The sequence below is a fragment of the Malaclemys terrapin genome, chromosome 2 (genome assembly GCF_027887155.1).
Source record: "Malaclemys terrapin pileata isolate rMalTer1 chromosome 2, rMalTer1.hap1, whole genome shotgun sequence".
NCBI lineage: Eukaryota > Metazoa > Chordata > Testudines > Emydidae > Malaclemys > Malaclemys terrapin.
Genome location: NC_071506.1, coordinates 245,463,570 through 245,535,433, shown reverse-complemented (window position 1 = coordinate 245,535,433; position 71,864 = coordinate 245,463,570). Strand labels below are relative to the sequence as shown.

General features: G+C 45.0%; 1 protein-coding gene across 2 annotated transcripts; it reads left to right on the top strand.

Annotated features, from left to right (window-relative positions):
- Positions 1-31,785: 31,785 nt before the first annotated feature.
- Positions 31,786-71,584, top strand: CROT (carnitine O-octanoyltransferase). Of its 2 annotated transcripts, XM_054020563.1 has the most exons (17): positions 31,786-31,894; positions 34,279-34,402; positions 42,178-42,302; positions 46,538-46,719; positions 46,929-47,053; positions 49,561-49,669; positions 59,226-59,319; positions 59,410-59,535; positions 60,171-60,272; positions 60,940-61,023; positions 61,112-61,219; positions 61,497-61,627; positions 63,178-63,301; positions 68,523-68,601; positions 69,673-69,766; positions 69,933-70,052; positions 70,531-71,584. In XM_054020563.1, exons 2-17 carry the CDS (start codon positions 34,288-34,290, stop codon positions 70,649-70,651), a joined length of 1,839 nt encoding a protein of 612 aa, XP_053876538.1. In that variant the 5' UTR covers positions 31,786-31,894; positions 34,279-34,287; the 3' UTR covers positions 70,652-71,584. The 2 variants fall into 2 exon arrangements, with proteins under 2 accessions (XP_053876538.1, XP_053876539.1); XM_054020564.1 differs by lacking the exons at positions 31,786-31,894; positions 34,279-34,402; positions 42,178-42,302 and adding an exon at positions 44,900-45,204.
- The last annotated feature ends 280 nt before the right edge of the window (positions 71,585-71,864 follow it).

The window sequence follows — 71,864 nt, the reverse complement described above, 5'->3', positions numbered from 1 at the left end:
AGTTTTAAACAAATTGATATAACCTAGATAAACCAGAGTCATAGCAGGAGCGTTTGTTGCAGCCCCTGCCAGATTCTCTGAATCTGCGAATCCTGCTGTCTCATCAGTATAACTGACTACCTGTACCTGAAGATTGATGCAGTCATCAGTGTCCTTCAAAAAGCTCCTCATCAGGCCTGGCATTGACAATAATATCAGTTGAAGGGCTCTCGGGTGCCAAACAGGACTTTATAGCCAAAATGTGCACTGACTATAACTGTCAGGTGTTATGCCTCCAGGAGACACACATTGGGACTAACAACTGACCTGGGTTCTCAGAATGAATGTGGCCATCAAGAGACCACACGAGCGATATGGCACTGCCATTTTTGGCAAACCTGATCTTCTCACCAACACAACATCTATGACCAATAATGATGACACTGCAGGGCCACCTGGGGGGGGGGGGGGGGGACAAGTGGGGCAATTTGCCCCAGGCCCTGAGCCCTGCAGAGGCCCTCACAAGAATATAGTATTCTATAGTATTGCAACTTTTTTTTATGGAAAGGGCCCCCGAAATTGCTTTGCCCCAGGCCCCCTGAATCCTCTGGGCGGCCCTGTGACACTGAAGTCCTAACTGTAGATATTGCTGGCATTTTCCCTACAACTACTTCTGTGCAAACAATTCAAGGTCACTAGCCCACTGTCACATTCCGAGGTGCAATCCAGTGGGGGTTGTGTCATCACCTGCCACACAACCTTGGGTGCCTCACAATGCTTTGCTATTGTAGCTCTGAACCTGGGCTAGTCGAAAACTGCCTACCAGCATGCAGTCACACCCTGAATGTCTGTGTATAGCTACAGCCCTGACCCGGCAGCTCTGACCCCAGCAGCCTGTCGGCAACACACCAATCACACTCTGGCTTCCAGCAGCCTTGGTTACTACTTGCAGGGTGACTCCAACACACTCCCAGTCTCCAATTTCCCCCAAAATGTGTGTTCTGCACTGTCCAGTCCTCTCCTGGGCAGAGGATATTAGAGGTCCGTTGCCTCTGTAAGGAATCAATATTCAACAGTTTGTTACTTTAACTGGAGTTACCAAACAGTTCAGTTTAAACACAGCAGTGTGGTTTTATATAAAAAAAAATAAACAAGCTTATTAACAAAAGAAGAGAGGATTTGAAGTGAATTCAGGTATAAGAGATAAAATTAGAAATGGTACAAGCAAATAAAATGAAAACATGCATCTAAAAGTCTAAAACTTAAGCTAGTTTTGGTTCAAGGCTTTGTTTAAGATGGCCTTTCTCACCACAGTCTTCAAGCAAGATGGTGACTCACCCTTTCCTTGGTCAGGATTTCTCCCAGAAGCCCAAAAGTGCTGGCGCCTTTGTTTTCTTAGGTGAAAGAGGGAGAACCTGGGGTTCTCTGCCCCTTTCTTTTATAGTCCAGTGAACCTTTGAAGTGGATTCTTCTGTGGGGTTACATTTCAAAGCATAGGCATGTGCATTAGGTGTGCTGGGTGTGCCCAGGCACACCCTAATGCCCTCTCAAAAGCGACCGGCACCGCACCACGTCCCTTGGGCCCTGGGGGGGGAGGTTGCTCCAGGCACCGCCCCCCGCAGCTCCCATTGGCTGGGAAAGGGGAACTGCGACCAATGGGAGCTTCAAGGGAGGTACCTGGAGACGTGGCAAGGGCAGCGTGCAGAGTCCTGTGCTGCCCCCCCCCACTCTTCCAGGGCTTCATGGGGACACGGTGAGCGGGGCCGGGCCAGGTAGGTACCTATTGGGCTTCAGGACGGGCCAAGTAGGTAGGTATGCAGGCAGGCAGGCAGGCAGGGAGCAAGCGACTCTGGAGTGACTGGCTGCATACTGTGATGGAATCCTAGTTGGCCAGTTTGTGCTGCCCTGCTGCTAGTTCTACTAAAGTTAGGGTGACCAGATAGCAAGTGTGAAAAATCGGGACAGGGGGTGGGGGATAATAGGAGTCTATATACGAAAAAGCCCCAAATATTGGGACTGTCCCTATAAAATCAGCACATCTGGTCACCCTAACTAAAGTACATACGGCTTGACTTAGAGTAACCAGACACATAGGACACCAGAGAAATGCAAGGGTATTAGACTGTCTATCAAAATCATTTCCATACATTTCACCCTTGGGTTTTACGAACTGTAAATGTTCTTAATATGTTTTAAACACCTTATCTACTTGCGGTAGCAATCTTAACAATATTTTAACGCTATATGTGAGTGTGTGTGTGTGTGTGTGAGAGAGAGAGAGAGAGAGCACGTCTATCTGTCTGTTTTTCTAAGGAATATAAAAGAAATGTGCCTTACCGAATACACCCAGCAGGTGGCTGACGTTAACCCATACAGGGAATGTAGTGCACAACATATTCAAGTATAAAGCCCAGTGAATGAAGATAGCCCATGCACACCATCCATTAGGAAAGGAAAAAGATTTAATTTTTATAAGACAACCGAGAAAAGGGAGATTGAAGATCAAGTTTTGAAATCGCTTTATATTCAAATATCAGTATAAGGATGCTTAAAACATAAAAAGCCAGTGTATTTGTTTTGAGCTGAGAGAAAAAAAAATGTAAAAAAAACTTAATGCAAGCAATTATGTTACCACAATATCCAGGGCTAGATTCTGCTGCCTTTAATCGTGGTGAGTAGTGCTTACTCCACAACTAATCACAAGGATTTTTAGTTTTCTGATCTTCAGAATTGTCACTCTGTAAGTATCATTGCTGAACACCAGTTCACATAGGATGAAAATGTAGCCCCTGCATAATAAGGCTTGCACAACTCTTAAATCCCATTTAAAGTGTAAAGTTAGAGCTTGACTGTGACTTAAGTGTTTCATAGGCCTTGTTTTGCCCCCCTGAAATCCACCGACAAGAGACTGCAAGTGGCTGTGGATGGAGAAGGGGGTCCTCCTAAAAAGGCATGTTTTGCACCCTCCGGGGATACTGGGAAAGAGCAGTTCTTGTGAGGTCACAAGCATCAAAGCTTCATTTTCACAACCTGGCATGCAGGCCACAGCTGGCTGCTATAAAGAAATACCAGTTGATTTTGCACTAGTGCCTGGGACAAGCAGACGGTCTAGCACCTTTGTCATTTAAAATAAATACAAGGAATGTGACAGACCTTTGTCCATAAAATGATAGTGTTCTTCAGCACACACAGCTGATTACCTGACATGCACCCTGTATGTAGAAGGAGGCAGCCACTTGGGTTTGTGTGTAAAGATTTTATCATCCTGTGTCATCCTGTCACTGCCTTTTACGCAAAGCCCAGCTATCAATCAACTATGTTTCTATAACACACTGTAGAAAAACACATACTGGCAATGGGAAAAAATCATGGTGGTGGCCACATCACCTTAAAAAGGAAAATACAACAAGACATTTTTTGGGGTGGAACATCCTCATACTTATCTCTTTGGAAGTTCCACTCAACAGGGTCTGAAAGGAAGATTAGATGTTAACAGCCCCATGTGCTCGCTGGCAGCCTTCCACCTGGCAGCACCTACACAGCCGCTTAAGGTGGCTCGCAGAGGCACTGCTGCAGCCCCCCTGCCCCCAAGACAGCTGCCCCCCTCCAGCGCCCGGGGCCCCAAACCCACCTGCAGCTCCCAGGCCACCCCCGAGCCCAGCCCACCTTAAGCCAGCGGGCCCAGAGCAGGGGGCGAGCCCGGCCCACAGGCCCCCCCGGAGCCCACCTGCGAGCTCAGCTCCCCGGCGCTGTTCGGGGGCTCCGGCCCAGCTCCCTCGGCCTTGAGTTCAGCTCCAGGAGCAGCCCAGCTCTGCTGTGATCCGGCCTGGCCCGGCCCCGTCTGCCTGGCCCGGCCCCAAGTGCCCAGCCTGGCTCCCTTGGCCTGGCCCAGCCCCCAAGCCTGCCCGCCAGGACAGGGGAGCTCATATCCCCAGCCTGGGGCCTGCCTGCAAACAGCCTACCCCCCCTTTCCCCCCAACCCCCTGCCCTGAGCCCCCTACCTGCATCTCGCACCCAAACTCCCTGCCCTGAGCCCCCTGCCTGTACCTTGCACCCCAACCCCCCGTGCCCTGAGCCACCTGCCTGCACTCCAACCTCCAGCCCTGAGCCGCCTCCTGCACCCCAACCCCCTTCCCTGAGCCCCCTCATACATCCCGCACCCTTCCTCTGCCCCAATCCCTTGCCCTGAGCCCCTTCCTGCACGCGGCACCCCCCTCCCACACCCCAGACTCCCTCCCACACCCCAACCTTTATGATGTTCGCCTTTAAAAAAAAAATTCCCTGGGTGAAATGTGCTGCGCATGCCTATGTTTCAAAGTAAAGTTTATTCAAGCACTCAAAGAACCGAGTCTAGTAGTGAAGGAGGCTCCAGGCTCTTTCTTCCTCCCCAGTCTTTTTTGAAATGCAAATTTGCTCTGTCTTCTGCCATCTTCTCCCCCTCCTGTCCTGCTTGCCCTGTTTACTACTTATATGTAAGTTGAACTGTGACACTGACAGACCAGGTGCCAGCTCATGCCAAGGCCCCACTGAACACTGACAAATGCATAGCTAGAAACCAGTCCAGCTCACCTGTGTGTTAGTATTATTAAAATTGATGTAACATTTGTAAGAATGTGTTTAGTGTTTAGACTTTATGAAATGCTTGTAGGATGCTGCATATATTGATTAGAGTTGCCAACTTTCTAATCGCACAAAACCGAACACCCTTGCCCCGCCCCGCCCCTTCTCCAAGGCCCCACCCCCACTCATTCCATCCCCCCTCCCTTCATCACTCGCTCTCTCCCACCCTCACTCACTTTCACTGGGCTGGGGAAGGGGGTTGGGGTGTGTGAGAGGGTGAGGGCTCCGGCTGGGGGTGCGGGTTCCAGGGTGGGGGGCCAGAAATGAGGGATTCAGAGTGCAGGAGTGGGTTCAGGGCTGGGGCAGGGAGTTGAGGTACGGGAGGGGGTGTGGGGTCCGACTGGGTGTGGATTCTGGGATGGGGCTGGGGATGAGGGGTTTGGGATGCAAGAGGGGCTCAAGGCTGGGACAGGGGGTTGGGGGTGCAGCAGGAAGTTTGGGTGCGGAAGGGGGTGTGGGCTCTGGGAGGGAGTTCTGACTTGGGGCAGAGAGTTGGGGTGAGGGAGAGGGTAAGGGATGAGGCTCCCTGCCTGCGCTGGCTCCATGCAGCTCCTGGAAGCAGCTGGCATGTCCGGGTCCTAGGCGGAGGGGCCAGAGGACTCTGCGTGCTGCCCACGCCCACAGGCGCTACCCCCGCAGTTCCCATTGGCGGCAACCACCACCAATGGGAGCTGCAGAGCCAGTGACGAGGGCAGGGGCAGCACACAGAGCCCCTGTGGACACCCCTGCACCTAGGAACTGGCCATGCCAGCCGCTTCCAGAAGCCAAGCGGAGCCAGGGCAGGCAGGTAGCCTGCTTTAGCCCCGGTGCGCAACCAACCAGCTTTTAATGGCCTGGTCAGCAGTGCTGATTGGAACCACCAGGGTCAGTTTTTGACCAGGCGTTCCAGTCAAAAAACGGACACCTGGCAACCCTTGTATTGATCTTATTTATATCATTTGTACCCCATGTTATAAAGCCATATTACGTGTTTTCATTGTAATCCTCTGTACTTGTGTAAGTTATAAAACAGGAAAGGTGCCTTAATTAATGTAGAAATGCTGGCTTCCTACAGAAGGTGTGGGGTCCTGCTCACCAAGAGGGCCCATTGAAACCAAATGAGCCATTGTGAAACATCAAAGACCAAAGCCTTTGTTGTTTGCACCCCCCACACCCATGAAGAGGAGATGTGCAGTTGGACTCGTCCCATAAGCCTGACCTCTGGGGAAGGGAATACAAATCCCTGACAAGACAGAACTATATCTCTTTGCTGCTTGAACTCTGAGGAGTGAAAATTTATCAACATAAGCAAGAGCTCCCCAGTGCTTTGCCTGGAATAGCCCTAAAGGACATACAGAGCTTGTACATAAGAACATAAGAAAGGCCATACCGGGTCAGACCAAAGGTCCATCTAGCCCAGTATCCTGTCTACCGACAGTGGCCAATGCCAGGTGCCCCAGAGGGAGTGGACCAACAGGCAATGATCAAATGATCTCTCTCCTGCAATCCATCTCCACCCTCTGACAGACAGAGGCTAGGGACACCATTCCTTACCCGTCCTGGCTAATAGTCATTAATGGACTTAACCACAATGTACGTTATAGCCACTTCTATTATGCTTTGGAACCTGACTGTAACTCATGGGTGTGTGTGTACGTTTACTTGCTTTAACCTTGTAACTAACTCTCATTTTTTTCTTAGTTAATAAATCTTCAGTTAATTTGTTATAGGATTAGCTACAAGCATTGTCTTTAGTGTGAGAGCTGAAGTTCAACTGAGCTGGGAGAAGCCATTGGTCCTTTGGCACTGGGAGTAACCTGAATATTGTTGTGATTTTTGGTGCAAGGGACCATCTATCACAAAGACAAACTTGCCTGGGTGGCAAGATAGCTCGGAGTACCCAAGGGATTGACTGTGACAAATTAAGGCGGTTGTAGTGCGTGAGGAGTTCATACTTGACCCATGGTTGGTGAAATCTAAGTATAGAACTCACAACAAGTTTGGGGTTTGTGCCCTGCTTCTTAACAGTCTGCCCTAAGGTTGGTACTCATGCTCTACATAGCTTAACATGAGGCAAACACACATTCCTTTGCTTAGGGTAGACCTGTTTAACAACTTTTGCTTAGGCAGGGCTGTGTGCTTTTCAACACGTACTAATAATGTCATATAGGGGGATTTCATAACTTTAAACATAATATTGCTACATACATTTCACCATGATATTATGGACCAAGGAGAGATTAGTTTTCAAATGATATCTCACCTGGCATGTTTTGTACAAAGATTACTACAAGAGTGTGCAGGGTGTGAATATAGGGGTGCTTTTGGTCACACCCGCATAACCTTGAACATGACAAATGCCAGTGATCATAATCAAGGCTGTGATTTAGTCACGGAAGTCACAGAATTTGTGACTTCCAAAGACCTCTGTGACTTCAGCCAGTGCTGGCTGGAAGCTACAGGGTCCCCTGCCACTGCAGGCGGACCCCCCACAGTTCCCATCCGCCATGGGCAGCAGGGGGACCCCTGGAGCTCTCTACCTCTGTGGGCGGCAGGGGGGACCCCCAGAGCTCCTGGCTGCCGTGAGCGGCAGGGGCGATACCTGCCACTCCCAGGCACCGCAGGCAGCAAGAGGGACCCCTGGAGCTGCTGGCTGCTACCAGATTTGCCCGTTACTTTGGGATGGGCTCATTTATTAGGGTTACTCTTCTGGGATGGGGGGTGTTCTGCAATTCTCTTAATGTACTGCTTGTGTCACATATGTTTTCATACAGAGCTCTACTTCTCCCTTCTGCAAGTTCCCTCCCAATGGAGCTATCCTGCAGGACCTAGGTTCCCCAGGGCTGGATTCCCCAAGCCCCGGAATCACAATCACACACACAAACACAGTGGACCAGGTCAATCAGCACTCCCAAGCTGACCTCTTATATGTCCCTGGACTCAGCAGACTGGGTCGAGCAGCTCTTCCAAACTTTCACCCTTATATGCCATGGGCACCGCACCGGAATAGAGTACGCTTGGACAGGCTGGGTCCAATTCCACATTTACAGCCATAATGCCAAACTCAGTACCATTTTGGCACTGCTTAAATTTTAAGAAAGTGAATGGAAGGGATTCACCAGTGACTTTGATGCCGTTGTAAGAAAGATCAAACCAATACCAGAAAATTATGACCAGTGTGTCAATGCGGTGCATACTGTGTTGAAGAAGTATATTCCACAAGGCTGCAGAACAAATTACATGCCAGGACTAACATCTGAGATATTGGATTGGGATGCAAACTTCAAAACAGACCCCTCCGGCAAAGAGCTGGTCTCTGCACTAAAGGAGGAAAAACAGAAAACCGAAGTCATGGAAGAATCTCATTGGGAGCGTGGACATGACCCACAGCAGTAAGAGAGCATGGATCATCAACTGGAAGCTTAACATCTTCCAAAAAAAGGCAGAGCAACATGACAATGTTACTGCAGATGAGGTCACACATTAATTCCTAGAAAATAGCAGAGGACTAATTCTTCCTCCGTTACATGGGGCCGAATCATTGATTGCCTGCATGGGAATTTGTCCTGCTATGGCTTGCGAAATCATTCCCATGATTACATTCTGGGTGAGAGCCTGAGCTTGCTCAGATGCTGAGTTCAATGAGACATTATTCTGGAGGGACTGTACACCAGACATCATTAACTCTTCATCTTTTTCTCTGAGTCTTTCGCACCCAGGAAATACCTTACTTATTAACTGCTGTTCCGCACTTAACTGTTTTAAAGATGCTGTTAACGGGGTTCCCATCTTTCCTATATTTTTGGTGGCATATGATAGTTTATTAGCCACAACTTCTATGTTTGCAGCATCAACTAAAGAGATTCCTGTTCCTACAGGTGCAATCCAATCACTTAATTCCCTTTTTACTCTATTTACATGGTCGGCCCCTTGCCATATTCTTACCCATTCATCCTAACCCTTATGGCTAGTTCCAATCAAGGGAATGCACACAGGTGCAATGTGAGAGATATTCATGCCTTCTAAGTGGATTTGAATCTCCTTCAGAGAAGTCTGAGGTTGAAGAACCAAATGTTCTTGTTGATCCAATTTCAACATATGGGGACCTGAAATTGGGGTTCTTAAACATCAGAGGGGAGTGAGAATTGTGATCAGAGGATCTGTCATAAACAGACAGTTAAGGGTTAACTCCTCTTTTACCTCTAAAGGGTTAAGAAGCTCACATAACCTAGCTGACACCTGACCAGAAGGACCAATAAGAAGATAAAATATTTTAAAAGAGGGAGGAGGGAAATCAATCTGTTGTCTGTTCAGTAAGTTTGTGCCGGAGTGAAGAATCCAGGAATCAGCCATCTAACATTTCTTAAAAGTAGTAAGTGTTTAGAGAAGAAATGTATTAGATTATGTTTATTTTCTTTTGTGACTTCTTTTTGCATAGAGGGAGAATCAAATTGGGTTTCTTTGTATAACTAAAGTTTTGCCCAGAGGGACATCCTCTGTGTTTTGAATCTGTTGTCTGTGAGATTATCTTGCATGCTAATCTCACAGAGGTATCCCTTTCACCCTTTTTCTTTAATTAAAAGTCTTCTTTTAAGAACCTGATTGATTTTTCCTTGTTTTAAGATCCAAGGGGTTTGGATCTGGACTCACCAGGGATTGGTGGGAGGTGAATCAGTCTCAATCCTGCCAGGAAAGGGGGGATAAAGACTGGGGAAATATTTGGGGGAAAGACAGAGTTTCCAAATGACTCTCCCATAAACGTTTGTTTAAACTATTTGGTGCTGGCAGCTACTAGATCTAAGCTGGTAAATAAGCTTAGGGGTTATCTCATGCACGTCCCCACATCTGTACCCTAAAGTTCAGAGTGGGGGTGTGTAGAAGGGCTCGGCCGGGGCTCGTCCCTCCGCGGTATCTCACTGCCTCGCAATAGTTTGCTATGAGCCCTGGGTCAGGGCAAGGCAGCAAACAAACAGTCAGGAGCTCAGGCCCTTAGGCAGGGGCTGAGCCAATATTTCAAAAGAAGCCCAGGCCCTGGGTCAGGCCGGGGCAGCAAACAAACAGTCATGATCTCCTGGTTCTGAGTGTCTGGTGTGAGGGGGAGACTGCCACCCGTGAGTGGGGTGGCAGGGGGGACGCAGGCCCACCCACTTCACTGCGTCCCAGCCTGGGGCCCTAGCAGTGGCAGAAGACTCGCTGCTGTGTCAGTGGAGATCCTGACCGCAACACACTGACATTGGTTCTGGCAGTGCTGTGGCCAGACCAGGGTTGGCTGCCCCCGGGCTACTTCCAGACTCCCCCTCGTAAGGTAATTGGGTTAGGGCGGTGTCCTCGGAGGTTTCCAGTACCATCATTCCTTGGGGTAGCTAGCGAGGGGTAGGCTTGACTGCTCCTCGGCGTAGCTGGCCAGGGGTAGGCTTGGCTGGCCCGGCCAGTCCTCGGGTCGGCCGCAGCCTGCCGGCGTCTCCCAAACCGGAGCTAGACCACAGGCATCTGGCCTCTCCACCAGCTGTCTTTCAAGTGAGCTCTGCAGTTGGGCTTTTATACTTCCTGTCCTGCACCATGACCTCTGGGGGGCAGGCGCAGGATCCACTGGCTCCGCCCACGTTGGTGCTAGGGGAGGCTCATCCCTCTGTGGGGCTGTGGGATATCCCACCGTCTCGCTACAGGGTGACACCTTGACAGAATCAAAATTTAAAACTGTTTCTTGTTGTTGGCCCAATTCCATTCTGTACAATCCGGGCTCATGGTATCCCTCCAAAATGGCAATGTGCCCACAGAATTTAAACCAAATTGTTGGCATGAGCTTGTCACAATGAGTACTCTTTAATGGAGCTACCCAGTCTGGGGGACCTTGCTGAATCAGGTCATGTCCAGCTAAAGTCCAGTTCAGCAGTTCCCAGTTTATGAGGAACCGTGTGACATTCTTGCCTGCTGGCGTGATCAGAGACAGCTGCAGTTCATCTCCGGGTAATGGAGGCGTCTGGGTTCCGACGACAATGACACGTAGGGCCATGGTTGCTCCCCAAACAGCGGAGGAAACCAGGACTATCCTGCACCTTCTGCCTCCCGGGAGGCTGTCACTGGTTGTGTTTGATGGTGTACGTTCCTTTCAAGACCACAACGGCTTACAGAAGAATGAGACCGAGTCTGGTGTGGTCTTAGTTTCATAACAAAGCTTGAGTGACTCCCTGTGGCACTCTGCGTGCAATTGGCAATGCTTTCCCAGGGGCAACCTGAAGAGTTGCCAACAGCATAGAACTGATAGTGACACTGCAGGGCCAGGGGGTTGCTCCCATTCCCATAGAATCCATGCATGTGGCACAGCAATTTTACTTCTTGGGCTCCAGCTGGCAAGCAACTCCAGAGGTTCAGAGGGATCACAGGTACAGCGTAGAGCCTGGACAACATTAGACTCCAGACACTTATGAACAGCAGGGTGCTGGTGCACGGTGGGATGTCATGGCTCATGTTTGGGACCTGTGAGGGAGCAGAGAAGAGAGACAAACTCCCACACTCCTCCCGTATATACTGGGAGAATCTGGGACCAATATTGCAAGGTGAACATGAAGCAGTGACCTACATGAGGGTGGCCATAATAAGTCGAGGACTTCTCTGTCCTTTTCTGCCTCAACATTGGGATAGGCACTGACAATCTCACCCGACGCGTATTTTCCAATGGCCACAAGCCGTTCCTTCTTGCTAGCCAAGAAGAGTGGTTGGCAGGATGGAGAAGACAGTTTTACTATTCCTTGTGGGTCAGGTGCTTTACCCTTCCACTCTTTGAGCTGTGAGGAATGAAACCATTTCCACCAGGGTTTCCCATTTTTTCCATTCAGGATTTCTACCTGATAAACACTGGGGCTGGCCCAATTCACAATAAAGCAGGGGCCATCCCAGGTGTGTGTCAAAGAGTGCTCCTTCACTGAAAACCTTCTATACATTACTGGTTGCCTAATTCCCATATTAAAGGAGGTTTTACCCAGCCTAGTTTTTTGTTCATGTTTTTCTGTACTATGCCTAGCTGTGCTGCCACTTGCTTGTGTAAAGCAGCTATCGTCTCTACTAAGGTTTGTACCCATGCATCTGTTACCACCTTCCCTTCCCAGGCACTAGGCAGTTCCACTCCCAAACACCAACTTTGGGGCATGCGCATTTGCCTTCCAGTCATAACTTCAAAGGGAGTGTACCCATGTATCGCCTTAGAGCCTCTTCGAGCCATTAAAATGATTGGTAATTTTTCATCCCAATTCCTTCTTGAGCTCTTTACTTGTTTTTTCAAAGCTTCCGTTAGTGTGTGATTGGTTCGTTCAACTTGTCCTGAGGACTCAGGGTGTCCAGCTATGTGGAAACATTGCTTAATGCCTAAAGCCTTACATAGCTCTTGCATAACATCTCCCACAAAATGGGATCCAAAATCTGAATCAATTACTCTGAGAATTCCAATTCTTGAGAAAACTATGTTAAAGAGCTGCTTAGTGGTGACCAAGGCAGTGTTGTTTTTAGTAGGGATGGCTTCCACCCATTTGGAGAAGGGATCTACTATTACCAGGCAGTATTTATTCCCTCTACTGGTGGTGGGTAAAGGTACTATATAATCTATCTGAATCTGGGACCAGGGACCCTCTTTCTTTGGTGCCCCAATGCATTTTTTTGAACCTGGCGATCAGCATTAACTGTGGTGCACTGCAGGCAATTATCACACCACTGATCTATATCCGCTTTCATGCCTGGCCACCACCCTGTATCTTTAACCCTATTTAAAGTACCCTGTTTTCCTCTATGCCCTTGCTCATGCACAAACTGAATCAGGTGTTCCCTCCCCCCCCCATACCTGGCTGGGGACTATCCAGTGCCTTTGATCACCTGCATCCACTGCCCACTATATGTCTCCAACCTGCTCAATTCTGAATTTTCCTGTGGGATCTTTCCCTATCTTGTTTAAGGACCGGATTTCTGTATCCCCATCTCGAAAGGTACTTAAATCCAAGGTATCTAATTCCTTTGCCTAAGGTTTTTCACTGAGTAGTTACTACCTCTATTTGCTCTACCTGGTCTGTCTCTCTAGTGCGGTTTCTAGTAGCAGCAGCTTTGGCTAAGGCATCAGCTCTGTTGTTCCAGTGTGCTTCTTCTGAGTGATTTTTCTGATGCCCCTTTGTGTGAGTCACCCAGGTGTCCCCAATTCTTTCCTTGATAACCTGTTTATCATTGGGTCTCCCTCCGGAGATCCACCGAGGACTTAGAATGTTTGCTGATGCCCTGGTGTCAGCTAGCTATTGGGCTAATATCCCTGGGTTCCCTGCTGTAGCCCTCACAGTGGGTCTCCCCCATACGTGATAATCCCATTCTCTTCTGTCTGGGGTAATGAATCAGAGAGAGCTGCCAGCATCTTTTTTCGAATTAGGTAAGCTTCAGGGGCCACTCCTGGTTTCTGCTTTTCCATTATATATAGTTTCTTGAGGAAAGAAGCAGGCGGTAATATTTTGAGAGCAGCCAAGGTTTTTTTCCTCCAGCCATCTCTACTTCCTTTATCTCACTAATGATCCCAGCCAAAAGCCCTTTCACACAGTCATAGTATTGCTCTAAAATCTTTAAGTTTAAGGCACAACTCTTAACTCCTTATTGCACGGTCCTACAGTTATTCTAAGCACGATTCTTAACTTAAAAGTTACAGGACGTTACCAAATATTCTGTGAGCGAGGGACTGTTAGTGGGCTTATTCCTTCACTCTCCCATTTCCCTGGTCCTTCTTGCGTGAACAGAGAGCAACAATACCCCAAGTCCAAAGGCGCAAACAATTCGATGTTTATTGGGGTGAACTTCCAGCAAGTTAAATCCAAGTTCCTTTTTCCTTATTTTTGAATCCCAACTTACTTCCTGTCTGTCCCTAATTTATATAGTAATATTCTCAGCTATACCTTAACCAATCATTTTACTGAAATTTACCTAACCAATCCTAACATATTGTAACATGATTAGCTAATCAATTATATCCCACCATCTTAATTAGTTTACACCCAGCAAAATTAATTATACAGCAGACAGAAATGACCACAGAACCAGACAGAGACCATGCAAATAAACAATAGCAAAGTGGGAACTATAATGACAAAACAATACAGAAGTGAGGATTTCACAACTACATCTATAAAGACATAAGGGTTTCCCAACTATGTCTATTGATAAGTGAGTTCTTACCAAACAGAAAACTATCAAACTAAATTTCCTTTTACATCTTCTAGGCTCCTCCCTTTAGCTGGCGGTGATAGATCAGATCACCTTTCAAACAGCCCCAGATTGCCTTGTTTCAATATGGCTGGTTTGAAATATGTGAGGACGTGACCGTACGCTTTCCAGCTTATGGCTGCTCCTACTGCTTAGCCAAATGCCTTAGCTTAAGAACAGGGCCTCAGACTGTCACAGTGAGAGAAGGCCCTTACACAGGCAGACAGTGATTTTGATTCTTTCTTTTATACCTCTATAACTAGCTAAATGATCAACATAGACCTCGCTAAAGGAGCTTAGTCTGAAAAAGGAAGGGAGAGTTTGCTCAGGTCTGTGCCTCAGTTTCCCCAGTCCGCAGCAACTACTCAACAAGTACCATGTGATTAGGGTCACGTGCTGCCCACATTCTCCACCAGTTTCTTACCAGATTTGCCTGTGACTTTGGGGTACACTCATTTATTAGGGTTACTCTTCGAGGCGGGGGGGTTTCTGTAATTCTATCAATGTACTGCTTGTGTCACTTATATGTTCTCATGCAGAGCTCTACTTCTCCCTGCTGCAAGTTCCCTCCCAATGGAGCTATCCTGCAGGACCTAGGTTCCCCAGTGCTCAAAGCAGGACCAACACTAACTAAATTATCCGAGCCAAGGCTTTGTCAAGACGGGCCTTAAAAACCTCTAAGGATGGAGATTCCACCACCTTCCTATGTAACCCATTCCAGTGCTTCACCACCCTCCTAGTGAAATAGCTTTTCCTAATATCCAACCTAGACCTCCCGCACTGCAACATGAGACCATTGCTTCTTATTGTGTCATCTGCCACCACTGAGAACAGCCTAGCTCCATCCTCTTTGGAACCCCCTTTCAGGTAGTTGAAAGCAGCTATCAAATCCCCCCTCACTCTCCTCTTTTGCAGACTAAATAACCCCAGTTCCCTCAGCCTCCCCTCGTAAGTCATGTGTCCCAGCCCCCTAATCATTTTCGTTGCCCTCCGCTGTACTCTCTCCAATTTGTCCACATCCCTTCTGTAGTGGGGGGCCCAAATCTGTACGCAGTACTCCAGGTGTGGCCTCACCAGTGTCGAATAGAGGGGAATAATCACTTCCCTCGATCTGCTGGCAATGCTCCTACTAATACAGCTCAATATGCCATTGGCCTTCCTGGCAAAGAGGATACACTGCTGATTTACATCCAGCTTCTCGTCCACTGTAATCCCCAGGTCCTTTTCTGAAGAACTGCTACTTAGCCATTTGGTCCCCAGCCTGTATCGATGCATGGGATTCTTCCTTCCTAAATGTAGGACTCTGCACTTGTCCTTGTTGAACCTCATCATCTTTTCGCCCAATCCTCCAATTTGTCTAGGTCCCTTTAGATCCTATCCCTACCCTCCAGCATATTTAGCTCTCCCCCCAGCTTAGTATCATCCGCAAACTTCTGAGGGTGCAATTCATCCCATCATCCAGATCATTAATAAAGATGTTGAACAAAACTGGCCTCAGGACCGACCCCTGGGGCACTCTGCTTGATACCAGCTGCCAACTAGACATTAAGCCATTGATCACTACCCGTTGAGCCCGACAATCTAGCCAGTTTTCTATCCATCTTATTGTCCATTCATCCAATCCATACTTTTTTAACTTGCTGGCAAGAATACTGTGGGAGACCATATCAAAAGCTTTGCTAAAGTTAAGATATATCACATCCACCGCTTGGTCCATATCCACAGAGCCAGTTATCTCATCATAGAAGGCAATCAGATTGGTCAGGCATGACTTGCCCTTGCTGAATCCATGTTGACTGTTCCTGATCACCTTCCTCTCCTCCAAGTGCTTCAATATATATATATAAAAATCAAGAGCAAGGTTTCGCCTGACTCTGCAACAAAATAAGCCTGGGAGTTCCCTAAATAAGAACTTAAGAACGGCCCTACTGGGTCAGACCAAAGGTCCATCCAACTCAGTATCCTGTCTACTGACAGTGGCCAATGCCAGGTGCCCCAGAGGGAGTGAACCTAACAGGTAATGATCAAGTGATCTCTCTCCTGCCATCCATCTCCACCCTTTGACAAACAGAGGCTAGGGACCTGCAACTGTTGGACTGTTTTGAAGGTGCTGGGACTCATTGACCTGAAGCTGTGTTCTTAAGCAATATGCGGTCTCATGTTCCAGCCCCACCCCTCTTCCATATTTTACACAGGACTTGAATAAGGATCTGGGTTTTGACAGGCTGTATGTGACAAAATATACTGAGCAGAGGTGAAAGTAAGCCGGTACAGCATACTGGTAAGAAAGTGGCCGCCGGTGCAGGCCAGTACACAGCTGATGTTAAAGTGCTGCCGGGGGGAGGTGGAAGGGGCAGCTGCCCTGGGGCCTGGCGATTTAAAAGGGCCTGGCTGGAGCCCCGGGCCTTTTAAATCGCTGCTGGAGCCTGGGCAGTGCAGGCCGGGCAGTGCTAAAGGGCTGTCTGGGGGAGTCTGACCCCAGCCCCACCACTTACGCCTGAGGCCCCGCCTCTTCTGGGGGCCAAGAGCCCCCCCCCCCCCGCTTGCCCAGGAGCCCAGCCGCCCTGCGTACCATTAAGTCCTTTAGGTTACTTTCACCCCTGATATTGAGTCTCCCCAAATGATATGTCCCTGCCACCTTTAGTTCATTATGAAGAAATGATAATATGCTCACCCCAGAGGTTAACCTTTATTTTAGTCTCACAAATATTTTACCTCAGTTTTATGTTCTGTTTTCTTTATTACTTAACATGCAATATTCATGTAAAAATCAACAGAAAGCAATATTCAATCAAATTGAAGTCCAGCTGCAATGTTTTCACAGAAATTATATAGTAGTTACAAATGAAGAAATCTATAGGAACTTTGGTTTGTTAGATTAATTAAGAACAGGAAAAATGGTGAAATTAATCAAAATTTGTTTAATTCTATTACAGATTTTAAAACATTTGGTATGATTAGAAGTGTGTGCTTTGCTTGTTACACAACAAAAAGACTAAGATGACACTTTCAGCGTAGTTGGCTCCCGAATAATCATTTTTATTAATTATATGCAAACATATAAGGCTTGGCTTAATGCATACTGCTGCTCTGAATAGTTTCTGATGGCTTCTAAAATACAGAAAACTGAAAACCACTAGAGAGCTCACAAAGTACTAGGAAAACTACCCTATTTCTAACCAGTACAATTAGTTGAAACAGCTAGTGTCTTTTGTGTTGCTGTGGGACTCGTACAGCAGCAATGTGGCTTGATATACTTTAATGGAATTTGGAGAACTGTATCTGTGGCTAGAGTATCTCCATCTCTGTTACCTTTTAATTCCAAAATTCCATCACAAAAATGCCAACCCTCAGTGGAAAATTACAAACTGGTTCCTAGTGTTGCCTGTTATCTGGACATCTTTGTACCAATAATGACAGTACCTTTCTTTAATAAATTATACTGTATGCAAATCATTTTGATGACTTCCATTGAACTGATCAATATTTGAAACAGTATTAATGCTATATTCAAGTTACATGGAAAAGTGCTACAGAGAGGGCAGATGGAAGTTTTTTCCAGGATAGGGACATTTCAGTTTTGTCTAAATAGTCAGCAGAAGGCATTTGAGAAGACACAGGTCACTACTTTGAGATGTATCCACCAAAATGCATCTTGTTTTCTTTCAACTTACGTGTGCTATCATGCACAAAAATCTCTGATGGAAATAGCCAACAGTCAAATTTTTGAGTCTTTCTGTGATCAGACGTAACTGCATGTGTAATGAGTAAGATGCATGGTTCACCATTAATGAAATGATATGTATGCCATTGATATAATCCATTACCCTTTTTCACTGTGATTCTGAAATTGTAAAATAAGTAAAGAAGGTGATATTTATTATAAAAACATTTTTAAAGTTAATTGAGCAATCGTTGCTGTTGTTTGTGCTGATCACTAATGACACCTATATTTAAGCATTCCTAAGGATTTGTATAAGACTCTGTTTTCCACAGAATGGAAGTTTCTTCATAAATTTCTGCATAGAATTTCTGTATAAATTGGTGCTTTCTATCTCTCCATAAGCAAGGTTTACGATCTGTAATCCTGACATGACCAATTACTGCACCAAATATCAACACGGAGGGGAGAACTTTGATAAAGTGTGTGCAGAAGGGCCGGTAACAGGTTTCAGAGTTTTCAGGCCAGAAGAGTCTATTAAATCATCTAGTCTGACCTCCTGTATAACATCATAGAATTTCATCCAGTTACTCCTGAACTGAGTCCAGTAACAAGTTGTGTTTGACTAAAATATATCGTCCAGAATGGCATCCACTTTTGATTTCCAAAGGGCAGCATGGGGAGCACAGCTGGCTCTAGCTGAGTGTCGTGGCTGCGAGCTCCTGCTGCTGGTAAGGGGGCGGGGAGCGGGAGGGTTGGGTAAGGGAGCGGGGGGTTCTGGGGGGCAGTGAGGGAGGAGGGGATGGTTGGATGGGGTGTAGGTTCTGGGGGGGTGGTCAGGAGATGGGGAACAGGGAGGGTTGGGAGTGGGAGTCCTGGGGGGCCTGTAAGGGGACAGGGAGCAGGGGGGGGTGGATAAGGGGGTGGGATCCCGGGGTGCAGTTAGGGGCGGGGGGTCCCAGGAGGGAGTGGTCAGGGGATGAGAAGCAGAGGGCGGTTGGATAAGGGGTGGGAGTCCTGGGGGGGCTGTCAGCGGGTAGGGGTGTGGATAGGGGTTGGGGCAGTCAGGGGACAGGGAGCAGGGGGGTTGGATGGGGGCGGGGGTTCTCGGAGGGGGCGGTCAGGGGACAAGGAGTGGGGAGTGTTGGATGGGTCGTGAGTTCTGAGGGGGGCAGTCAGGGGGCGGGAAGTGGGAGGGGGCAGATGGGGGCGGGGGCCAGGCTGTTTGGGGAGGCACAGCCTTCCCTACCTGGCCCTCCATACAGTTAACCCACTTAAAAAAATTAAACATCAAAAATAACCTTCTTGAGGTCCAGCTTAAAGGTTACAAGCAAAACAAAAGGCATTTGGAGTTAGCACAGAGGAATCTACAAGCCAATAAGAAATAAACAGAAATAAATCTAATCACATCTTTTTAAAAATTTCTGATCTACTTACATATCTGGGTTGTTAAATAAGTAGTTCTAGATATGATCTGATGATTTTCATATCTGGCCTTCAGCTTCTCACAGCATAACTGCTCCCTGTTCCCCTCTTTCCTGGAGAACAACACACAGACAAAGGGGAATCTTGTTTTCAATTTTAAAAAGTTCTAGCTGTCCCACTGGCTCTTTTGGTCAGGTGCCCACTCCTTTTCTTTTACCTAGGCTCGGAGACTTTTTTAACCCTTTACAGGTAAAACAAGCAGAGAACAGCCACCAAGAGGGACTTTATATCTAACTCGCTGGCTGGGTGTCCATAAAAGGGAGCTCTCCCCCACCCCCGCACCTCTTATTTATCACAATTGCGGGTCAGGATTGTATGTAACCTCTCTGGGCGGAGATGTGACAGATATGAGGCCTGGGAGTTCAAAGGGCTATATTGAAAAAGTGCCGCACAAGAATTGACTTTTGGGACAATAAATGTAAAGTGTATTTGCTGGGGAATACTCAGGGAGTGGTTAATATAAATTGCCCACCTGCAGTTATGCAAAAACCCAGCCTTTTGAAGCTAGAGGAGGAGAGGGTGATTGTCTGCATCTGTTCCCGGAAACTGACAATCCCAAGATGCATAAAGAAATAGGTTGATCTGCCTAGCCTCTGTTCTGGTTCTGAATATGAGACAGTTAACCACTGGGAAAACGTATTGTGTGTTTTGAAGGACTGACACCCATCAGACACCCCAGGTTGTAGTTGGGGGTGACTTCTGGTAAGCTTTTTTAGTGTGGGTGTAGGTCTTCTGTTGTTTTTCATATGCTTTCTCTATAATGCTTTCACTTTAAGAATAAACGTGCTTGCTTAGAAAGAGACATGTAGTAACTTGTAACCGTGGGCCGTTCATAGCCTTCAGAGAGAAAGCAAAGTGCAGACGCTAACCTGTTTAGGTAATCTGGGAGTATCACAGTGTAGGCAAAAAGAAGAACAGGAGTACTTGTGGCACCTTAGAGACTAACAAATTTATTAGAGCATAAGCTTTCGTGGACTACAGCCCACTTCTTCGGATGCATAGAATGGAACATATATTGAGGAGATATATATACACACATACAGAGAGCATAAACAGGTGGGAGTTGTCTTACTAACTCTGAGAGGCCAATTAATTAAGAGAAAGAAAAAAAAAAAAAAAAAAAAACTTTTGAAGTGATAATCAAGCTAGCCGAGTACAGACAGTGTGATAAGAAGTGTGAGAATACTTACAAGGGGAGATAGTCAACGTTTGTAATGGACTGGGAATGGCTGAGCCATTACAAACGTTGACTATCTCCCCTTGTAAGTATTCTCACACTTCTTATCACACTGTCTGTACTCGGCTAGCTTGATTATCACTTCAAAAGTTTTTTTTTTTTTTCTTTCTCTTAATTAATTGGCCTCTCAGAGTTAGTAAGACAACTCCCACCTGTTTATGCTCTCTGTATGTGTGTATATATATCTCCTCAATATATGTTCCATTCTATGCATCCGAAGAAGTGGGCTGTAGTCCACGAAAGCTTATGCTCTAATAAATTTGTTAGTCTCTAAGGTGCCACAAGTACTCCTGTTCTTCTTTTTGCGGATACAGACTAACACGGCTGTTACTCTGAAACTTGTCACAGTGTAGGCAGGGATCTGTGCAGCCTGGAAATACAGGAAGGAGTGGAGACGCAGGTCTCTGCCATAGAGAGCTGATGACCAAGAGCCAGAAACTTAAAAGTGGATGCCCTTCATGGACTACAGAGGGAGAATACAGGTGCCATAGCCCTGAAACTGTGACATTTAGTCTTGAGAAAAGAAGACTGAGAGGAGACTTAATAGCAGTCTTCAGATATGTTAAGGGCTGTTATAAAGAGGATGGTGATCAATTGTTCTTCATGTCCACTGAAGGTAGGACAAGAAGAAATTGGCTTAATCTACCCAGCATGGGGCAGAGCGGTGACTGCGGGTGGGGGGACCCCCTGCGTTGGAGGAGGGTCCTGCCGGAAAAGGGAAGAGTCCGTCCATCTGAGGCGGAAGGGCAGCCTGGGTCAGCCTTCCCTGGCATTAGTGGATGAGGGGCACTAGGACCCTGTGGCGGCAGTTGATGCTGGGAGCCGTCGGAGCAGAGTGCAGCATGAAGCTGCAGGGGACAGCCGCCCGCTGCCCAGGGTGCAGGCAGGGACGCTCAGGGGAGGCGTGCAGGGGCGGCAGGCGAGTCCGGGAGAGAGGCTCGGCCCTGAACATTGGTGGAACCGGGCCCCCAGGCCCAGAATATTGCTGGAGCCCGGGCACCACGGGCGCATATAATTCACCATCCCTGCAGGGCCGGTGCAACCCATGAGGCGACCTAGGCGGTTGCCTAGGGCGCTGCGATTTGAGGGGTGGCGACCGTGGTGGTATTTCGGCGATGGGACCTTCCGCTGCCTCTGTGGGGGGGACGGCATTTTGGGGCGGGACCTTCCGTCACCTAGGGCGGCGGAAAAGCTGGCGGCGCTCCTGCATCCCTGGCAAGGGAGATTTAGTTTAGACATTAGGAAAACATTCTAACTATAAGGGTAAACTTCCAAGGGAGGTTATGGAATCCCCATCGTTGTTAAGACTAGATTAAACAAACATTTACCCAAGATGGTCTAGGTGTTCCTAGTCAGAGGGGCTGGCATAGATGACTCTTGAGGTCCCTTTCAGCTCTATATTTCTATGATTCTAAAAGGCAAAAATATCAAGAAAGCAGAACAGTTCACTTACCTGAGCAGCATCATACTAGTCAGTGGAGACATCAAGAAAGAAGTAACATCAAGGGTAGGTAAGGCATTCACTGCATTTGCTAAGATCCTCAACATATGGAAATCACAGATATACAGTACTAAATAAAACTGAGAATTTTCAACTCAGTCGTAATCATAGTGCTAAGGATAATCTTAATGGAGATCTTATCAAATGTTAGATTAGAAAACTAAATGCCTTTGAAAATAAATGCCTATGAAAAATTCTAGGCGTTGGATGCGAAAACTTTATTACAAACAAAGAAAGCTGAGAAATTACCAGCCAGCATCTTGGCGTCACTAGAAATAAACAGAAGCACTGGACAGATTTGGGGCATGTACTCTGGGAGCCAACATACAATCTGATTTTTAAATTAAAAAATGGGGAGGAGGATTTTAAGCTTATTAGTGTTCTTTGGTATTTATTTATTTATTCATTCATTTCTTTATTTGTTCAAACAATGCCCCAAAGCATGCTACTAAAACAGGTTCCTGCATGAGGGCCTTACAATCTGAGTAAATAATATACAAACGGAGGACTGGACTAGGAAGAAACACTGCAACGCTTAATCCTATTATAGTTCGGTAAACCATGCCTGACTGTCCCAATATACAGTACTTTACCCTTTAGTGTTTCCTACTTGGCCTGCTCTATCTTATTTTTCCACTGGTAATTCCAGACAACCCTTGTTCACTTACTCACTGTCTTATTCCAAACCTTGTCAACCCACTGATTTTAAGCCTTTCCTAAATTCAGTCCTTGCCCACTTTGTGAAATCCTAAAGGATAGGGTAATATTGGGGCCGTTAGGCATAGTTTCGGTAATTAATAAGGATAGCTGTGAGGCAATGTTGTTTCCTTCTTTATTTCTTTGTCTGGTTACCCCACTCTACCTGCCCACATTGTTGCTTTTGCAGCACCTACTTCTTGGGTGGTATAGTCCCATGCTCTTCCCCTCCACCCCACTTGAATAACATCTTTGAAAAACTGAAGAAAACTTCAGTAAATTTGGATTGTCTGAGAGAGACCAATAAGGCTGAAGACTTACAGTATAAATCCTTTGATTTTGAGTAACATCCTTCTAGTACATTCAAAAACTGCCCGATTATCAATTATAAGCAAGTAGGACTTCCCTTCACCATTTAAAGCACATTGGTCCCTACCTCCACCTTTCAAGTGCTGCGGTGTGGGTCACAGGCCTCTAATATAAGAGGCGCTATTCTCCGATATGAAGGGCACAACATGAAACTTCATTCTCATCACAGTATCCCTTGCCTCCATGATTCCTTTCCTGCTCTATTTTCCTCATTCCACATCCTAATCCCTGTTACCTGCTAGCTTCTTTAGGGGAAAATGTCTTGTATTCTAATTCCCATTTGGTGCTGGATCATTTGAATTTTGCTGCAATATACTGTGGCCCATTGTCTGAGCATAACGTGCCAGGTATGCTAGACCTTGCAAAATGACCGTTCAGTTTCCTGATCACAGTGTCCTCCAGATAGTCTACCTCCCAGAAATTGGAGTAGTAATCTACTGTGACCTTGTAGTTCCTGTTATTGACAGTGAACAGGTCTGTTCTGACTTTCTCTCAAGGTTGGGTGTCGATTTCATGGTGCTGTAAAGTCTCTTGAGTCTTCTGTTGTTGATCACTCTAATCTTTGCATATCTCACACTGTTCCATGTACACTGTCAATTGGGCATTCATGCTTGGCCAGTAGATATACTCCCTGGCTCATCTCAGAAGTGCCTCTATATCTAGGTGTGAAGCATGACATCATCTGTTACATGATGTCATCTCTTTAATCTGGGGGATTACTGCTCAGTCCACTTTAAACAAAATTCCATCTTGCACATAGAGCTCATCCCTCATGTGGTGGTAGGGTGTAACCTCCTGTGGCATTTGCTCGTAGCAGTCTGGTCAACTCTGGAGTATGAATCATTTTACTGCCTGTTGTGTCCCATCTTGTTCAGTGTTTTGTTGGACTGCCTGGCACCTCCTATCAGAGACATGAAGGCTTTGAAGCAGGTTGAGAGATTCTCTCTTGTTCTGCAGAGCCATCGGTCTTGTATAACAGCATGCTTTGTAGTTAGTTGGGTGCACACAGCAGTGGCTTGTTCATGATGCTTTCTAATGGCTTGTGATCAGACTGCACATCCACCCTGCACCCAGAGATAAACTGATGGAATCGTTCCATTCCAAAGAGCATAGTCAGTAGCTCCTTTTCTAGATAAGTATTTCCCCTTTCGGTGCCTGTCAAGGTTCTACTAGCAAATGGCTTTGCATCACTGCTGCTCCTAGGCCTCCTTCTGAGGCATCACACTGTAGTTCTGTGTCACAGGGTTGTAGTACTTTAGGACCCGTGCCCCACTTATGATTTTTGTTACTCTTTCAAATGCCATTTCTTGGGTCTGTGACCATTCCCATGCTGAATCATTGAGTAATAACTGTCTCAAAAGTTCACAATCTTCTACTAGGTGTGTGAAGAATCTGAAAGGATAGTTGGCCATCCCTATAAATCACTGGACTCCCTTCAGATCCTTTGATCTGGGCATCTTTTTTAATGACTCTCCATTTCTTGGTATCTGGCCAGAGCCCCTCTGGGGTAAACAGATGTCTGATGCAGGTGACCTCAGTTCTCCTTAGCTTCAGTTTGTCAGCATTCAGCCTAATATTCCAGTCCTGGCACTTGTTTAGGAGTTGCTTCAGTTTGGTATCATGGTTGTGGATTGCCTCTTCCTTATCATTTCTATTTCCTCTAGTGCCCAGTTTAGTTTACACTGGAAAACCACTGAGGCTGGTATGATGCCCATAGGTATTAATACCCAGCAATATCTGCCAAAAAGCGTGACAAAGGTTGTCAAATGGCTGGATGGCTTATCTAACTCAATATGCCAAAACTCATTCTTGATGTCACAAACACTGGACACTTTTGCCCTGGATTGATTGGTAGAAAGTCTTCCATCATTGGTAATGGGTAGTAACTCCTTTCCCATGCTTGGTTAAGTAGATCAATGCAGAAATGTTTACCAGTTTTCTTACCATTTCGATGCTACTGATCCACTGTGTGCTAGTTTCAGCAGATGTAATGATGCTTCTAATTTGCAGCTTGCCAGTTCCTTCTTCAATGGCTCCACTAGGGCTAATGGCTCTCTATGTGTCTGTAGTCTCATGGCTGCACATGCGGGGGTCTATTTCTAACTTCAACTTGGCCTCTAGGCATCCATTTTCTTGAAATATGGCCTTATACTCTGCTAGACAGGGACAATGGTGACTGTTCTCCCTCCTCTCTTAGGTTGAGGATATTGTGGTCTTGCACTACCATGGTGCATAGCAGTGGATAATACTCCTGTATGTCAGCATTTATAAATTCCCAGAGATAACATCTCTTGTTTCCTGGTATCTTATCAGCACAACCTGCATTTGCCCACTTATCCTCAGAATGGTTTTATTGTACATTATCAGTACTTGGTCACATTTCTGTAGTCCAATCTTGATCTGTATTAGTGTAGCTGAGATTACATTGAAGCTGGCTCTGCAAGTCAGATGGAATTGAACTAGTCACTGATGCAACAACACAGCTATAAATATGGCAGTTGAATGGCAGCAAGTCGTCTTCTGCTAAAGTCACACTGCAGACATCCTCCTGTTCATTGGAAATCTCTACATCCCACCCTCAATCACTGTATGCGCTACTTATTTTTTTCTTATTGATGTACCAGTGGCATTAAGACATAAAGTGGTTTTATTTCTTTTAGCTCTTGCACAGTTGCCCATAGGTGGACATTTTTCTTTCTGACACTTGGTAGGCGGAAAGGTATACACACCGAGCCATGGTGCCTGCATTCTCAGTCAGTCTGTGTCTGTCCTGCTTCCTGGATTCCTTTAGCTTGAAACTGTGTACTTGTTCTGCACTAACATTAGTCATTGTTTTGATTCTTTCCCTGGATAGTTCAGCTACCCTTGCTATTTGGAGGCATTTCTCTAGGGTTACATCTGTTTCTTTCAATGATCTCCCTTGTTAGCTGGAATCACATGCTTTATAAACTATCCTGTCTCTAATTAGTGAGTCATTTATGTCTCCAAAGTTACATTTAGATGCCAGATGTATAATATAAGTATCTATTCCCTATTCTGTTTCTTGGTTTCAGATTAAAAAATAAACCCAGTATCTCTCTACAGTCTCATTCTGTCTAGGGTCACAGTATTCCTCAGACACCTTGATTAGCTGTTCCAGTGTTTTGGGCATTGTTCCTGGCAATAGTGTCTCACTCAGTTCTATTCTTTTCCCCCAATGAGATAGTAAACAAGCTTTAACTTCATTGTTTTATCTTTATCCCCCATAGTCAGCTCTATTTACAGAATCCATTTTTGCTTCAGTACTTGTGCAAGGTATTTTGTCTGTAAATCCAAATTTCCCAGTGGTCGGAGTCCCTTTATGCCCCCTGCCTTGCTCTCTTTCTAGATGGTGCTTGGTATTCCTTTTAATCACATTCTTTGCCTTATTGTGGGTCTTACGAGACTGACTGCAACCACCATGTTTCTTGCACCACATGTTGTGTGATAACTTAGAAGACTGTGCTTGTAAAACTAAACTGGCTCTTTATTAAGAGAACTATTTAAAGAGGTACAAGGTAGAGCAACTACAGCTAGCATTCAAGCCATGTGTATATGGATCAACATCCTGGTGCCTCCCCCAAACTCTTCCCTCTGCAACCTGTGCTCCTCCCTCCAAGTTCCATGCAGGTTGCTACATCTGAGATCAAAGTGTATTCTTTAGAACCTATATTGTAGGATTTTGGTGGGACGCTTTCCTGAAATAAAATCACTGGGAAAGTGAACCTAAATTAAGGGTTATTTAATAATTGTGTGTGTTTCCAGGAAAATTAATATAAATTCAGTAAATCATATCTGCGGAATCCTCCCTTCTGCCTTGTCCCATACTATATCTGACATTTTCTGAAAGCGTGTGGCACTACAGTATTACATCCTATAATATACATAAGTTGTATGTATAGGGACATATTAATGTACATGCTAATGTTTGTTATTGTTTATGCAAACATTTGCTTTACTCTCTAAAATTTGCAAAGTTTTATCTATCTAGAGTGGACATTAACATTGGAAATCCTGTATGCTATAAATCAGTGCAGCGTGCATACAATTAAAATGACCATTACTTAGTATTGTGATGACCAACCTGCTATTATTTTTATTATTCATATCGTGGTAGTGCCCAGAGGCCTTCGTCAGGATCCAAGAGCCAGTACGCCGTGTCGGACTGGACCGGCTTCCGCGGCGGTGATTTAAAAGGCCCAGGGCTCCAGCCGCTGCAGGGAGCCCCAGGCCTTTAACGCGCCGCTGGAGCTCCAGCAGCCGGGCTCCCACAGTGATTTAATGGGCCCGGAGCTCCTGCCACTGCGGGGAGCCCCAGGCCCTTTAAATCCCCACCAGAGCTCCAGCAGCCGGGCTCCCACAGTGATTTAAAGGGCCCGGAGCTCCATGGCGGCTGGAGCCCCGGGCCCTTTAATTCGCCCCTGAGCCCCGGGGCTCCCAGCTGCCTCTGCAGCTGGTAGCTCCCGGGTGATTTAAAGGCCCTGGGGCTCCCAGCCACAGCCGGAGCCCCAGGGCCTTTAAATCTTGAAAGGCCCTGCCTCTTCCGGTTGAGGCCACGCCCCCCCACTCAGGACTCCGGCGTACCGGTAAGTTACTTTCACCCCTGCCCACTGCCCAGAGCATTGCGCTGGCAGCAGAGCGAGCGAGCTGAGGCTGCAGGGGAGGGGGGACAGCAGGGGAGGGTCCGGGGGCTAGCCTCCAAGGCCAGGAGCTCAGGGGCCGGGCAGGATGGTCCCGCAGGCCGTAGTTTGCCCACCTCTGGAATAGATTCACTTGTGTTTTGGCTGAGTTGGTGTGCAATTGGCTCGTAGTGTAATAACTAGAGAGCCCAGACACCACCAATGTTAGCATTGCATTGCTCTGTGCAAAATTCTTGGCTTGAGCAGTGACGCACAGGTCATCAGCATAGATAAAACTTCTTGTGCGAAGATGGATTGGTTGATCTTTCATGTAGATGATGAAGAATATTGGTGAGAGTACACTCACTTGTGGTAGGCCATTTTTCTGTGGCCGCCAGCAGCTCTGCTTCCTGTATAGTTCAATGTAAAAATGTTGGTTCTCTAGTAGAGATTGTATCAATCGTATGAGGTAGTGATCTTTCATCATGTTGTATAATTTAGTGAGGCGACTTAGATGATTCATTATGTCATATGCAGCTGATAGGTCGACAAACACAGTACCTTGTTACCATACTACCCAGGGTTGTGAGTTCAATCCTTGAGGGGGCCACTTGGGGATCTGGGGCAAAATCAGTACTTGGTCCTGCTAGTGAAGGCAGGGGGCTGGACTCAATGACCTTTCAAGGTCCCTTCCAGTTCTAGGAGATGCGATATCTCCATTAATTTCAATTTCAATTTTTTACTTCAAAGCCATCCTCGGTGTATTGAGTGATATTCAGCACATGACTGCTGAATTACTTGCCTGGCTGGAAACCAGCTTGCTCTGGGATTTGAGTGCTTTTCAACGAGTGGTGATAGGTGGTTAAGGATGAGACACACATATAGTTCGTAGAGATGACATAGTCATGATATTGGTCTGAAGTTCTTTAACTCAATTGCATTCTTTCCCAGCTTCAGAAGTGCCATAACACGTGCTCATCACCAGATCTTGGGTACTTTGTATGTGGTTGAGCATGTGTTAAACAACTTGAGTAACCAGTTCTTTATTGCTGGTCTTGATTTGTACTTGATTTGTTCAGTATAAATGTAATCTAGACAGGCAATTTTGCCATTCTCAAAGGTGTTAATTCCAGAAGTTAATTTGGTCATTGTATACTGTGCCCCAAAGTTATACGTTTTCTGGTCTTCTTGACAGATAAGCCATATCTTGGTGGAGACTAGTTAACACTTTGTACAATCACCACCAGCAAAGCTTGCAGTTAGTCCTAATAATTGTGGCAGGCAAAGAAATTAGAGTAATCCACCCAGTAGTCCCACTGGGATTACAGATTAATGGTAACTCAGTAATGTACTCCAGAGATCCTAACACTTGGGCCTGGCAGAAAGATAATGTGTGGAACACAGTAAATGTAAAAGGGTGTAGAAGAAAAGAAGGTTTGGGCTATATCTGTGAAGACCAAGCATTAGAGGAACATGATGAATGCATCTTCCCACAACCTGGGAATAAGTCTCACTGTTCCTTCGATGTTATTCAGGAAGAGAGGTCTGTTATTGTCTATGTTGGTAAAGCATGTGGGTGTGAGTAAGAACAAGATGTAATATTGTATTGATTAATGGACATTGCATTCAACCCAGGGTACCTTATATTAATCGCTGTTTCTGTAATGTAACCACTATTGTTAGTTGTGATATTAATTTTACTCTGCCTATATGGACTGTAAGACTATCCTGAGCTCTACAAGGAGGTTTTCCACCCTTTCACTGGGCCTGGGTCTCACTGCCATTAAGGGACTATTAACTCATCCCTTTTTACAAACTGAGCTACAGAAGCTCCAAACTTTGGGGGAGAATAGCAAACTTGAGATTCAACACCACAACCAGGAGATCTCTAGGCTAGCAGCTACACTTAAAAACACAGGCCATCACTCCTGGTGGGAGACTTTGCTTGGGTGGAGCCCCAGTGCAATAGGTTTTTTCAATATCATGCTTCACCCCATTGTGGTGATCATCGGTTTCCAAATTATACTAGCAATTGGTCTGGTTCTACTGTTTTGCTTGATCCAACGACTGATGAGGTGGCTGCAATGGATTGAAGATCAGCCCTGGTATCACGGAGTAAGGATGTGATGGGGATACTTGCTCAGCGCAAGCACCCCATCAATGTGGGAACTTGTTACCTACCAGCTCTGTGTTCTTGGGGAACCAGGGCACAGTAGCTAGCCTGTCTGACTCACGAAAGACCTTCTCCACCCCCAGCCTCTGCTTCAACCAAAGCCAATCAGAAGAAAGACTTACAAAAAGCAATGAAAAGGCAGTGAGAGACACACCTAAACCCATCAGGACAAAGTTGACAGAATTAAGGAAACTCCCCTAGCCTCATTTGCATCGAAGATGGGACAGGGAGGCATCTCTATGAGCATACAGAATGGAGAACAGAGATTCCCAGGCAAGAACCGCACTGAACTCTGGGACCAGAAAAGCAGGGAAGCACTTGCATGATGGGGGAATCTCTGCTCCAGATGTTAATGAACCCATGCCTGCACACACCCAGCTCAGTAGTTATCAGACCAATTCTAGTAATAAATCCTTTATTGGTATCCAAAATACTGAAGTTGCCTAATTGCATTGTGAGCTCCCTGAAAGGAACACCGCCCATAGCCAGGAATGATCAGTTCCTACTGTCTAGCCTGAACAAAACAATTTTGGTATACTCCCTTGAGCCATCAGTTTACCCAAAACAAATCTAGTGTTCTCCGTTGAACCATTGTTGTTTCCCTACAAAAACCCCTACCCATGCTCAAGTAAGTGTTCTGATGCACGGATCTAAAATCTGCATCAGTTCCATTGGGACTTCATCTTCTCCTGACTGCGTACCGGGGGCTCTGCCTGTCTCCAGCACTCTGGTCCCTCTGCTATCACGACCACCTGGGAACCCCAACTGGTTCAAGCTTCATGGAGTGGTGAGAACCCAACTCTCTCTCTCTAGGTATAGCCTTCTGACCCTGATTTGTGTGATCAGTTATAGTTCTGTAAAACTGACTTTTATAATCAAATGTATGTTAGATTTATTATAACCGTGTTGTTTGTTTGGCTCCCCTTGTATGGTTATTACCTGGCAATACATAACTTTCATGGTTAAGCTGGTTGCTTCTCTCTCTCCCTCTGCAGCAATGCTCCTCGTACCTAAGCTAAAGATCCCTACAGTGCCCAAAAATCCTGTGGGGTTTGCTCGTCAAGTGGGTTACTACCAGAACAATTGTAACGTGAAAATGGGGATAAGAATGTGCTGAACCTGGGGCATAGGGGGTTGGCAGCTTGGAAGTGTTGCTCGACCCAGCCTGCTCAGGTGTACTCTATCCTGGTGCGGTGCCCACGGCATATGAGGGTGACAGCTTGGAGAACCTGCTGAGACCAAGGACATATAAGGAGTCAGCTTGGGAGTACTGATTAACCTGGTCCTCTCAGACGTGCTCTGTTAATGTGTGTGTTCATCTGATTCTGGGGCGGAAGAACCCAGCCCTAGGGAACCTAGGTCCTGCAGGATAGCTCCATTAGGAGGGAACTTGCAGAAGGGAGAAGTAGAACTCCGCATGAGAACATATAAGTGACACAAGCAGTACATTGATAGAATTACAGAACTGCCCCCACCCCAGAAGAGTAACCCTAATAAATGAGCATACCCCAAAGTAACAGGCAAAACTGGTAACACTGTGGGGTGAGCGAGACTGGTGTGTGTGTGTGGGGGGGGGCGTGGGGTGAGCAAGGCTGGGGCATGTGTGGTGCTGTCCCCATGGGGTGAGCGAGGCCGGGGTCCCTGTGGGTGAGCAGGGCTGGAGCATATGTGTGGGGACAACCCCCCCGCAGGGTGAGCAGGGATGGATGTGTGTGTGCGGGTGGGGTCCCCATGCGGTTAGCGGGGGCTGGGACATGTGTGTGAGGAGGGGTCCCAGTGGGGTGTGAGCCAGACCAGGGTGTGTGTGCGGGCATGGTCCCTGTGGGGTGAGCGATGCCGGGGGATGTGTGTGTGTGGGGGAGGGTCCCCGCAGCTGCAGGGTGAGCGGAGATGGGGCATGTGTGCAGGGGGTGTTCCCGTGGGGTGAACGGGATCGGGGCGTGTGTGTGTGCGGGGGGGGGTTCTGGTGGGGTGAGCAGGGCCGGGGTGTGGGTGTGCCGGGGGGGGGGAGGGTTCCTGTGGGCTGAGCGGGGTTGGGGTGTGGGTGTGTGCGCGCGCCCGGGTGGGGGACATCTGGGGAGGTGAGCGGGGCCAGGAGCCGACTGGGGCTGTGACACGTTCCCGCCGGCTAGCGGAGGGCGGCTTTGGGGAGCGGCGGCGTTTCAGGGAAGCGTGTCTCCAGTCCCTGCACAGGGCGCGGCACACGGCCTCCCGCCGCCCCGCCTACTGTGAGCAAGGCGAGGCCTCGGCGGCGCTTGCTGCTCCTGTGCTCCACGTCACTGTGCGGCTGCGGGGCGGCCGGAGCTGGCGGCGGCGGCGCGCGCGCAGGGGCGAGGTGAGCTCGGCGCTGGGCCCGCTCGGGGGGGGGATAGTCCCCTTGCCCGGGGCCTGCAGCGCGAACCGGGCAGCGCCCGAGCCCCGTTCGCTGTTCCCGCCGGCAGGGCTGCCCCGAGCTGGCGGCTGCTGCGGGGGGCGAGGCCAGACCCCCTCGGGCACGGCTGCCCCTGCAGCGCGGGATGGGCTCCGGGGAGGGAGCCTGGGTGCCCGAAAGGCCAGGGCCGGGGCGTAGCGAGCTGCCTGCACGTACTCACCCGTCAGCGCCGTGTGCCTCGGCCGGGGGACCGGGCCCCAAACAACCCCTGGGGCAGAGCTCTTAGAAACCCCAGCACCTGGCCCACAGCTGCCCCCGCTAAACTACCCCAGGGCCGCTCGTCTGGCCACAGGCCCAAGAACAAACTGAGTAAGGCTAATGTCCCCTCCCCGCTGCCAGTCTGCATACCCCTGTCCTGTGCCCAGGCTAGGCTGAGGCCCCGTTGAGTATGTTCTTTATTTGTTCCGTGCTTAGGTGTGCCTGGCGTCTACAGACTAATGCAAGGGGCAGGCCACAGCCCCATGCGTTTCACAGTCTAAGGATTTGTCTGCAGTTAAAAGGCTGCAGCTGCGTGGCTGTAGTACTTTAGTGAAGTATCCGGATAGCCTGATGAGAATGCCTGCATTTGTAGTTTTCACTCCATGCATCTGAAGAAGTGGTTTTTTTTACCCACGAAAGCTTATGCCCAATTAAATCCGTTAGTCTTTAAGGTGCCACCGGACTCCTCGTTGTATTCACTTTAGTGAAGACACTCCTTATGCCCATGGGAGGGCGTCTCCCATCCACATAGGTAATCCACCCCCACCTTCCCAGAGTGGGTAGCTATGTCCATGGGTGAAGCCCTCCTGTTGGCATAGTGCTCTCTGCACCTAGAGTTAGGTTGTTATAACTGCATCACGCAGGTGTGGAAAATCCTAAGCGATGTAGCTATATCAACATAATTTGATAGTGTTGACCAAGCCTAAGTGTGACGTAACACTATAATAAAGGAATTACAGTAGTACAAAGGTTATAGAAAAGCAGTATTTGTTATGTGCACGTTTAAAAACAATATCTTGGTTTTAAAAAATCAAATATAAAATGTTATGGATGGTGTTTAGACTGTAAAACTGCAAAAACCAGTAATGAACTATTAATATCTGACTGTAAACAGACTAATATGAATTACGAACACAAAGGGTAAGTGCTAGATGCTTTCCATCTTTCCCAAAATATATTTCTAGCTCTAAAATTTTACTGCTTACATATTTCATTACTGGAGCACCCACTGGACCAGGGTGGCCGACCTGTGGCTCCGGAGCCGCATGCAGCTGTCATAGGTTAATATGCGGCTTCTTGCATAGGCACCGACTCTGGGGCTGGAGCTATAGATGCTAACTTTCCAATGTGCCGGGGAGTGTTCAATGCTCAACCCCCTGCTTTGCCCCAGGCCCTGCCCTCACTCCACCCCTTCCCCATAGCCTGCCATGCCCTTACTCTTCCCGCCGCCCCTGCAGAGCCTCCTGTGCACCGTGTAGCAGCTGATCGCAGCAGGCGGGAGGCACTGATTGGTGGGGCTGCCGCTGGGCAAGGATTGCTGCAGGTTGGAGTCGGGGGAGCAGATGGGGAGCTGCTGACATATTACTGTGGCTCTTTGGCAATGTACATTGGTAAATTCTGGCTCCTTCTCAGGCTCAGGTTGGCCGCCCCTGCACTGGACAATTCAGTACCCCTGAGATGTTATCAGAGGAACTGTAAACAGCCTCTAAGTAATAGATTCCCCATCTTGTTTTGGGCATCCCTTCCCCATTCTGAGTGTTGTGCCACCAAGAGACTTTTCTGGCCCTGTTACCATTGTGTTGTTTCGTTTTTCTATTAGATATGTCCTTCCTTAGTGCAGGGGGCTGGGCTTAATGACCTCTTCTAGGTCCCTACACAGGGGTGGCTCCAGGCACCAGCGCACCAAGTGCGTGCCTGGGGCGGCAAGCCGCAGGGGGCAGCCTGCCGGTCACTGTGAGGGTGGCAGGCAGGCGGCTTTCAGCGGCATGCCTGCGGGAGGTCTGCCGGTCCCGCGGCTTCGGCGGCAATTCGGCGGTGGGGACGTCGATAGTGCGGCACTGGTGGACCTCTCACAGGCAAGCCACCGAATTTGCGTTACCAGCGGATCGCCCGCAGGCGTGCCACCGAAAGCTGCCTGCCTGCCGTGCTTGGGGCAGCAAAAAACATAGAGCCGCCCCTGTCCCTACATTTCTGTAATTCTGTGTTTTACAATATAAGAGGCAGAAATCCAAGCAAAATAGATAAAAGTGGAGTGGGGATATGTAAGCGTTCTATCTAATTCAGGCTTCATAATTACTATTTTGCTTCAGATCCACATCATGGAAAACCAAGTGTTTGAATCCTCTGAAGAGAGAACCTTCCAGTACCAGAATTCTCTTCCTTCACTGCCAGTGCCTACTCTTGATGAATCTTTAAAGAGATACCTCAATGCAGGTATAGCTATTATAATCACTTAATAAACTTTTCTCTTTTAGAGAGGTAAAAAAAATTGTTGGAAATAGGAGTTTGTTTGCTTGTGGCTGCCTTTGTTTGTCCAGCATCCCCATATAAACAAAGATTTCAAGGCACTTTTCACATTTGTAATACATTTTTTGTTACTGTTATTTATACAGCTCCAAAAGTCTGCTTGAGTCTTTTGAGAAATCTCACTTGGCAAGGCTCCTGCCCTAAAGAATTTACCAACTAGTAAACAAAATATCACAAAGGAAAAGATGACATATGAATGTGCTCTTCTTCTGTTTTATGCCAGATGGAATTGGCTGATGCATAAATCATAGGCCTCTAGTCTGTCAGACTCTTATACAGTAACTCCTCGCTTAACGTTGTAGTTATGTTCCTGAAAAATGCTACTTTAAGCGAAACGATGTTAAGCGAATCCAATTTCCCCATAAGAATTAATGTAAATGGAGGGGTTAGGTTCCACGGAAATTTTTTTTCGCCAGACAAAAGTGTGTGTGTGTGTGTGTGTGTGTATACACACACACAGAGAGTATAAGTTTTAAACAAACAATTTAATACTGTACACAGCAATGATGATTATGAAGCTTGGTTGAGGTGGTGAAGTCAGAGGGTGAAAGAGGGTAGGATATTTCCCAGGGAATGCCTTGCTGCTAAATGATGAACTAGCACTCAGCTGAGCACTCAAAAGTTAACACGTTGTGAATGTAGCCTCACGCTCTACAAGGCAGCCTGAATGGCAAAGAGAGACAGACAGACAGACAGACACACTCTGTGTGTGTGTGTGTGTGTGTGTGTGTGTGTGTGAGAGAGAGAGAGAGAGAGAGAGACAGACACACACCAGTGGCGTAGCCAGGTTCTAAGTATAGGGGGAGCAAACATAAAAAAGGCACCCCTCCTTGGCTCCTCCTCTGGCCACGCCCCCCCACCGGCTCCTCCTGTTTCCCCCCCCAGATTATCCCTGGGGCCCGGCTCAGGACTCCTGCGGGCTTCCCGGGGGTGCAGATACCCCCAGCGGTCCCTGGAGAGTCTCTCCTGCCCAGCCCGCTCTGCAGGTGTCCCCCACCAGGCTGCGCTGCCCAGCCCCACCCGCAGGGTCCCGTCCCCCCGGCTCCAGGCTCCTGCGCTACGCCAGGGCCCCCGGTCCAGACAGTGCGGCCTGCGCCCCTGCCCTGCGGGCCCAGCCCTGGGGAGCCCCTTGCCCGGACCCCCCAGTGCAAGGCACCGGACCCCCGCCGCTCACCTTCCATCTTGCGCCGCCACCTGTCCCTGGCCAATCCCAGCCTCGCGTCGTGGGAGGATCCCGGCTCCGGCTCCGGCTCCGGCTCGTGAGTCGCTGGCCGAGCTTCGCTCCATGGTGCATTAGCAAGGGGCGGGGAGCACTTGGCCGCCGAGCCCTGAGCCGCCGCAGGAGGTGGCTGCGGCGATGTTGGGGCCACACTGAGCGTGGGGCGCGATGGCCGAGGAGCTGGCCCCCTCGCTCCTCCGGCCGCGCCTGCCGCCCCCCTCTCCCCTCCATGGCTCCTCCAGCCATGCTGCCGCCAGCGCAAGCCCGGCAGGTGCTGCTTTTGGAAAATGTGCTGAGGGGAAGCGGCTGCTTCCCCTGCACCCCGCTAGCTACGCTACTGCCGCACACACACCCCATGTGTATGAGAGAGAGACGTGCATTGCCTCTTTAAGTACTCTGGCCCCACTCTAAGTACACTGCCTTTTTAAGTAGATCAGCAAGTTGAGACAGCAGCTGCTGCCAGCAAACTCCCTCCTCCTGAGCCCTGTCCTGTCTCTCCCTCTCCCCTTCCCGCTCTGTGGAGTTGAGGTACAGGAGCAGGGGGAGAGGGACACTTTAACATTAGCACCCCTTTTTTCTCCCTGCACCCCGCAGAGCAAGCAGGAGGCTCCCAGGAGCAGCTCCAAGGCAGAGGGCAGGAACAGCACATAGTAGTGGTGGGAGGGACACCTAAACTGCCCGGCAATTGCTAGCCTGCTGGGCAGCTGCCACACAAGGAACTTATGGGAGCGGGGAGCTGATTGGGGGGGATGCTGGTCCATCCTTATTTCAAGTCCCCACCAGCTAGCTCCAACGGGCTGCTCTTTCTGCAAGTGGTGGACAAAGCAGGCAGCTGCCAAACAACATTATAAGGAAGCATTGCGCAACTTTAAACGAGCACATTCTGTAATTAATCAGCAACGAAGCAACATCCCCCAGGATGATGTTAAGTGAGGAGTTACTGCATAGTAAACAGGTCACAGATATAGGAATGAGCTGTCTATATGTGGTTTCTTTCTAAATAATTCTGTCCTTCCTTAAATCACACCCAGAATTCTGAGACTTCTGAATTTTTCTTTGCAACTACTGCAATTTCTCCTGCTAACCCACCTGTAATGGAAAAACTTTACTTGAGCAACTGCCTTGGAGGTGGGGCTCTGACAGCCTTACCTAGCTAGAAACAAACATTATGCCATAATTCCTAGATCCACAGAGGGATCAAGTACTGTGACACTAAGCATTGCAAAGCCTAACTTTTAGACACCTAAGAAAAATCAGAGGAACTACAGTGCAATTCACAGAACTTGCCGTAGGTGGCTAGGTTTTCTGTAAAATGAATTGAGAGAGAGACACACTTTGGAATGGGATCCACAAAAACTAGGTAATAGGAGATGCCCCTCCCCTCTCAGGAAATAGGTGACTCTCTGCAGCTTGGACTTCGGTAACAATCTCTGCTTGCAATCCACGGCTGGGAACACTTCTCTTCAAGTCAGGTGGCTTAAGAGTCTAAGCCATTTCTTGTGAGAATAAGTAGGATGTAGGAGAAACAGGTGGTTCAGCTTCCCTCTGCTTGATGGAGAGAAAGGATTTGAACAGGGATCTCCCACACTTAGCTATGATATATACTGGTATGGGTCTCCTTCAGTGTCTCCTGTTGAAGCTGTTCCACTTTGGATAAATTATTAGAGTCATCGGGCGAGAGAGAGAGAAAGAGAGAGAAAGAGAATGACATTCTAGCCTGGAGGCGGGGGGGACCCAGAGTCCAATTCCCCTGCTCCATTCACTCTTTCATTATTTATATACAGTAGAACAGCTGCAAAATAATGAGAGCAGTTGGAGTGGACCCTGGGTCTCCCACCACCCAAGCAGCTGCACTAACCACCATGGCTATAGAGTCATTCATTCTCTCTCTCTCTCTCCCCCCTCACCTCCCTAACTCTAAGTATTTATCCAAAATGAAACCACTTCAGTAGGAAAAAGAACAGGAGTACTTGTGGCTTCAATAGGAGACATTGAGAGAAACTTATATTAGAATATCCCATAGCCCAGTGGTTAGAACACTCTCCTGAGAAGTTTGGGAGGTCTTTGTTCAAATCCTCTTTCTCTTTCTGTCTGAGATGGCTGTTGAACCTGGGACTCCCTCATCCCAGGTGAACACTGTATCCAGTGGGCTAAAAGTTGTAAGGTGGGTGGTGATGGCACCACCTCCTCTGGTTGCTGGATTTGGAGTGGGACCTGATCTGGTAGGCGTCTTCTGAGCACACCTACTGGATTGGGGCCCTCGGATGAGATAGGCTGAAGCCTCTCTCACCCCCAGTTCATAGATTGCACTGAGGCTTTGGGAGGAGATAAGCATCTGCATGTCTAGAGTGAGGCAGCAGTGTCTGTGCTCAGAGGCAGAAACTTAGGCACCTAGGGAACTTTTATAGCAGAAATGTAGGCACCGAGCAAGGTTAGATAGTAGCTGAACAAGAGTTTTGTGGATTGCAGTGGTGCCTAAAACTCAGACTTAGGCCTCCATGTATCTTTGTGGATCTGTGCCCAAATCCCCAAACTCACTTTGCATCCAATTCTGCTCCTACTGAAGTCAGTGGAAAAGTCCCAGTTGGCTTCGTGGTTGCAGGATCTTGCCCCTTATGGGTGTGTCTTTCCTGCATTGTTAGCTCAAGCTATGAGTTTTGTCCCTAACCTGACTCCCATCCATATAAACACACAAGTTTCTAGCTCAACTAAAGCAGTGCTTTAAGCCTGAGCTTGCCAGCCTGTTGGGGTATGTTTACATTGCGTTGTAAACCCGAGACTGTGGGACCCAGGCTTGTGGACTCGTTGTTTCCAAACTTGTGCTTGAGTGTTCATACTGCATTGTAACCCTGGTTTTACAATTGCTGGACCTGTGTCTTTTAGCCATGCTGATACATCCAGGCTGCACTACGCAGACTTTCTGACGCAGGTCTGTGGCTTAAGCTACATCCACACTACAAAATGATAGGGCTTGGACCTGAGTCACAGCGGGACTCAGACTCTGACGTAGTTCTCTAGCAAGAGTCCTAGGACCCGAGCCAGATTGATTTGCGTGTGAATAGAAGTGGGCTTGGGATCAAACCTGAGTCAGAGCCTGGGCTTAGTATGCAGTGTAGAGACACTCACAGGGTATGTCTACAGTGCAGTAAAACACCTGTGGCTAGCCCGTTAGCTGATTCAGGCTTACCCTCCCCCTTCGGAGTCCCAGAGCCTGGGCTTCGAGCCTAAATCTCTACTCTGCAATTTTACAGCCCCGCCAGCCTGAGTCAGCTGACTTGGGGCAGCCACAAGTGTTTTATTGCAATATAAACATACTATCAGAAGGTGGGCTGAAGTTATAGTGCTACTGATGATCTAGCTTGTAAAGCAGTGGGAATGCTGCTGCTCAAGTTACAGTTCGTCAGCTGCTATTGCAATCATTCTACTAATCAAATCACTCTATGTAGCTCAAATGTTGTTTTGCTGTGTGGTCACCTTCACTTGAGCTAGGGTAGCTTGAGTGGAGTAACTTGAGTTTACTAACTAAGCTGACTGTTGCAATGAAGACAAGCCCTCGGTTGCTATGGTTAATTGAGGGTATATCTGTACTACAAATGCTACAGCTGCAGTGATCCAGCTACACCACTGTAGTGTAGGTAGACACTACTGCAAAGGAAGGGTTTTGCCTGTCACTGTAGTAAATCTACCCTATCGAGAGGTGATATTAGGTCGACAGAAGATTTCTTCCATCAACCTAGCTTAGTCTACACGGGGGGGGGGGGTTAGATCAGCTTAACTACATCACGTAGGGCATGATTTTTCACAGCCCTGAGTGATGTAGCTGGGCCTACATAAGGTTTAAGTCTAAGGCTATTATGTCACTCTTTTTGATGCAGAGCGCTAAATGAATGGGTATATTGTTTAAAAAAAAATTGAAGTGTCTCAAACATTTGTTTGTCTCAAAAATAACCCCACTTTAATTCTAGTGAACTGAACTACAGTGAGAAAATAAAGTTGTGCTGTGATTGTGGACAAATTGTAACATAGAAGAATTGCATACTAAAACTGAATTTTGGAAATCAAATCTGCCTCTCCAAATTAATAAATAAACTGTACCTGAATGAATTAAAGCTCTCTCAGAGAGTTTGCACACTTTTGCTCTTGAACTGTATATGCAGTTTAACTTGACAGGTCTCAACATTATTAATGAGGTTAGTTCAACTATTTACCCTCACACCCACAGGTCTGTAGTGTAGACATAGCCTTTGTAAACAAGAAGTTACTTTGGCAACCCCATAAGAAGTATATACATACACACAACAGCACAGGCTCATGGTTAGCCAAATGGGATACCTAAGACTTGTGTAGTGTAGAACATCTAGTTTCTCTGAAAAACTTTGTCCATGCTGCATTAATGAAAAATCACCTTCTTAGATGTAGGGATAATTACCAAGGAGAGATCAGTTATTACATTGGAAATCTGTCAGATCCCATGCTACCCAGTGCAAATTCCAAGATACCCAAAATATGATGATTGAGAAATATGATTCAGCAACCCATATGGATAGATGTTTGGAGAAAGACTCCATTAGACCAAAATCCTGCCTTCTACTCCCACACAAGGATTGACCTTTTTTCCCTGCTGCTAGGAACATAGTAGAAAATTCAGTCTAATCACACAAATAGATAAGTGTCAGCAGACCATACACCACTGTTCTGTGCTCTAGAACAACTTGTACGTGAGACTATGAAGCATGAGCACTATGTTTGTCAAATGACAAACCAGATAAAGGGATATATTGTATAAAATATAAGTGAGGGTGTTACACCTCTGGGGTGAAAACCCTACAAAACAGAAATATAAAAAGTTTTATATGAAGACATAATAATCTTTCCACACACACATTGAAATTTTGAAAGCACCAAAAAAATAAAATAAAATAAAATGCAGACTAAATTATACAAAACTGAAAAAGAATGCCAGAAAATATATTGGACCCAACCATTATAGCTATATTTTCATTAAACATGTCTTATGAACATACAAGTAAACTTGGAAGAGTATTAGCCAATATAAATGGTCATGCAATCTCAAGGGTAATATAGGGATCTTACTTACAAAAGCAGCAGCCTTGCCCAAAGTATTTCAGAAGTATTGAGCTACTAAATCAGGATAGCAGAGTTGGACATCCACTTTGTACTCACTTCCCTCAGGTGTAAATGGCTACAAAAGATGTAAAACATTGGAGAATAAGGCCCCTAGATTTTAACCAAGGAGGTTTTGTGATGAGAAGGAGACTATCAGGAACCTAAAGAGGTTATCTAATTTGATTAATTATAAAGCCTACCTATGGCTGCTAAGAGAGTATGAACAAAAAAGATGGTCCTTGCCCCAGAGAGCTTTCCAGCCTGAGTATAATATCCAACAGATGATACAATACAGATGGAGGAGTACAGGAAAACAATGAGACGGTATTGGTCAGCATGATAGGCAGTGGTTTCAGCACACCTGTTATCAAATTTTTTTAGGCATCATGGCAAAGGAGAGTTTGAAGGAGGAATTTGAAGCTGGATAATGAGGTAACTTTGCAGATGTTTACAGGGCGCTTCTCCCAAGCATGAGGGGCAGCAGTGGAGAAAGCATTAAGGTGCTTGTTTGAAAGTTTAACAAGGGGGCAATGGAGGTTGGCATCAGTGCCCAATTGGAAGTAAGTATCTATCTAGAAAGTGAATAGAAATGACAGGTTGGTTGGGGCTAAACCAGTGGTGGGCAACCTGCGGCCCGCAGGCTACACAGAGTGATCCGTTGGCGGGCCACAAGACAGTTTGTTTACATTGACCATCCGCAGGCACGGCCGCCCGCAGCTCCCAGTGGTTGCGGTTTGCCGTTCCTGGCCAATGGGAGCTGTGTGAAGTGGCCAGTGGATTATCCTGACGGGCTGCGCGCGGGCCGCAGGTTGCCCACCACTGGGCTAGACCATGAAGGGCCTTGAAGGTGAAGACAAGTAGCTTATGTTTGATGCAATAATGTGATTGCTGTGTGTTTCTTAGCTGTGTGGCCTCACCCAGTGTATTAGGCTGGTACTGTGCCCACAAACAAAGTAGAGACAAGTTTAATTAGTGAACGAGTTTTATGGGAGCTGCGGAGTCACAGAACTCCATAGTATCTACCAGCTTAGGTCCTAAATATTTCTGTTTTCAGTCTCTGATTTGATTTAATCTCTTATTTGATATAGTGGGCCTTTTGTATCCACTCTTATTTGAGAAGAGTGATAGTCTTATTTAACTTACATTTTTTTAAATGTATTTTTACATTAAGATTTCCTAGAACTTACTCTGGCCTTTTTAAAATATATTTTTCTTCCAACAAAGACCTCTGTATTTATTTATATTAAAAATTTCTCTTGGGGCCTGTCAGCTTCAGGGTCTGCATGGTGGGGAGTTGATATGGATCTGTATTTATATACATTTTCCTTTTTTATAGTAAAACCATTCCTAAATCAAGAAGAATATCAAAGAACTGAGGACATAGTAAAAAAGTTTGAACATGGGATTGGAAAACTGTTGCAGCATAAGTTACTGGAAAGGGCTAAAGAGAAGAGGAATTGGGTATGTTTTGAATTATGATTTATTTAAGGTTGTAAAATATTTCCTATGTGTTTCTCATACATCTTGATACATCTAGTTTTCAGAGTATAAGACATCAGTATTTTTGCAGAGAACAGTCAGAAAGTGAGATAGTTAGGGCCTGATCTTGTGAAGAGCTGAGGTTTAGCCCTCAACCCTTCCTTATTCTTGTTACATAACTTTATTATGTGAACAGGGTTAATTAGAAGAATAATGTTTTCAGGGTCAGGCCAAACTTTTACATATGAGACCCAGTACTAGTGTTTATTGACTGAGCAAAGACTACATATTTTAATAGCTAAACAAACAGGAAAAGGAGGAGGAAATCTATGAAAATAGAGTGTTTTGTTGAACATTTTTATATTTATGAATTGTTAGAGGCCAGTTTTATTACTTGTTTTGTTATGTCTGGTTCAGTAAACAATCACATAAATAAGATTACAGCAAACAAGAACTTAGATTTAACTCAGTTATCTTGAGGTATCATATTTTGCCATATTGCACAGGCTGAAGATGACTCAGTATTTGTATTGTGATAGTGCTCAAATGCCCAAATTTGCTAGACGCTGAAGAATACATCAGACAACACAGAGTAAAATTTTCAAAAGCAGCCAGGTGACTGAGGATCCTAAGTCCCATTGACTTGCAATGATTCTTAAGGCTTCTTTACATGGCCAGTTACTGCATGACAAGTCATGGTGTGAATCTACAATGCACCACCTTTCCACACAGAAATAGCCTGCGTGGACACTTTCAATGAAAGTCCTGGAGCATGTGACAAGCAAGAGCACTGTAGAGTCACACTCTGGCTAGCCACATAGTAACTTGCTGTGTAGCACCTTTAAGACTAACAGAAGTATTGGGAGCATAAGCTTTCGTGGGTAAGAACCTCACGTCTTGCATCTGAAGAAGTGAGGTTCTTACCCACGAAAGCTTATGCTCCCAATACTTCTGTTAGTCTTAAAGGTGCCACAGGACCCTCTGTTGCTGTTTACAGATTCAGACTAACACGGCTACCCCTCTGATACTTGCTGTGTAGGTGAGCCCTTAGGCCCCGAATTGTCTAAGTCATGTTTGAAAGAGGAATTTAGGCTCCTAAGTCATTTAGAAACTTTTGAAAAATTTACCCATGGTCTGTGCCCCAGAGAGCATACATTCTAGTCTCTTTCTCTTTGTGAAGAGCAGTAATACATGTGATGGCAATCTGACAGTCAGGTGGCCTTGCAAAAAAGAAAGAGAAAAAGGAACTACTAGTAAATTTCAAACACTCTTTGGAATTCATGAGACCGTCATCAATCCCAACATGTCTATACTTACATTATCTCAGAGCAGGTATTCTGAAGAATGTTCGTAGTGTGGAACACTGAACAGAGAAATTATATTTTGGACCATTTCCCCCATCACTAATAATCCCACCTCTTCTCCTATTCATGATTCATAGATTAGAAAACCAGAAGGTACCTAGTCTGACCTCCTGTGTAACACAGGCCATAGAACTTCCCTGAATTAAATCCTGTTTGAACTAGATCATATCTTTTAGAAAAATATCAAGTCTTGATTTAAAAATGCCAGTGATGGAGAATCCATCCATACTTTTGGTAAGTTGTCCCAATTGTTAGTTACCCCCACTGCTAAAAATCTGTGTTGTATTTCTAGTCTGAATTGGTCTAGCTCAGTGGTTTTCAAATGTATTTGATCACGTCCCCCCTCCCCCCCTGTGTATCCGTAGTAGTTTACACCCTCCTCCCCCCCCGCCACACAAGTACATACAGTAGAACCTCAGAATTACGAATGCCTCAGGAATGGAGGTTGTTTGTAACTCTGTAATGTTCATAACTCCGAACAAAACGTTATGGTTGTTTTTTCAAAAGTTTACAACTGAACTTGACTTAATACAACTTTGAAACTTTACTATGCAGAAGAAAAATGCTGCTTTTAACCATTTTAATTTAAATGAAACAAGCACAGAAACAGTTTCCTTACCATGTCAAATATTTTTTTAAACTTTCCCTTTATTTATTTTACATTTAACACAGTACTGTACAGTATTTTTTTTTTTGTCTCTGGTGCCTGATTGTGTACTTCCGGTTCCAAATGAGGTGTGTGGTTAACCAGTACGTTTGTAAATCTGGTGTTCGTAACTCTGAGGTTCTACTGTATACCGATACATGCGGCTGCAGTGCTTCACTTGAATCAGTTTCAGCTTCTGTGTTTTTCACTTATTTTTTTTCTGTTGCACGAATGAGCCAACGATACATTTGTAATAAAAGCAAAAGCAAAACTGCAGTTGTGGTCCATGCGTACAATTAAGTGTGCACACCACGCCGTAGCAAACGGATTAATGTGCAGATGACAACAACTTTGTGTAATGCAATGCAAGTTTAACAGAAATCTGTCAGAATGCACAGTGCCATTTGAGGACCTCAGAGGTCTATAGGAATCAGCTTTGTTAGTTATTCATTGCTGTGGGTAAAATGTGTGCAGTAAGTTTATTCCCCCCCCCCCCCCCCCAAAGCTGCTCATGCCCCAGCAGAATACATTCTGCACCCCCCAGGGGGGCCCATCCCCCAGTTTGAGAACCTCTGCTTTAGCTTCATCTTTCGGCCACTCGATTAAACTTTCTCTGCTAGATTGAAAAGTCCATTATCAAATTTTTGTTCCTCGTGTAGCTGCTTATAGATTGTTACCCCTTAACCTTCTCTTTGTTGAGCTAAAGAGATTGCGCTCCTTTAATCTTTGACTATAGGGCATGCTTTCAGTCCTTTAATCAATCTCGTGGCTCTTCTTGGAGCCCTCTTCAATGTATCAGCATCCTTCTTGAAGTATGGACGCTAGAACTGGACACGGTATTCTAGTAGCTGTCATACCTGTGCCAAATACAGAGGTAATACATTCTCCCTACTCCTACTTCTGTTTATTCATCCATTGCATTAGTCCTTTAATATCACACTGGGAGCTCATGTTCAGCTAATTATCCACTGTGACCCACAAGTCTTTTTCAGAGTCAATGTTTCCCAGGATATAGTCCCCCATCCTATAACTAAAGCTTATGTTCTTTGTTCCTAGAGGTATAAATTTATATTTGGCCTTATTAAAATGCATATTATTTACTCATGCCCAGCTTACCAGGCGATCGAGATTGCTCTGTATTAGTGACCTGCCCTCTGCATTATTTACCATACCCCCTGCAAACTGTTTTCTTCCTGGTCATTGATAAAAAAGTTAAATAGTGTAGAGCAGTGGTCCCCAAACTTTTTAAGTCATGCCCCCCTTGCCGCTAATGTAATTTGCCTGTGACCCCCAGGAGCCGCTGTCGGGGACTGAAGCTGCGGTCGGGGGCCGGAGGCCCAGGCCATGGCCATGGATGGTGCTGCAGCTGGGGCAGGCCAGGGGCCAAGGCCCCGGCTGGGCCGGGGCCAGGAACAGAACTGCGGTCAGGGCCAGGGCTGGAGCAGAGCAGGGCTGGGTGGCTCTCCCTCCCCGCACCCTGTAGGGACTGGCCTAGGTCTCACCGTGCCTCCGCTGAACATTCCTCCGTGCCCCCATAAGGGGTGCACCTCATTGTTTCAGGACCACTGGTGCAGAGCCAAGAACTGATCCCTGAGAGACCCCACTAGAAACACACTTGCTCAATGCTTATTGCCTATTCACAATTGTATGTTGAGAGCCAGATAGAAAAGGTGGGTTAGGTAATATGTCTTTTATTGACCAATGTCTGTTGGTGAGAGAGACAAGCTTTCAAGCTTACACAAAGCTCGTCTTCAGGTTTTCTTGAGACCTGTCAGTTAGCCAGGTTTTAATCCATATAATTTGTGCCATGTTAATATTGTATTCTAGTGTTTTTAATCAAAATATTTTGCAATACCAAATCAGATATCTTACAGAAGGCTATTACATTAACACTTAGCTTTGTCAACTAAATTTGTAATCTCATCAGAAAATAATCTCTGGCAAATGCAGCAGTCAACAGCTACAACTGGTTATAAAGAAAATTAATATTAAGAAAGTAATTAACGTAGCACCTGGAAATGTAATGTAGCTGTCTCAGTACTCTCAGTAAGTGGTTCGTGGATCACTGGTCTGCCTTCACAGTTCAGGAACTATTTCAGAGTATTAAAAAGTAACAAAAAATTAGATAGGTACAATAGAACAATCAAGTGATTATTATAGAGCTATGCCTAAAATATATTGTGATGCTAATCTCTGTTCCTTTTCAGCTGGAAGAATGGTGGCTGAATGTGGCTTATCTTGATGCTCGCATACCAACACAAATATATTATAACTTTGGAGGCGCAGGCCCTTATCTTGAACACTACTGGCCACCAAAAGAAGGAACTCAAATAGAAAGAGGATGCATAGCTATATGGCATACCTTGAAATACTGGGAAATAATAAGAACGTAAGACATTTAAAAAAAATATAATTGCTTTTAAATATCAGTGTACTGTGCATGCTTACAGTCATGAACAATATGGGACAAGTTCTTCCTTGGTGTAACTCCACTGTACTCAGGGATGAATTTTGCCATATTTATTTGTTGATGTATTTTTCACCTCATGCTTAAAAGTTAATTGGAACCTATGCTTTTGTATATTCTGTTTACTGCAGGGAAAAATTGGTTGTGCATAGACATGGAAATATGCCTCTGGACATGAACCAATTCCGAATGCTGTTCTGCACTTGCAAGATTCCAGGAATTACTAGAGATTCTTTAGGCAACTATTTTAGAACTGGTAAACATATGCAACTTTCCTAGGGTAACAGACAACTGATTTTATGTTACAGGACTAAAGTGTGGCCATGTTAATCATGAAACAAACACTGTATTTTTGTCTGTTTTGAAAACCTGCTGTAGCTGAAGAGCATTTTGATTAGCTATACATTGGTGTTATAGGGTAGCTAATCTATGTACTCTGTACATCTCACAGCTGAGGTGATGCCTCTGTTGCACCTTCTAAACTGGTATTTATCTTTATAATTGGGTTGGATACAGACAATATAAAGGAATCAGGCCAGATACAAATAAAGGGTTAAAGCATCAGGAATGGACTAACTTACTTTAGCCCTCATGCCCCTTTTGGTACAATATTTAGTGCTTCCTTCTTGCTGTTAAATGAAAGGGGCTATTTCAAATTATTTGTTTGCAGCTTAGTCACACTTACATATGCCAGTAGTAAATATGCGTGCCGTGTATTGTAAAATGACAATATGGAGTTGTAATTCCTCTCCCTATCCCTGTCTCCATAGTCCCCTTTTCAGGGACATACTCCCCATATGTTCTGATATGTTTCCCCCTCCTCCCAATTCTCAGCTTCCCATCCAGCTCTCACTTCTGTCTTTTGTAGAAGTCTACCTGCCCCAGTGGTCCTGTAATCCATCCTGCTAAACTCCTACTTCTTTTGTGACACCTACAAGCATAAGAGCCATGGGAAGACTGGGGCGGGAGGTGGCACCTAACAAGCCTTGTAAAGATTGGGGATTCCCTGTCAGATCTCATAAGGCTCAGCAAGATGTTGATGCACTTACCTCAGTACACTCCTGTATATCTCCTAAGATTCTCAGAGGTGGAGCCTCTCCCCTGCCCCCATAGACCTTAGGAGGTATGGATTAGTGAGGTGCCTCTCCTCCAGAGCTCAGGAAGGCAAGAGGAAATGGGAAGCCTTCCCTATTCTCCTTCCCTCCCCGATCCCTTGTTAGGACTGTAATGAACTTTTGTGAATGGGAATTTCTTTAATTTTTAAAGAAAAGTCAAGGTTGCAGGCACATAACAATGGTTTGAAGGTGCATGACCTTTCAAGAACATTGGTTTAAAAATAAAACATAGAAGAAAATCCAAACAATAGAAACTCAGGGAATGCAGAATTATGGTTGCATTTCTTAAAGCACTCAAAGAACCTCAGCTGTGTCCCTGTGAAGATGAAAGCCTATTATCTCCCTTCTTGGTGTGTGGTATATTTCAGATATTCACCTTGTTTTTATAAGTTTTCATACATGTGCTGATTTAACAGCACCTTGTTTTTATAAGTTTTCATACATGTGCTGATTTGACAGCACCTTGTTTTTATAAGTTTTCATACATGTGCTAATTTGTTACCCCACTAGTTTTTGCTCTTTTCATGTAAGTGCTGTAATTTCATGCTCTCTGTAGATGACATTTACATGTGGAGACATTCTAAAGGGGGAATGATTTCCTTAATTTTGCTATTTATCTAAATCAGGAACTTATAAATTTTGTTGTGTACGTTACAATATGATCATGAAGAAAGACATAAAGCAACAAAATTACTATATGAATAAGATTAAGGCATTTTTATGGGCATTTGTTAAATGGAGCTCTATGGATATAGTATACATTTCTCATTTTTTCAAGGCAGAGCTATGGGGCAGAGTTAAGGTTGTGTAGAGGCCTGTTTTGAGAAGTGCAGTGTTAGCTCTGTGTACCTTGCATTCCTAACGTCTTTTTGGTCTTAACATTCTTGAACTTGGTTAAACCTTAACTTTATGGTAATACATTTTTGTGTGTGGCATAACTAATAAGATTGTATAGGCAATTATGGGCAAGATTTCCAGTGGTGAGTGCAACATCTGCATCTCTCCATAATGTTAAACATTCGTGTATCAGTGCACAAATGCTCAGATTTGCATATGCAAATCGGGTACTAGCTGATCCATTTGTGCATTAACTCCTGATTTGCATAGACAAAAATTTGTAGAATGTGTTGTCAAGTGTTTTTGCTTATCTTTGAAGCCACTTTCTATGCCAACCTTCTGAAACTTCACCCAGTGTCATCTTTTCTTTCATCAGTATGTGGGTGATTTTCCATGTCGCATTTCTGCTTCCTGATGTAAGAATAGCCTCCCCACTTACAAATTTGTTAAAGTTATGAACATGGCAGTAAACATTGGTGGGGGTTAATAATAATCAAGGTTACATGCATCTATGGATTCTGTCAGTTAGTCTTGCAAATGCAGCCTTTTAGACTTATTTCCAAACTGCAGAAAAAAACCCATAGAATTGCTCTCTGAAAGTAGATGACGAGTTTGGTCTTGGTTGCTGTTTTTAAATGTACAAAGTCTTAAATGTTAAAGGCCAAAATAATGTGCTGTATTTGTACACGTGCATTTTTGTACCTGGTCACTTAAATGTGTCTATAATTTATCTCTCCCGCTCTCTCTAATTCACATTATAACTTTATCCAAAAAGTGTTGTGTTCTCATGTTTGTTTTATCTTCCTTTCAGAGAGTGAAGGTGAATGCCCATCCCACTTAATAGTCCTGTGTCGAGGTCGAGTGTTTGCTTTTGATGCTGTACATGAAGGTCATATACTGAGCCCTCCAGAGATTTTCAGGTTTTTAAATTACTTCATATTAATTGAGCTGCACAGTGAAATACATTGGGCCTTGTTTGCAAAAGAACAGTACTCCCTGAAAGTCCAGACTGTACAAAATTGGAATGCTTAACATGGCAGGATGCTGGTCTCCCATTGTGTAACTTGTAAACTATAGTAGGTGCCTGTTTTTCAGATAAAAATGTGATTTTTTTCAGGCCAAGCAAATCCCTTTAAACATTTTCTGTTGAAGTTTGGAGGGACTGGAATTTTCCCTCCATTATAGTATTTTGATAGTCTGTGCGACTAAATAATTTCAGCCGAACAGCTTATACATTTAAAGTGAAGGAAAGCTTGTAATAGGCATGAAACATGAACCTGCACTTAGCACTGCAAAATATGGCAAGGTGCCTGGAACAACAAGCAAATGTAGGATGCTAAAAGTATACCATGAAGGTGTTTGGGTAGCAAATATCAATTACGTGTTGGGGTTCATGGCATGAAACTGTATCAGGATTATCTAATACATCTTTTTTTGAGAACCAATCCATGTAGCAATGAGATATTCATCATAATCATTAAAAGCCAACCAAACAAAACCCACCACCACACTTTCCCTTTGCTCCCTCTTGACCACATTTTAAACATAATCAAACTTGTGCATGTGAAGTCACATTTTGGCAGTGATATATTGGCCATATTTCCTGCTGCTGAGCTCCATAGAGGCAGGATTGAGCCATAACATGTGTTGTCTGGTAACACGTTTAAGGGCTTTTTCTGCCAGTTGGGGATTACTGGAACACAGTGGCACTCCAGCCACATATCTCACCCCTACACCAGGTCCTGGAAAGTCTGACCTGCTTTTTGGACTTTTGTGCCACTAAGGGAGTGCAAAGGAGTGGGAAGAGGGGTGGAGAGAGACAGAGAGAATATGGCCCTCTATATTGTAGACCTTGGTGTTAGAGCACACTGCTAGGTGTTCATTGTCACAACAGACGCTCTCTCTCCAAGGAGCTGCCATATATATACTTCCTCTTAGCACATGAAATTTCTGAATTTCCTCAATAATTATTAATGATTACCACTAATATAATAATTACACACTTCCCAGAAGTGTTTTGAGTAATCTGAAAAATAGGTGAAGATGCTAACTTTCCAGACTGGTAATATTATTAGACTGTGCACATGCTGGTTTACACTACGGGCCAAATTCTGCTGGTGTAGATCTAGAGTGAGTAACTCTCAAGTCAATCCAAGCCATTCCTGGTCCTTATCCAAGTCATTACTGGCCAAATTTAAAATTCTGTTTCTAGGAACAAAGTATAGAGACCATATTTACAGGATGAGGGACTCTGTGACTATGAAAAAACTTGGGGGTCACAGTGGATAATCAGTTGAATATGAGCTGCCAGTGTGATGCTGTTGCCAAAAGGGTTAATATGATCCTTGGATGTACAAACGGAAATGCTGAATAGGGAGATTATATTACCTCTGTATTTGGCATTGGTCCGACTGCTGCTGGAATACTGTGTCCAGTTCTGGAGTCCACAGTTCAAAAAGGATGTCGATGATAAATTGGAGAGAGTTCAGTAAAGAGACACAAGAATGATTAAAAGATTGGAAAATGTGCCTTACATGGGTAGATTCCAAGAGCTCAATCTATTTAGTTTAACAAAGAGAAGGTTGAAGGGGGACTTGATTACAGACTATAAGTACCTACATGTAGAACAAACAATTGATAATGGCCTCTTCAGTCTAGAGACAAATGGCTGCAAGCTAAAGCTAGACAAAGTCAGACTTGAAATAAGGCACAAGTTTTTAGTAGTGAGGGTGTCAGGACTGAGATCCCCACTTTGAACTTTAGGGTACAAATGTAGGGGCCTGCATAAAAACTTCTAAGCTTAATTACCAGCTTAGCTCTGGTTCGGCTGCCACCATTTTCAATGGATTCCCTTCCTGGGAAACCTTGAAAAACCTTCACCAAATCCCTGGTGAAAACAAATCCAACCCCTTGGATTTAAAACAAGGGGAAATTAACCATTCCCCTCCTTCCTCCCACCAACTCCTGGTGAATCAAGATCCAAAACCCCTTTGGATCTAAAACAAGGAAAAAATCAATCAGGTTCTTAAAAAGAAGGTTTTTAATTAAAGAAAAAGGTAAAAATCATCTCTGTAAAATCAGTATGGAAATCAACCTTACAGGGTAATCAAACTTAAAGAGCTCAGAGGACTCCCCTCTAGTCTCAGGTTCAAAGTACAGCAAACAAAGAGAAACACTCTAGTAAAAGGTACATTTACAAGTTGAGAAAACAAAGGAAAACTAACACGCCTTGCCTGGCTATTTACTTACAAGTTTGAAATAGGAGAGGCTTGTTTAGAAAGATGTGGAGAACCTGGATTGATGTCTGGTCCCTCTCATTCCCGGAGAACGAACACACTCCCAAACAAAGAACACAAACAAAAGCCTTCCCCCCCCAAGATTTGAAAGTATCTTGTCCCCTTATTGGTCCTTTAGGTCAGATGCCAGCCAGGTTACCTGAGCTTCTTAACCCTTTACAGGGAAAAGGATTTTGGAGTCTCTGGCCAGGAGGGATTTATAGTACTGTACACAGGACAGCTATTACCCTTCCCTTTATAGTTATGACACGCCCCCCAAATCACAGATAGTGTTGGATGTTCGGTTCCACACTGGCTGTGATTTCTTCCTGGAGTTCTAGGAGAAAACAGAGTTAATAAGACACATGTACCTTTAGACATACTACTGATTATATAAAAACTAACAATATGTTTCATTCCAAAAACAATTGTTAACCAGTTAACTCTGGGAAACTTTCCCGGGAGAGTGCATCAGCCACTTTGTTAGAAGCTCCCGAAATGTGTTGTATTTCAAAATCAAAATCTTGGAGAGCTAAACTCCACCGAAGAAGTTTTTTGTTATTTCCCTTGGCGGTATGAAGCCACTGTAGCGCAGCATGGTCTGTTTGTAGTTGGAAACGCCGTCCCCAAACATATGGGCGTAGCTTTTCCAGCGCGTACACAATGGCATAGCATTCCTTTTCGCTGATTGACCAATGGCTTTCCCTCTCAGACAGTTTCTTACTGAGAAATACGACAGGATGGAATTCTTGATCCGGTCCTTCCTGCATTAAAACTGCTCCCACGCCTCGCTCGGACGCATCTGTGGTTACTTGGAACGGTTTGTCAAAGTCTGGGGCCCTTAGCACAGGGTCAGACATGAGTGTTGCCTTAAGCTGGTTAAAGGCCTTTTGACACTCATCAGTCCACTGAACTGCATTTGGCTGTTTCTTTCTGGTTAGGTCTGTCAGCGGGGCGGCGATTTGGCTGTAGTGGGGTACAAATCGCCTATAATATCCAGCCAAGCCTAAGAAGGATTGGACCTGTTTCTTAGACTTTGGAACCGGCCACTTTTGGATAGCATCCACTTTGGCCTGTATGGGATTTATAGTTCCTTGACCCACCTGGTGCCCCAGGTAAGTCACTCTGTTTTGGCCTATTTGACACTTTTTAGCCTTAACAGTTAGCCCTGCCTGCTGGATGCGCTCGAAAACTTTTTCCAGGTGCTCCATGTGCTCTGCCCATGAATCAGAAAAAATGGCCACATCGTCGAGGTAGGCAACTGCAGATTCTCCCAATCCTGCTAGGAGACCATCTACAAGTCTTTGGAAGGTGGCGGGTGCATTTCGCAACCCGAAAGGGAGTACATTGAATTCATACATCCCTGCCTGGGTGACGAAGGCTGACCTTTCCTTAGCGGGTTCATCTAGTGGTACTTGCCAGTACCCCTTGGTTAAGTCCAAAGTAGAGATGAATTGGGCATGTCCCAATTTCTCCAATAGCTCATCTGTGCGTGGCATTGGATAGTTGTCAGGACGAGTTACAGCATTTAGCTTACGGTAGTCCACGCAAAAGCGTATTTCCCCATCTGGTTTGGGAACTAGAACCACTGGAGATGCCCATGCACTCTTAGAGGGGCGGATTATACCCATCTGTAGCATGTCCTGGATCTCCCTTTGTATAGCAGCTTTGGCATGAGGTGACTCCCGGTAGGGTGGGGTTCTAATAGGGTGAGCATTACCTGTGTCAATGGAGTGGTATGCCCGTTCGGTCCATCCTGGAGTGGCTGAGAAAATTGGTGCAAAGCTTGTGCACAGCTCCTTGATCTGCTGTCGCTGCAGACGTCCAAGGGTCATGGAGAGGTTCACCTCTTCCACGCCACCATCCTTTTTTCCTTCGTAGTAGACACCTTCAGGCCACTCCGCGTCATCTGTTTCCTGGGCAGTAAACTGGCAAACGTTTAATTCTCTGGAATAAAAGGGCTTAAGAGAATTAACATGGTATACCTTAGGCTTTATGTTGGAGGTGGGGGAGGCTATGAGATAGTTAACAGCTCCTAGGCGCTCCTGGACCGTGAATGGTCCTTCCCACGATGCTTCCATTTTATGGGCCTGGATTGCCTTTAAGACCATGACTTGGTCTCCTACTTTGAAGGACCGTTCTCTGGAATGCTTATCATACCAGGCCTTTTGCTCTTCCTGAGCATCCTTTAGGTTTTCTTTAGCAAGGGCCAAAGAATGTCGGAGGGTGTTTTGTAGGTTGCTTACAAAGTCTAGAATGTTTGTTCCTGGAGAAGGCGTAAACCCCTCCCATTGCTGCTTCACCAACTGTAATGGCCCCTTAACCTCACGGCCATACACAAGTTCAAATGGTGAAAACCCTAAACTGGGATGTGGTACAGCCCTGTAGGCAAAAAGCAACTGCTGCAACACGAGGTCCCAATCATTGGAGTGTTCATTTACAAATTTACGTATCATGGCCCCCAAAGTTCCATTAAACCTCTCCACCAGGCCATTGGTTTCATGGTGGTAAGGGGTGGCAACCAAGTGATTCACCCCATGAGCTTCCCACAGGTTTTCCATGGTTCCTGCCAGGAAGTTAGTTCCCGAATCTGTAAGGATGTCGGAGGGCCAACCTACCCTGGCAAAAATGTCTGTTAATGCCTGGCACACACTTTTAGCCCTGGTGTTGCTTAAGGGTACTGCTTCCGGCCATCGGGTAGCAAAATCCATGAAAGTCAGTACGTACTGCTTTCCTCTGGGTGTCTTCTTTGGGAAAGGACCCAGAATATCCACAGCTACGCGCTGAAATGGGACCTCAATTATGGGTAGTGGCTGGAGAGGGGCTTTAACCTGGTCTTGGGGTTTTCCCACTCGTTGGCACACCTCACAAGACCGGACATAATTAGCAACGTCCTTGCCCATTCCCTCCCAGTGGAAGGACTTCCCCAACCGGTCCTTGGTTCTGTTCACCCCAGAATGGCCACTGGGATGATCATGGGCTAAGCTCAAGAGCTTTACCCGATACTTAGTGGGAACTACCAACTGTCTTTGAGGATGCCAGTCTTCCTGGTGCCCACCAGAAAGAGTCTCCTTGTATAAAAGTCCTTGTTCTACAACAAACCGGGATCGGTTAGAAGAGCTGAGAGGCGGTGGGGTGCTCCGCGCCGCCGCCCAAGCTTTCTGAAGGCTGTCATCTGCTTCCTGCTCGGCCTGGAACTGTTCCCTTGATGCTGGAGACATCAGTTCCTCCTTGGACTGTGGACTGGGGCTTGGTCCCTCTGGAAGCGATGCAGGTGCTGGGGCTGTTTCCATTGACTGTGAACCGCTGTCCGCTGGTGCACTATGTGGTATCTCAGGCTCTGGCTGAGCCTCTTGGGTAGGCTTATCTGCTGCTTCTGCCAGTTCAGGCTCGCTGGTGCCCTCTGGCGTTGGAGTTGTAGACGGGTTTGCAAGCGCTGGACTCAGGGCTGGCAATGGTTCTGGTGCTGGTTGCGTTGCCAGTTCCGGTTCTGGGACTGGCTTTGGCTGGGTCTCTGGGATTGGATCCACTACGGCTGTTGCAGTCGTTGGCAGAGGATCCAGTTCCACCACCTTTGTCTGGGTCTCCGGTAACACAGACGGGGCCCTGGTGGACGGCTCAGGAACAGGGATGGGGGTGAAAGCTTGCTTAGCCTGGCTGCGGGTGACTATTCCCACCCTCTTGGCTACCTTCACATGGTTGGCCAAATCTTCCCCCAGCAGCATGGGAATGGGATAATTGTCATAGACTGCAAAAGTCCACATTCCTGACCAGCCCTTGTACTGGACATGCAACGTGGCTGTAGGCAAGGTTACAGATTGTGACACGAAGGGTTGAATTGTCACTGTAGCCTCTGGGTTGATGAGTTTGGGGTCCACTAGGGATTGGTGGATAGTTGACACTTGAGCCCCAGTGTCCCTCCAGGCGGTAACCTTCTTTCCGCCCACTCTCAAGGTTTCCCTTCGCTCCGAGGGTATGAGAGAGGCATCTGGGTTTGGGGATCTTTGGTGTGATTGGGGTGTAATGAACTGTAATCGGTTAGGGTTCTTGGGGCAGTGAGCCTTTATATGTCCCAGTTCATTACATTTAAAACATCGCCCTGCTAAGGTATCACCGGGGCGATGTTGGTTGGTGGAGACTGGTGTGGTGGGGTGAGAAGGCGTCTGGGGTTTCCCTTGAGATGTGGGTGGGGCCTTGGGTTGTCCCCGGTGGTAAGGTTTTGTTTCGGCTTGCCCCTTCTGATATTCGCTCCAACTGCTACTAGTTTTTTTCTTTTCTGCCACCTCCACCCATTGGGCTCCAATCTCCCCCGCCTCAGTTACAGTTTTGGGCTTCCTATCTAGGATGTACCTTTCTATTTCCTCAGGAACACCCTCTAAAAACTGCTCCATTTTTACTAGGGAAAGCAGATCTTCCAGAGATTTAACATTTGCTCCTGATACCCAGGCATCACAATTTTTGTCAATGTGGTAGGCATGACGGGTAAATGACACATCCGGTTTCCACTTTAGGGCTCTGAACCGCCGACGGGCATGCTCGGGTGTTAGCCCCATTCTGAGTCTGGCCTTGTTTTTAAAAAGTTCATAACTGTTCATGTGTTCCTTAGGCATTTCAGCTGCCACCTCTGCTAAGGGTCCACTGAGCTGCGGCCTCAGCTCTACCATGTACTGGTCTATAGCGATGCTGTATCCAAGGCAGGCCCTTTCAAAATTTTCTAAGAAGGCCTCAGTATCATCGCCTGCCTTGTAGGTGGGGAATCTTCTGGGATGGGAAGTGGTACCTGGAGGGGGGTTGTTAGCATTGGCTGGTGCATCCTGCTTAGCCTTTGCTACTTCCAGTTCATGCTTCCTTTCTTTTTCTCTCTCCTCCATCTCTTTTTCTTTCATCTTCATCTCTTTTTCTTTCAGCTCCATCTCTCTCTTGTGGGCCTCCTCTTTGGCTTTTTCTTCTCTTTCTCTCTGCTCTGTCTCGAGTTTTGTTAATTGAAGCAGTCTCTGATGTTTTCTTTCATTTTCTTCTGCTTCTAGTTTGGCCAGTTCTATTTTGTTAGCTACTTCTTTGGTAGTCATTTTCCTGTTTTCTTGTGCTGGGTCACCCCCTTTGCAGTTGACAAACTGGGAAGCTCTCAGCTCTGGCTGCTGCAGAGTTAACAGTAACTTTCTAACTAGCTACTCCGGAGGATGTAAAAAGAAAAAAAAACAATTCAGCTTGTAAATACCTTTTACCAGTCATTTGCTAATTGAACCCTTCTCTTAACAAAGGACCTGTAAAAAAAACTTAACACCTCTGCCTTCAGGCAAGGAGAGATAAGATATGCATCTATCTACTTCTAGCTCGGCTTTCCAAGCAGCTAGAAGGAAAAAAAATCTCACTGGCTTTTTGGGTATAAAATGATCCCACCGCTATTCACCATGTCAGGACTGAGATCCCTACTTTGAACTTTAGGGTACAAATGTAGGGGCCTGCATAAAAACTTCTAAGCTTAATTACCAGCTTAGCTCTGGTTCGGCTGCCACCATTTTCAATGGATTCCCTCCCTGGGAAACCTTGAAAAACCTTCACCAAATCCCTGGTGAAAACAAATCCAACCCCTTGGATTTAAAACAAGGGGAAATTAACCATTCCCCTCCTTCCTCCCACCAACTCCTGGTGAATCAAGATCCAAAACCCCTTTGGATCTAAAACAAGGAAAAAATCAATCAGGTTCTTAAAAAGAAGGTTTTTAATTAAAGAAAAAGGTAAAAATCATCTCTGTAAAATCAGTATGGAAATCAACCTTACAGGGTAATCAAACTTAAAGAGCTCAGAGGACTCCCCTCTAGTCTCAGGTTCAAAGTACAGCAAACAAAGAGAAACACTCTAGTAAAAGGTACATTTACAAGTTGAGAAAACAAAGGAAAACTAACACGCCTTGCCTGGCTATTTACTTACAAGTTTGAAATAGGAGAGGCTTGTTTAGAAAGATGTGGAGAACCTGGATTGATGTCTGGTCCCTCTCATTCCCGGAGAACGAACACACTCCCAAACAAAGAACACAAACAAAAGCCTTCCCCCCCCAAGATTTGAAAGTATCTTGTCCCCTTATTGGTCCTTTAGGTCAGATGCCAGCCAGGTTACCTGAGCTTCTTAACCCTTTACAGGGAAAAGGATTTTGGAGTCTCTGGCCAGGAGGGATTTATAGTACTGTACACAGGACAGCTATTACCCTTCCCTTTATAGTTATGACAGAGGGTAATTAGCTATTGGAACAACTTACTGGGAGTTGTGGTGGATCAGGCAAACACCAAAGAAAGGAACAAATAGAAATCAAACAAGTTTCTAACAAGAAATGCCAGACACAAATTAATTCATGATGAACAAAAACCTGCTGTTACCTACGCTTATTGCAGTTCTGCTTTACAGGTAACCTGATCTCGAGGGTGGTGTATCTGGTTCGCCTCGCTTGCTATATATGAATACATCTGTATGAATGTTGTTTAAATTCTGATTAGTACTAGTGTTTAATAGGAGGAAGTGCCAACTAACTGCATATGAATTCTTAAAAATTCAGAGAGAGGTTTTTTAAAAGGGGTAACAAGGTAGACCGAGAACATCAAGTACAGTATGTGCAGAGTCACGTTTACAGGTAAAACTGTCAGAATACAAAGCTTTGAATAAAGTTTTTTGAAGTGCTGGTGCAAGCAAAGGTTAAGAAGAGAAACATTGTTTAAGATTTGGTGCATAATACAATCTCAGCTCGGTGGGATGGAGTATGATTCCCTCCTATGATTCTCAGGCCTTGTGTGGATTGGAGATTTGCCCTTATTTCAGGCATTGGTAGCTAGTCACCTATATAACTGTACCTGTGCAAACTCCTAGTATGGATATGGAAATTGTGACTTGCACCATTAGAGGTGTCCCATGTTTGAAACTGAATTAAGTGTCACTGGTGCAAGTTGTGGTTTTCTTTGTCTAAACTATGGGTTTGCATTGGTGCAGCAGTCCCCAGAGGCTGAAATCAGGGCAAATCCCCAGTGCAGACACGGATTAAAAAGGTCATGTGTCCTGAGCAGAGTTGATATACTTCTTGAAAGTTCACTTAATCTGATGATTAGATATGGAATAAGAAATGTTAACCAGACTACTAGCCTACTAAAGTGAACAATTTTAATCCAGTCTCTGTCTTCATTCTGTTTTACTAATTTTAAAAATCTTCTTAAAGGCAACTTGCTTACATCCAAAAGAGGTGCCATAATGAACCTGATGGACCAGGGCTGGCGGCTTTAACAAGTGGGGAAAGAACCCAATGGGCAGAGGTTGGAAAATTTCAGTGGTCTTTCAGAAAAATGTTGATTGACTGGATTTGCAACATTTCAATTATTTAACCACTTTTCATTGTCTTCTAGACACGTGAATATTTAACTAATCTCGATCCAAAGAACTTATGTCTCCTGGAAAAAATTCAGAGCAGTTTGTTTGTGATCTCCCTGGATGATTCCAGTCCCCATGGAACCCCTGAGGATTATACTCCGGTAGTTACAAATTTCAAAATAATTTTACTCCTCTTTTTAACCAACTTTTGTCTCTCGTTGTGTATTTGATTTATTTGTATAAAATATTCTGGAAAGGCAGCTTAACCATCTGCCTGAAGATTCCCTTAGCAATCTAACAGGTCTAACACCATTGTGACCTGGCCCCTCTAGCAAAGGAAAATGGGCATGGCCATGATTCATTGTCTCCTGTTGATGGCCAGGACTGGACCAATGCCTGCCACATCTAGAATCTTGGAGGTGTAAATGTGGTGTAAATTTACCCTCACCCCTCTGCACCCCCCTGAATTTCACAAGCCACAGAAGCCCTGACCACCAGGATCTGGCCTTTTATTTTTAAACACCAAACACCAGGCTTGTACAGATGGTTTTTCTTCAGATGGATATATTTGTTCCATTTTTGGCATGTCTGCTGTCATGCAGAGAGCCTTTTTAGTCATGGGTCATCTAATTAGGGCAGGGACTTTGTCTTGTCCAGTGCAGTAAGTCATAGCTGCTTTCGAGTGCAGAGGTTGGTACTCATTAAAAAAGTATCCAAATACTTCCAGTGTAATGTGACAGGACTCTGGCGCACATTCGGATATTTCTAAACCCCATGATATTAATTCTTGATTTAGATCACCAAGTTGGCTCTAACAGGAGATCCAACCATACGCTGGGGAGACAAATCCTACAACTGCATACTATTTTCCAATGGGACATTTGGTTCAAACTGTGATGTAAGTAAAATACGATTCCCTTTTTCCTAGCATATTTACAGTGGGCTCCTTTGTCAGTTTTTCCCCTTCCACAATGGAATATTTTTTTTTACTGGTTTAAACTTGTTTTTCTTTTAGTGCATTTTCACGTATAGGGTTCCTTATCTGGCAAACATCCCAGGACAGGTGCTGTACATTTCTAAAGGGGAGATTATGCAGTGCATGTGTTGACTAAAAAGATTTAGAAGTCTAAATTTTACTTTCAGAAATATTTTAATGAGGGAGTTTCTTGAATTTGATCAATAGTGAGTTCAAAGAGAAGGGGAATATCATGCAAAAAAAAAAATTGTAAGTTAGTAGCTTTATTATTTGCTTGTATCACAGTAGTGCCCAAAACATGCTAAGCTCTCTCATAGGAAGACATTGTTTCTGCCCAGATCTGTTCCTCATCCTGGTGCTATATTTTGCCTGTCTACCTGGCTGCAGAGCTAACAAGAGAGTAGATAAATACTGTATGGGGCTCTATCTGTACAGGTAGAAAGGCTAGAAGTGTAATCTCCTAAAGAATTCTACACATCACAGGAAAACCTTCAGCATAATTAAGAAGGAATGGGGGTGGAAATCAACTTTTAGCTTGATCAACTTTTAGCTATGTAACCATCATGGTATATTGTCTCGTGTGTTCTAGCATTCTCCTTGTGATGCCATGGCTTTGGTAGTCCTGTGCTCTTATATTGATCAGAAGATTATTGAAAGTGAGGGAAGGTGGAAGGTATGTATCCATTAAGTTTCCATCCTTATTAATTAGCATTTCCTCTCTTATGGATATTGATTCCTCTTTTATTTAAAAAACAAAACAGGGATCAGATAAAGTGCGGGACATCCCCTGGCCAGAAGAACTTGTTTTCACGTTGAACCAGAATGTGCTAAATGACATTGAACGTGCTAAAGAACGGTATTCTCAGCAGGTGAAGTTTCTCTATCTCTTTCTTAGTGATCATTGAGGCTTTCATTTTATCTAAACATTAGTAGCTGGTCTCGCTCCCAGGCCAGAGAACAAAGACCATTGGGACAGATTCAATCCTGAGGTAGCTCCACTGAAGCCAGGGAAGTTACACCGGGGTAAACCTGATCCATTGTTTTGTGAGGTGAATGCACAGTTCATTATATTTGAACTGAAGCAGGTTGTGATTAGAGCAAGCAGTTGCTGAATTCTCCTATGGTAACAAATTCTTTATTTGTCAGGTATCTGACTTGCAGCTAGTGAGTTATGCCTTTACATCCTTTGGCAAAGCACTGACCAAGAAGAAGGGACTTCATCCTGATACGTTTGTTCAGCTTGGCCTCCAGCTGGCCTATTATAAACTTCATGGACAGTAAGAAAAGTTTATTATTCAGGCTAGCAATTAAATGTATAGTTGAACAAACTGACAAATCTGGGCAAATACAAAGGGCTTTGCATTCCATTGTATATTTTCCTGCAGTCATAGAAGAATAAAGAAGTATGTCATAATGTTTTATTTAGTTATACAGGACCTGATCCTCTGCCACTGAAGTCAGCAGGATTTCTGCCATTGACTTCAAAAGGTGCAGGAGCAAGTCTTTTATGTCACAGTGTGGTAGGTGCTATACTACAGGTACTATAAGATAAAGGGCAGCCAGCCTGAACTTTATTAACATTCCATAAAATATACACATGGGCAGTACTGGTTAAATGATAAGGCAAGAACTTGGCCCACAAGGATCTACATTACCTCACTAACTGAGAGACAGTATGGGTGAAGTAATATCTTTTATTGGACCAACTTCTACTGGTGAGAGAGAGAAGTTTTTTAACCCACATAGTTTTTTAACTCGCATAACTCTTCTTCAGGTCTGTGTAAGCTCAGAAGCTTGTCTCTCTCACCAACAGAGAAGTTAGTCCAGTAAAAGATATTACCTCACCCACCTTGTCTCTCTAATATCCTGCATACCTCAATAATTGCTCATTCCTATATAAGGGGATTTGGCCCAGGTACAGATGAAAGTCTCATCTGTAGTCTATAATTAAACATTATTCTGTGGTGATAAATCTCTCTCTTCCAAAATCCCAACCCTGTAAAAAGCCTTAGCAGACTCACTATTGTCATCCTGTCCCCATCACCAACAAAGTCTACCTGTAAAAGTTATAACAACATAACAAAAAGATAGTATACAACCAAGTTCCTGTCCTTGCACACTGGGCAGGTGGCTGAGGCTGGTTTTATTTTGTACTCCCAGCCAAAAGTTATTGGAGACTCTCTCTTTGTTGGTGATTATGTCCCTCCTTTACATGTGCCTTTACTACCATCTGTTAGTATTTAAAATAGTTTAAATATGAGTCATCACAGAGCTGGCAAATAGTTGCCTGAGGGTGTCATCTGCAAAAAGGCCACATTCCTGGCAAAGGTCATTGAACACTGGGTTATATTAATTGCCCAACAAAGACAATCTGGGTAAGGACCCTTCTTAAACTTGTTTGTAGATGCCCCCTGTTACTAGTGGATTCCCCAAATCTGAGGGTCTTGTGTGGGGCAGATGCCTTCTCTCCTTTATCCTTGATGGAAGAATACATAGGAAATTGAAGCTTGCTTACTTTCCACTCACCTACATAAGGGGGTATGGAAGCCTTAGCATTTGCAAAAAGCAGCTCATGAAACAGTCCAGATTTTTTTATGACTTTATAATGGCATCTGAATTTTCTTAGTCTTAACTTGCCTCTTGAAAACTTTCTTATCGTTGAGTAATCTGTATTGCATTTCAGAGACTTAAAAGAAAATGAGTGGCTTACTCTTGCTTGTAATTGAGTGTAATGGGATAGAATATCTTTTATATGACATTTTTCCTTTAGTGACGAGAAAAGATTTATCTTTGTAGTGAGACACTTTGTCCTAATTTTCCTTCTTAGCCCAGGCTGCTGTTATGAAACTGCTATGACCAGACGTTTCTACCACGGACGCACTGAGACTATGAGACCATGTACGGTGGAAGCAGTGGAGTGGTGCAAATCCATGCTGGATCCATCTTGCAGTGTAAGTATTGAAAATCTGCTTTAGTTTTAATGTATTTAAAAGACCTGCCATCTGATCTACTTTAGATAAGAGAATATGCCATTAATTGTGTCAGTAACTGGAGAAGAAGTCATCTTCAGCTAGTTAATTCAAATGGGTATGTCACCACCAGGGCTGGCTCTCAGAATTTTGCTATCTTAGGTGAAGTGCAGTATATGACCCCACTCTCTTTTTTTATTTTAACTTTATTTTTGTTTTTAACTCTGCTTTATGTCGTACACTCCCCACACATGTACCTCACCCCTCCCAATTAAGAGTGGCCAGTGCTGTGCCAATGGCAGGCTCGTCGCTATGAGGCATGGAGTCTGGGAGGTGCACGTGCTCATCTGTGTGTGTGAAATCTGCATGGGGAAGTTGCTGACAGTAAGACTGATTCCAAAGTCTGAGTCTTTCATCTCCTAAATACTTGAACTGGGGAGCTGACCTCTCTTCTGTTTCCCCCACCTCCCCTCTCCAAGTTTCAAAAGGTTTAGCTTACAAGCAGAACCTGCTTCTCTCTCTCCCCGGGTACTGGCTGCTGCTGAAAGTTTCTTCCTCTGCTTCTCCCTCCGCACCTGTCTGGGAGCCTGAGGAGATGAAAGGAAAGGGAAAGGATCTTGCAAGATATGTTTACATATCTTCTTAGAGAAAATCCAAAGCTTCTCTTCATGTTCTTCATCTTGGATACTGGGCTTACACAGCACTGTGCCATCAAACCACATCTGTTTGATGCTTTGCTTTATTGTCCTTATTTCTTCTCTCCTCTTCACTTCATTGGCTTCTTATTCATTTGTGCTGCTGCTTTAAAACTCTGACGTTTAATACCATCACTCAAATCTGACTTCCCCTTGTTTTCTTATCTTCCTCCCTGCTTTTCCGTTTGCTATCTTTATTTATCTTCTTACAGTCAGACTCATACAGCCAATTAATATTGAACTTTGCTGTTTCTAGCACTGATCCCTTGGGATCTCTCTTCCTCTCCATTTTTCTGATTCCCTTCATCATTTTAAATTTCATCCCAACTGCTCTCTCTTCCATTTCTGAATGCTGTTGCTTCTGATGAACTTCAAGCACATGCTTATCTGCTTTGCTGAATAGGATGCACTTGAATAGGTGCTTAAAAGTTAAGCATGTCTTTAAGAGCTTTGCAAAAACAGAGCCTTACTATCTCATCACTTCTTTTTCTTTCCTTAGAATCATAGAATATCAGGGTTGGAAGGGACCTCAGGAGGTCATCAGTCCAACCTCCTGCTCAAAGCAGGACCAATCCACAACTAAATCATCCCAGCCAGGGCTTTGTCAAGCCTGACCTTAAAAACCTCTAAGGAAGGAGATTCCACCACCTCCCTAGGTAACCCATTCCAGTGCTTCACCATGCTCCTAGTGAGAAAGTTTTTCCTAATATCCAACCTAAACCTCCCCCACTGCAACTTGAGACCATTACTCCTTGTTCTTTCATCTGCTACCACTGAGAACAGTCTCAATCCATCCTCTTTGGAATCCCCTTTCAGGTAGTTGAAAGCAGCTATCAAATCCCCCCTCATTCTTCTTGTAAGCTTAATAGTTTGTTGTTGCTAAGAACCCATCAGTTATTGACCGTTTCAGTTTGTGTCCTTCTGTTACCATTATCCACCATTTTTGGTCAAAGGGGCTTCATAAATAAATAAATGGAATGTAGTGTCAGAGCAGAGACAGATCTTGGGCTTAGTGTTTGGAGCAATTTGCTGACAACCATGCCATCTCTAACCTATATTTGTGCTTACATTGCCAGGAGAATAGACTAGTAGGACTTATCTCTCTCTAAAATCTATGGTTAAACATAATCACAAAACTCTTATACTTTTAAAACCATGATGGTGGGTAACAACACTAATTGGCAAATAAACCTATAGCTAGCTAAAGGAAGGAGAGAGCATGATCAATGAAAAATTCCTTCCTGACCCTGAGAGAGACTGGCTGGCTTAACTCTACCCTTACACTTATTATCCAACCCATGAGAGAGTGCAATAGGAAAGAAAAAACGGGGATAAAAAATAACATGTACTTAGCAACTGAATAGCAGAAAGCTGCAGCAGCCATTTGCAAACTAACCCTGTCAGGACTACAGCTGTTTGCCTCTGCCAAATCTAAAGGGCCAGCTTCAGAGAATGCATGCGGGGTGAAAAGTTCTTACAAATGGGCAATTCTGCACTGGGGAGATCAAATAAAGACCAGAGAATTGAAGTTGGGGTACAGTCAAACAGCATTTACAGTGTTTTTGCAATTGCTCACCCCATCGCATTGTCAAAAGGTTTCAGAAAGTCCTGGTATACTGACCCTAATTTTTCTCATCTGTCTAAACCAAAAGTTGTTAGAAAAGTAATTAGATTGTTCTGAAGTTATTCTCCTCTCACAAATCCGTGCTGTCTTCTGAACTGTACTTTTCCAAATGCATTTTTGAAGTGTAATTTCTAGCTTTTCTTTATATAGTTGTTAAATGTACGGCTCTGTCATTTTCAGTCTCTTTCCTAGAACCCTCTCTTACATTTGAGCTATACATGAACTGTTTTCCAGTCACATGGCACCTGTCCTGTATGAAAAGACTTTTTAAAAATAACTGAACAGTTCCAGCTCTTTGACTTACCCCTAATTTCATATCATCCACAAAAGTAGCCCCCTTATTTTACATGACGGCTAAATAGCTGTTTCCATTGTTTAAATAAACTCAGTTTTTTCCAGTCTTTCCTCATTAATACTCACAAGTACATCAGTCAGCAGATTTAAAATAAGCAAAAGGAAGTACTTCTTCACACAATGCACAGTCAACCTGTGAAACTAGATAAGTTCCTGGAGGATAGGTCCATCAATGGCTATTAGCCAGGATGGGCAGAGATGCAACCCAATGCTCTGAATGTTCCTAGCCTCTGTTTGCAAGGAGCTGGAAGTGGACCACAGAGGATGGATCACTTGATTGCATGTTCTTTTTATTCCGTCTGAAGCACCTGGCATTGGCCACTGTCGGAAGACAGGATACTGGACTAGATGGACCATTGGTCTGACCCAGTATGGCCATTCTTATGGATGCATTGCCAATATTCTACTGATGCAAATAAGTCATTATTTTTCAATAGCCAAGTTATCCTTGCTTTGCTATCATGTTAATAGGCCCATTGTTCTCTTATTTTTCTGTCCTCTGATATAATTTGATAGTATACTTTTTAAAATCTCTAGCTATTTGTTCCTATTCCTCTCTGTTCTTCTTTCAGTACATTCCTTCTACTAATGCTGTTGTCTTTTGCCCCCTGTATTTTATTATATTTCTGTATTTACTTATCGTTAACTACAACAGCTTAGGCCTGGATCCTGCAATCTGATCCTCCATTGAAGTTAATAGAGCTTTGCCCAGGCAGATCGAGTTGGGACCTAGCAGTGAGCCAGTCTATCTGAGAATCTTTAATAACATAATAAAGCTAAGAGCTTCCCTAGTGTTCATCCATTTAAAAGCTCAATCTGCTTCGCTTTATGACAGCTCTTTTCAATGTTTCACTGACCTGGACAGCAGCACCTCTGGGCTAGATTCACAAGGGGGACTAAAGCACTGCAATGCTCCAAACTCCAAATTAGGCGCCCAGGCTCCCTCTACAGTGTATGGGGAGAGCTAGGTGCCTAAAAACATGATTCACAGATGCTAGCATGCTGATCTGAGCACTGCATAAGCAAGTCAGTAGGAAATGCTGAGGAGGGCTGGGGCCTATACATCAATCCTCAAAGAGAGTTGGGTGTCAGTCTGTGCTTGGGATTCAGAGACATGAACCCTCTCCTGGAGTTAGGCACATAGGCTAGGTCAGCCCTTTCTGAAGAACAGAGGTGGTGCCCCTCTTCCCCCATGCCCAGTGGTTAAAGCATTCACCAGGATGTGGATTTGGATCGTGGGTTTGGATCCCTGCTGTGCCTGACTTGAACCCAGTTTTCCCATCTCCTAGGTGAGTGCTTTTAGCACTGGGCTATGGCTTTCTCCTTTTGAAGCTATTTCACTTGGTATTAGGTATGAAAGACCTAAATATTCAGTGGAGCAGGGACTGGAACGTGAAAGCACCAGGCTGTAGAATCATTCTCTGTCTCTCAGGCCCAATAATAGTGGAACAGCTTTAACAGCGGTTTCCTATATGCTGGATGAGTACTCTAACTGTGGGGGGCACCATCATTGTCATTTTGTGCGAGGATAGCTACAGTAGTTGTGCTATAAGGTGGTCTCTGAGCCCAGGCAATACAAGCAAGGGAATGCATAGTCAGGGCCATACAGAGGTTTTGGGGGCCCAAGGCAAAATCTGAAACTGAGACCTCCCTACCCTTCCAAAAAAATTACCACTGCGAGTGGTGGTTGTGAGGGGTTTGGAGTCCAAGCACTCCCCCATAGTGGTGTGGAAGCAGAGAATTTTCTCCGACAGTGGCAACTTGGCTCCTATCCCACGGGGTTGGGCCTGGCACCTCTCTATGGGCACTGCAACCTGGCACATGGGGTCACAGCACTGCTCAGGTTTGGCCAGGCTGTCCCTCCGTCTAAGGACTTTACTGATGGAAACTTAGGTGCTTATAGGATTAGGCTTCAGCTGTGGTTATGTGAATGCCAGTGGTAGCCATATATTGGACTTAGCTGCCTAACTGACACTTTGGTGCTTAAGCCCTCCTTGTGCATCTAGTTGCTTCGTGTGTTTAATTTAAGAGCAATGAAGTGAGATGCTTCGCTATTTCCGTATGGCTTTCTCTTTTGTGATTTCCACATGCAGTTCCGTGTCTGTGAAATGCAGTCATGTGCGCTACTGTCTGATGTATTTCTAAGTTGGTGCTAGTGTAAGAAAGCCATTGTATTCAATCTCTTTAGTTTAAAGTGACCATTTTCAATTCCTTCAGTTTCTGTCATTAATGCGGGGGAAAAAGAGAAAGGGCTTAAGGTTTAGAAAACTGTTCTGGACAGAAAGTAATTGGCTAAGACCTAGGAAACAAATTATCAAGAGCTCCTGTGCAAAAAACAGGGTTCAGGAAAAAAAATAAATCACAGGAATTTGAAAAAATGAGAGAGACATAAGGCACAAATGTAGCTTTTCCATGCTCCTAAATTTTCGTCTCTTCTTAAACTCTAAAGCTTGTGAAAGGAAGGAACTTGCTTATCTGTGTCTCTTGTAATATTCAACTGGATTGGTTTTGTTTTTCTTATTTAACACAGTCTCATAAACGGCAGCAACAGATGCTAAAGGCATTTGCAAAGCACAACAAGATGATGAAAGAGTGCGAGAATGGAAAAGGTATTTTCTTTTTAACGACTTATTTTCTCTTGTGCCTGAAAAAGGAGATTTACTTTGTGTTAATATGATTTCTCCGGCTCCTTACTAGGTCAGTCTGAATAATCTAAGACCACCCAGGGGAACAGAAATATTATGAATTTCTGCTGGGAGCCCCTGCCTTTTTATACCCCTTGGCATTTCCTTCTAGCTTATGTGTTGCCTCTCTTCTTCCTGCAGGGGGAAGGGTGCACGGGGGGAATGGTGGGAGGGGGGAGGAGAGTGGGAGCGAGGGTCCTAACCATGGACGTTTAAGTAATTTCAGTCCCCTGGGGCTAGATTCACAAAGGGACTTAAGCACCTAACTGCCACGTAGGTGCCTAAGTCCAAGATTTAGATCCTCAAAACCCAGCTCAGCTGCTGCCTAACCCTGTAAGTGCCTAAATTCTGCAGTAAACTCTTCTGGGTGCCTAAAAATCCACTGCTGGGCATGCACACACTGCCTAAATCTTGACGCCATCAGCCTGCTCAGCACCTAAGCCCCAGCAGAATGCTCAAACTAGCTGTGCCCCCGGCCTAGCTCATGGCCTGATCTAGTTGGCGTGCTCAGAGGCCACCTTAGAGCATGCCTATCATCTCAAGTCCCACACAAAATATAGAAGAGGAGGAGCTGATGGTGCTGGCCTGAGGCTAGGCACCTAACTCACTTTAAGGGACAGGGCTTGGGCAACACCCCTCTCCTCAGCATTTCCTACTGGTTAGCTCAGGGGTCTGTGCCCTCGATCATTTGGGCCCATTCCCAGATGGTGCTGGTTGCTTCCTAGCGTGAAAGGGGAGATGTTTCTCACTGGAGTTGGAGGGGGCTAGTAATGAGGTAAACTCTTTGTATTTTTATCTCCATTGTAGGCTGAATGCAAAGGCTTCTTTGGACACCACATTTCGGAGATGGCTTCAGGGTGCTTCAGTCTGGATCCCTCTTTCTTTTTAGGGCTCTCCCATGATCTGTTCTGGGTCCAGCATTTGAACTTCCCATTGTCCAGACCAGGAAGAACTAGATATTTCTCTCAGTGATGAGGTTTCTTGTTTGTTTGACAGGATTTGACCGTCATCTTCTGGGTCTCCTACTCATAGCAAAAGAGGAAGGACTCCCTGTGCCAGAACTCTTCACAGACCCTGCATTCACTAAAAGGTAATTATTAGTCTTGTCCTATATGCAAGTCAAACCTCTGGGTGTTGATGGGTTTATCACATTTGCCTTGAGCTTGCCAATCTCTTGATCCCAATAATTTTGTATTTCTTAGCTTCACTTTTTAATACTAATTTAAATCAAACAATTTGCTTTTTTTACTTCACAGTGGGGGAGGTGGAAATTTTGTGCTTTCCACTAGCCTGGTTGGCTACACTAAAATTGGTGGAGCTGCAGTCCCCATGATACATCATGGCTATGGCATTTTCTATAGAATCAGAGATGACAGGTAAGGGTATATTCTCACCTTCTTGGGCCTGGCATCACTCAGAAGAAAACTATAAAGCTGTTATCAGAACTTCTTCCCCGTTTTTACGTTGCCCGATTGTATCAATGTCACGAAGGTAAAGGAAGTTCACAGCTAATAGGAGGGAAAGAGAGAGCATATCCAGAATCTTAAAGCTAGTTGCAGTGAAGGAAGATATGGACAACACTTTCAAATGTAAGTGACTAAAGTTAGGTACCTAAATCCATCTTGGCATCTAAACTACAGTGGCCTGAGTTTCAGAATTGCTGAGCACCTACATGCCCTACTGAAGTCAATGGGACCGCTGGATGTTTAGCTTCTTTGAAAATCAAGACAAAGTTATTTAGGTGCCCAATTTAGACACCCATGTTTCAAAATTCAGCGAATAATTTTACAGTGTGTGTGGGGATGTGATTAAAGTTCATGATCTAAAATAACTAGTTAACCTTTATACTGATAGAATTGTTGTGACCTGCACTGCCTGGAAATCATGCCCAGAGACCGATGCAGAAATGCTGTGTAAGAACTTGTTCCAGTCTCTTCAGGACATGATACAACTAATGGCCACAGCCCATCTGTAGAGTTGATAGTGACATTACTGTGCCTTCACATATTGTGCATTATTGTATCTGGCACTTGCTAAATGAAATGCTTGTCACGAAGAGCGTTAAACTCTATGTAAAACACTTAATGATATTTCAGGATAGACGTTAAGCAGAACTAATGCAAAACCTGTCCATTTTAAGAGATTTACTGCAGCAGCAATGCAAATTTCTTTTAAGAATAATATATCCATTTGTACCAACAATGCAAACGATCAGCGTAGAACTATGCAATATTAAACTATGCCTCAACAATGCAAATGTATCAGACTATCGTGATTTTTGGAAAATGGAGAATTTGTGATGGCTTGTTTTTATAACCTTCCTAATGGTAGCTGATAGAGTATGTGATAATCCAGTGAAGTTTATTTCTATGGTGCACTTATTCTTTAGTTCAGAGTAACCATTCCAGTGCTAATACAGTATGGTGCTTTTGCAATGGACATTGGTGACAGTTTTTATGATTTTTCATTTGTGAAAGAATCAAGGAGAAATATTAGAATAACAGACTTTTCAAGTTTTATATAATTTTTATTATTAGCTGTCTTCCATTTTCACCATTGGGATGATTTCAAATCAAGAGCTTATTTGTGAATAGAGATTAGTTTCTCAGGTGAAGGCTGAGGTCACTATAGTTTGAAAAATACTTTTAAATTTCAAGATGGTTCCTTTTCAAAATAAAGAGATGAAACTAGGATGGCTACTTGCAAGTTTCCAAAGGATGACATACTTGTGATGAAATAACTACGAATATCACTGCTACTCCACAGAAATTAAGTGCAAATTTAAAACTGGCACTAAGTATAGTCTGATAAAACTCTCAGGATTTTAAGCTTTCTTTGGATTTTAAAGACTACTTTTTTTTGATAAGCTTTGTAATTTCTTCTTAGAAATAAAACAATCCAAAAAGTTTGTTTCATGTCGGTTGATTGGTTTATATCTATACTGCTTGATGCATAGCAACCAAACTTTCCAAAAGGGGAGATTCTTGTATACAGATGATGAAACTGACTTAACACAGATTCTAAAATCCCCACTGTTTGCCCTTCTGGAGGTATTAGGGCCCCTGGAGAAGTCAGGAATTATTATTGTTTGTATTACAGTAGAACAACTAGAATTCTCACTGAGATCAAAACCTCATTGTGGAAGGTACCATGTTACAATGGTACAGTTAGCATCACTTTAGTTAACA

Coding starts and splice junctions, on each gene's coding strand:
- CROT (XM_054020563.1), top strand. CDS start 34,288: ATGGAAAACCAAGTGTTTGAATCCTCTGAAGAGAGAACCTTCCAGTAC. Junction 47,054..49,560: donor AGGCAACTATTTTAGAACTG/GTAAACATATGC, acceptor TCTTCCTTTCAG/AGAGTGAAGGTGAATGCCCA. Junction 61,220..61,496: donor AAGAACGGTATTCTCAGCAG/GTGAAGTTTCTC, acceptor TTTATTTGTCAG/GTATCTGACTTGCAGCTAGT.